Raw genomic sequence first — 72089 nt, forward strand, 5'->3', positions numbered from 1 at the left:
AGAATAGGTTTGTCAGACAAGCTGACTGCATATTAAAGAAGTGCAACTGTTTTATAGTACACAATTTGCTGAAATGATACACAAAACCAGTAGATACTTTATATTACAAGAGTACAGACAGTGGAAGAGACAGTGGAAGAGACAGTGATTGATACAGTGGAAGATTCTCCATTCGTTAACATACACTAAAGTCATTCAAACACAGAGGAATACCAATACCACCATCATCATACTGCAGATATATTCCAATTAATCAATATCATTGTGTGCACAATAATGGCAGCTGTTTTGGGGGATTTCTTTTGCCAAGCTATGACATCGAAACTGTCTTCTTACTGGTCACACCATGTGGGCACATAAAGCGAAGGAATAGAAAAGACAAGACAAGAAACATCAACTTACTCTGCAGTAAATTCTGGGTGGTAGGCAAAGGAGACTGAATTGATGGGTCCCACATTGAAGTCACTGTACCAGTTGGACATCCGCAGCTGGGAATCGTAGAACTTGACATGTCCAAGCACATCACCCGTTACAACGTATCTGTTAAAGGCAAAATGTACTGAGTGTAAACTATTTGATTCTAATCTAATTTCTAGTTGAATATAGGCAATGGATGCCATGTACATTCCACGCAAGGCACTAAAGAAGAAAATAACAAAGAAATCAGAAAAAATCAATAGTATTTCATTATTTGTTGGTTTGATCAAGCACTGTTTAAAGTAGTGTGATTATACATTGTACATCAGCTTACTTTTATATACGACACTAGCATGCTTTATTCATTGGATAGCATGGTTTGCATTCTTCACATAGACATATAGGGACAGGATAACTCATCATGAGTGAGCAATAGAGGGCGGTATGAGACAAATGCAATGTGCTGGGCTTTTCCGATACAATATAAAGAACGAGTCTGCAGTGGTGATGCATGGAATATGCACAACTGTGATGTAGGAAAAAATCCCAGGCATCACTCAACATATTTTCTCCATCCCTGCACTGCCTTCCCTAATGAATGAGGCACAGACAAGTTTGTTGTCATAGTACAGAAAAAGTATAGATTGGTATGGGAAGACCTAAATATGAAAATAAATCATTATGCCAAATACCACTGTTTTGATGCTTCCCAATGTGGGCTACCTACACCATTTAAACAACTTTGCAAACCCCATCCCTTGGATTTTAACTTTTGCTGGGTTTGATTCAAATTTGACATGCATTTTGAAGAAGATGTCTCACATGAGTTACAAATGTTGTAACCAAAGATGTCATACTCCAGAATATCAATAAATTGAAGCTAATAAAGCAACATGGCACCTTTGGATTGTAGTGGATTTTGAAGATATTTTTCAGTGCTTTGCACAAAGGATGAAACAAAATGATATGAAACATGCACATGAGAATGCAATAACATTACCACACACACACACCCACAATGTACTTATGGATGTTCAATTATATTACATTTTCATTTTTAGAGCTTTGTCGTTTTGGTAAAATCAATTGAATTCGTACATTTCACTTCCAATAGAGTTTACAGGCACTGCTACTTTATGTTTGAAAGATAGCACATAAAATGCAAATTGTTATAAACATGCTATTCCTAAAATATCATAAATGCAAGTTAAGTATCTTACTGCCAAGGGTGTGTGTTAAAGTAATCTTTGTTCCGTTGTTGGCTCACCTGTCGGTTGTAGTAAGGACAGTGATCCCCCTCTCTTGAAGGCGGACCAGTTTGAAGGCCTTCTTATTTGGTGACGGCTCCAAGGATATAGCTGTTGAGAAACAGGGCGAGAAAGTACTTAATACATTATGAGTATGTGTCATACATTTAATAGCAAAAGGGCTACATTAATCTCTTTTTCTTTTTTTTGCAGCTACTTTACCTTGAGTTGATACAGTTTTCTATGCTTTATTTTCAAGCAGGTCTAGATTGCATACTGAATGTGCGCATGCACAGAGCTATACATTATTTGGTATCAAGAAAGCTAACAGGGAATTCTTGCAAGTATACCACATGATGCTTAATGACATACATTATGATGGTGCATGCTGTATATCACAAATCATGTGACATATCCAAAATATTCCAAAACTTACTGTTGCCTTCTACTACAAAGTTCTTTTAGGCAACCAGCTGTTGGATGAACTTAGTGTTTATAACAACTATCTGAGATCTAAAGAACATTAGCAGTCTAACTTGAGGTGCAAATATCATAATGCTGTTTAAACACCTACACTGTAAGCTCGCTAACCAACATGCACTGCATGATTATATAACATAGTGAACAAATTAACAGAAGTGAGTTACAAGGTGAGGATACTTACGTCCAGACACTGGTCTGTTGTTGTCCCACACCACAACGTTGCCTGCAGCAGTGGCCGTCAGGGCTCTGGTGCTATTTTGACAGAAGATGGACTGGCTGAAGTTACCGACCACTCGATTGAAGTCCTGGTCAGTCAGTGGCGGTGCAAAGAACTCTATCTCTGAACCTTGCTGCTGATTATGAGGGGAAACAAAGAAAATTATTTTGTTGATAATGGAGAACAGCTAAGCACAGTTCTTTCTTAGTGTAGGGAAATATTACTCAAGAATTCCGGAGGACACACATTACAGACTTCTTTCTTGATGTAAGGAAAATCTAATGAAGTATTGAGGAGAACACATGAGTAACTTTGCTTTGCAGTATGGTGACAGGTTTATGAAGAATCATGGAGAAATGAGCTAATGTCTCTCCAAGCATGGGAAAAATATCACTCTAAAATCATGCAGGGAAAATGAGCAGAGCACATTGTTTGCTATGTTATATTGGTTTGTTACATTATTAGAGATTTGGCCAAAATAGAAATCAGGAGAATTTTGTAAAATCATTTTTTAAATCATGTGCATAAAATCATTCTACATGTTTTAGTGTTTGGCAAGTGATTACATGTGAAAATATAGTAGTGTACAACCTTTCTGCATACATGACCATTGCATATAATTATCTTGCCATGTTGGCTGAAAAACTAATAAACTTTGCAAGTTCAGTGCCCTGCATGTTTCCATCTGCAACTTGAATTGAAGTGCCATGTCAACAGGTGGCAAGTCTAAAAAAAGACTACAAAGTGGTAAACAAATTGTAAAATGGCTCTTTTGTCATTCATTTGATTGACTGAGAAAAATCAATATCTACACTATTCTGGGCTATTGTCTAACATTTGATTGACAGGTATGAAGTGATACTTTTTAGATTTTTATGGCAGGTGGCGATGAAATCAACACTTGGGTTTTGTTTATTTGGAATGTTGCAGACAGTGCAGAGTGGTGCTTATGAATGGTTTGTAGATTTTGTGGCAGGTGGTGAGATGAAATCAACTCTGGGCTTTTGTTTGTTTGGAATGTTGTAAACAGTAAGAGGGGTGCATTGGAATGGTTTGTAAATTTTGTGGCAGGTGGTGAGATGAAATTAACTCTTGTTTTTTGTTTGTTTGGAATGTTGTCGGCAGTGCAGAGAGCTTATAGATGTTTGCTGATCTTTATAGCAGGTGTAGAGATGAAATAAAACCAGGTTTTCTGTTTGTTTGTAATGTTAAAAACAAGTGCCTAGAGGTGTTGATTCAGTGACACATTAGCTCCTGTGACATTTGCTCCGGTCTGACTTTCTCCAAGGAGTTAGGGTTAGGGTTAGGGTTGTGATAGGGTTTTAGGTTTAGTTTGATGTGAGGATTATGATTAGGGTTAGGGTAAGGCTTGTGAGTAGAATTTATGTTTGGTTTTGTATAGCATGCAGATATTTCATAGGAGCAAATGTCACAGGAGCAAATGACATGGAACCATTAATTCACTGTAACATACCATGAACACCTGTCATTGGTACAACCTGCATTTGTGCTGGGGTGAACTTAAGGTGATTTTTGACTCACCCATTTGTAGAAGATGACTTGTGTTGGACTGTTTGAGACAATCTGTGAGTGGTCCTCAGGATTAAACATGACGTAGGTCTGCTGGCCGTAGCTCTCTCCCAGCTCCACACTACAGACTGGAGTATCACCATCGGTAGTCCAGTCCCAGATGGAAAGAGTCTACATGACAGGGACAACAAATCAAAGAATGAAAATCATTCTTGCATCTCTACTTTATGTGTCAATATGTCACTGGATGTGCATAATTATATATCATCTAAAGTGTAAATATAAAGCAATCTTGAAAAAAAAAAGGCTGTAGAGCCTGGCTACTGGCATCAGAGCAGCATGTCAAAATATTAGCTGAAACTCTGTTTGGGCAGTCCTTGAACTCAAGAAGTAAACAAACACATACACAAACACACAGGCACAAACACACATAAGGCTTGCCTTGAGCCAGATTACAAAAAGAGTGAAAACAATACGCAAAATTTAAACAAACATGTTAACAATGAATTTACCATTTATATTCATTATAGGAAGTCAACTTTTGTAAAAGTTATAACTGCCAGTGAATAATGTCTAAGAAAAGGAGTACACCCCTGTTTGATGGCAATGAACAATTTGTTAAGTTCAGTTCTCACCTGTCTTTTGGCAGCGCTGAGAGTGACAATGTACTTTGCATCTGGTGTCATGTTGATCCCAACCATACCGCCATCTGGATGGGCATCAAAGATGGTCTGTACTGGCGTCCTGCAGGTTGATACCATGGATAACAAAATTAATTGGTCAGAGCATGACAAAGAACTGAATGAATTGATCATGGGTATTATACATTGACATTATTTACTCTTTAAAGCAGATAAAATAATACTAATGATGGAACAAAAGGGTTGCTGAATTTGTGAAGCACATCAAGAAGTTTTCTGCAGTTGCAAAGAGATGCAAGTGTGGCACAATTTGGCACAATGAGGGTCATATGCATTGTGCAGGATATATATGATAGGGCCTACCCTGGGACACAGCACTCACATCCAATCAAAGATCTAGATTTATCATTCTATCTATCTATCTATCTATCTATCTATCTATCTATCTATCTATCTATCTATCTATCTATCTATCTATCTATCTATCTATTCATCTATCTATTCACTTACCTACATGTACTCTCTTATTCACCAATCTATTTATGTGTCTACAGTGTATTTGTCTAGACAGACTGATAGATACACAGGGAAATATACCAAGTTAGATTTCACTTCATATAAAGTCTAAGCTTTTTTTTTTCTTGCCATAAAAATAACGAGTAAGCTTACAAGTACGGACAGGAATAGCATTATACTTACTGGCGAAACTTCTACCTGCAGTTTCTTCATCTGAAAGCCAATTTCTCATATCAAACATCCTCACCCTACAGCTCTCGCTTTTAAAGAGCATGCCATCAAAGGTCCCAGCGTGTCAGTATTGAATTCTAAGTAAATGTCCAAAACAGAATGATGACCATGGCATGCATGTTCTTGACCAAAGACTCACCCAGAGTAAGTGTCCCATATGATGACCATGCTATTTGGCCCCTTGTCCGCTGTGGCCACCCAGCGCTTGTCCTGACTGGCACAGATACAGCTGATGTTGTTACACTGCAGTCATGATTGGTCAGCGAGAAAGAAAACAAAATAGTACACAATAATTAGCCTTTGGAAAAACCTTACAAAAGGTACAAGGTACAAAAGGTGTTATTATAATGGTTTATTTTTGTTTGTTGTTGTTGTAGTTGTTACAATGACTAGTTCCTCTTATTCCCAGTTTCCATTGCAAAATATTAAAAGAAATTTCATTGTTTGATAAAAATAACACATTCTATCAAACAAACTCAATGACTATGCTCTCAAGCATAAACTTTTTTTACAGTAAAAGTTTATGTCACTTTCCTAATGCAGATATGAGGTTTGAATAACAAGAAAAAATTTGACAAAAGCTACTGCTTGGGACATGGACAGATCAGTTTCACTTACATGTCCCTGTAGAATCCTCTGTGTGTTATTGTCATAGCCGTAGAGAATGGCTGTGTTGCCACAAACGTAGAGTACCATGCGTCGGATCTCATCTGTTAGGTTGATGGTAGGGACGTACTTGTTGACTCCAAAAGACCAGGTCATATTCTGTTGGCGAAAGCAAAACGAAACAGAATGAATATTAATACATTTCACAACTCTCGAGTTGCAAGATAGGTTGTAAAATAGCAAGTAAAGAGATCTACACAATATTGATACATTTCAAAACTCTCAAGTTGCAGAAAGGTTGTAAGATAACAAGTAAAGAGATCTACACAGGAAGTTTCTATGACAACACAGAGACACATCTGAGTTTATATATACTATGTACATAATCGTTTAGTAGATGTAACATGCACCCAACGGTGATTTAGTAATAGCTTAATTTACTGGATATAACCTGAAAGATTCAGTAAGTATAAAATCATCAAGCAATTATTGTCATCATATGAAAATACTTACTAGTTTACAATCTGGAAGAGCATATGTAGATTGAAAATACAAACTAACCACACTCTGTAATGAATTCATAAACTGATTCTTTCGCTACTCGATGACACAGTTAGGAGAAAATGACACCATTATTTACAATGTCATATATGATGAGGTTAATGAATACTTTGTCTAATGGTTGCCACCATTGCTGTACCATGCAATCTCTTGTCAGATTAAGACTTTAAAAAAAAATGATATTACTGAAGAATCACATAAATGCCTCCCGTTATCTTTTGTCTTCATTCACACACACTTTCTCATAACATGTTTGCCCCAAAACACTGGCCCAGTACCACAGAGACAAGAGTACCTTGGAAGATATTGATGAGGCAAATCGTATGTTCGTTCATGCTGTTGTTGTTAGGGGGTTTCTATGCAAATGTGTTTGCGTCAAAAGAAGCCTTGTGGTAACAAACAATCTTCTTTGCGTACTATGTACAATGTAGCTCATAATGGAAGAAGCCATACAAAACATAGTAAGATTTCCTTGGGAAGAGAAAAAGTCTTGATAAACTGAAAGGATTCATTGTCCAGCAAAACAAAAAACAAACAAACAAACAAAAACAAAATAAAGACAAAAACAAAAACAAAAAATCCCTCCTTACTTGCATGACCTACTTGTTGTTTTTGACTTTTTCCTCCAAAGAGAAGTTTGTGAACATTGAGATATCTAGACTGCATATTGCCATATCCAACAGAGTTCTGAATGCACATGACTTTTAACAAAGTGTGATTTTCGTGATAGCCATCCCTGTGCAAAGTTGCTGTAATTGAATAGATCTGTATTACTTTATGTGTACTTTCTGAAGTATGCTGCTCGGTTAATTTGCGTTGTTTGCTTTTTTGTTGCTGTTTTTTTGAAAACTAGGTCTTAAAAAAGCATGTGACTATTACCTGTTAGAAAAGAGAGAACAATGGGGGAAAGGGGAAGAAAGCATGACACCACACTTTTCTTTTATTAATGAATTAAGAATACACAACAAGACTGGAAAACTTGAGATTTACTCATTCACCACTCACCAGTGCATTTGGAGATGAGTCATTAAACAACTGCTCTTGAGCAGCACTGCTGGCACTTCTGGATTTCTCCTCTGAGTGTGAGGGGGGCTGGGGTGGTCCTGCACTGGGCGGGGCGGGGATCTCACCGGGACCGGTACTGGAGGCAGGGACCTCTTGACCGGCATCCTCCCTGTGCTCCTCATTCTCCTGTGGTTCCGAAACCTCTCGTTGCTGCGGTGATGTGGGCGCTGGTATTGGTTCTCCTGTACCTTCTGCAGGGGCATCCTCAGCTGGAGCGTCCTCTGCCAATGGTGGCTCTGCTGCCTGCTCTGCTATTTCTTCAGCTGCTGGCTCTGCTGCCGGCTCAGAGGCCTCTGCTTCTTTCGCTGCCTGATCCTTTACAGAAAAACAAACAATCAAAATATCAACAGCCATGTTTGTAAGTTCTTTCTCATTTCATATTCTGGGAGGCACTGTGTACTTGCATGGCAGCATTACCAATGGAAATGACAATGCATAACAAATGTACACAACAGCTTTTCAAGTGTAAATGCTGAAGTGCCAAATTGTCACAATGTGATTTCTAGTATCATTTACTCCTGCCCTCCTCCCCCCCCCCCCAAAAAAAAAAAAAAAAATGGAAAAGAAAGCAACTGACAAACTCCTAGTCTTTTTCAATTCGTTTGTGATGCATTGCAGATGATACATAATGAGAATCTGCACAGGGCAAACATAAGGGAGGAAAAAACAAAAAAGAAAACAGAAATCCTGCAACACAAACAAGTAGAATATGCACATTGTATAAGACTGTGCAATGAAGGTAAAATGATAAAATGGAAAAAAAAAATGAACAAAGACAAGAAAATCTTACAGCTGCTACATCTTCCTGCTGGTCTGTCTTCTGTTCTGCCGCTGCTCCATCTTCACCATTAGCAGTCTGTTCTTCCGCATTACCTCCCTCCACAGCCTGCTGCTGCGGCTCACCACCATCCCCCTGATCTCCATCAGCTCCTGATGCATCCTGTGCAGCAACCTCCTCCGGTGCGTTCTCCACCTCAGCCTTCTGCTCCTCTTCCTTCGCACTCTGTTCCCCACCTTCTTTGGTATCCGCGGCTCCATCTCCCTCGGCTGGGGGTTCACCTGGAGCACTTGGTTCCTTGCCTGCATCTTGTTCTTGTCCCTCTGCTCCTTCCTGCTGTTCTGATGCTGCTGGCTGAGCATTCTCTGTTGGTACACTTTCTCCTGTTTCTCCACTGCCAGTGTCTCCTGCAGTTGGTTCAGGATTCTCTGCTGCTTTGGCTTCTTCTTCTCCTTGCTGTACCTCAGGAGGAGCATCTGTATTTAACATAAATCATTTTTTTTTGTGTGTGTGTCTTATCACTGTAGTTGATCTGATTAAGTCTGCATCATACTCTACACACATGTGACCCTAATCATGCAAAGGCCATGTTAAACATGATATCTTGGTACTCTTCTTTGGAACGAGGTCCATTTATCTAATACACAAAATATTTTGAAACTTCAATGAAACAACATGCCAAAAGATTGGTGAGTGTGTTGTTACAAATATGAAAGTTATAGATTCAAAAGAAGAAAACATCTTCTAGTTTCACTTAGATAGCAAGATAACATTAAAGGACTAAACAATGTTAAATGTAAGCCTTTCATTTATTGAATATTTCTGCCAGCACTTCAATCTGTGTCATAATGAGTGCATTGTCAGATGTCGGGCAGTGTCTATGCATGCACAAACTTTATAATAAATTGCATGATTTCTACTCCTTCAATTAAGCTAAAGGTTACACAAACTTAAAAAAAGTATCATTCTCTAAAATGATCCCTTAAGAGCATAAAAAGAAGATAATCTCCCTTAATATCTCTGTCTCTTCTCTTTATGCATAGATACAATGTTTCTTGTCTCTGAGTACAAAAATTTGAATTGCTGTTATGACTGATATTTAGCAATCTATAATGTAGTACTTGGGTAAGTGTGTTTGGGAGCTTCCTCTATTTCATGTTGATTTACAAATTATGTACTGTCACCATTGCCATAACAATTGTTACCTTCTATTGGCTGCTGCTTCTCCTCATCTGCCATCTTCTGTAACCAGGTGTTCTGCTTTCTAGAGTATCAGCATAAAATCAAAACAGTTTCATCAGCATATAAACAAGGGGAAAAGGCCTGAGCAAGAATGGAAATCATGACAACATACATTTTATCAGAACGTGATTCAGACTCATTCCAACTTCTCCTGATCATGTGTTGTAGGGGCGTCACCAGCTTTTTTTCAACGGGGGTGCGTTTTGACACTAAACGTATACGCGATTTTTTTGGACAGACATTTGGAATATAATTATAGGAAGCTCTCAATCCCAGATTTTAGTGGTTTTTTTTAGGGAAATCAAGCAGGGAAAGGGCACCGGCGTAGCTAGGGAGAACTTTTTGCATTTTGATGTTGTACGTGTAAATGGTGCAATTTGATGCAGGCTTTTTGCGTGTTTTATCGACTTGAAACAGTCCCACTTTTTTAAGGTATCACTACATTTTGAAGTAAATTATTATTGAACAATTTGCCTATAAATGGTATCATTTAAATAAACTTTTAGTATTAATTCTTACACTGATGTCATGAACGTGACCGAGCCCAAGCAAGCGGAGTGAGCAAGGGGGAGGTTGTGGGAGGGGGTTGTACCCCCCCCCCCCTGTAAATGGATTATGGAATGATGTTGTGAAACGACAAATTACTGGCAGCAACATCAGGAGAATTGCATAACAATTAAATGCGAGCGAGCGGAGCGAACGAGCTTGAAAATTTTGACATTTCACAGTCAAAAAATGCCGTTTGCAGCTATATTTTTTCACTTTGGAATTTCATGGGGGGCACCGGCGCAACTGCTGGCAATAACTGGGAGTAATATCAGGAGAATGGCATAACGATTACATGCGAGCGAGCAGAGCTTGCGAGCTTAAAAAATTTACATTTTAAAGCCCAAAAACTGTCGTTTGTAGCCATATTTTTTCGCTTTGGAATTGGGGGGGCGCACTGGGCGCAACTGCTGGCAATTACTGGCAGCAATATCAGGAGAATGGCATAACGATAAAATGCGAGCGAGCGAAGAGAGCGAGCTTGAAAATTTTGACATTTTACAGTCCAAAAACTGCCATTTGTAGCCATTTTTTCGCTTTGGAAACAAAGGGGGGGGGTGGGGCGCACCGGGCGCAGCTGCCGGCAATTACTGGCAGCAACATCAGGAGAATGGCATAACAATTAAATGCGAGCGAGCGGAGAGAGCGAGCTTGAAAATTTTGACATTTTACAGTCAAAAAATTGCCGTTTGTAGCCATATCTTTTCGCTTTGGAAATCAAGGGGCGGGGGCGCACCGGGCACTACTGCTGACAACATTACTGGCAGTAACATCAGGAGAATTGCATAAAGATTAAACGCTAGCGAGCTTGAACATTTTGACATTTTACAGTCCAAAAACTTTGCAGCGACTCTTTTTGTCGTTCGGATGTCCTGAGTACACTGCGCACATCTTGCTTATTATCATGCAGAATGCCAACCAGGAATCACGCTGAATCACAATCTTTTGTCGGCTCCGGGCTTTTTGAACAATGTTTCACACTATATACCTCTTTAATTATGGTTAAAAGAAATCACAGAAAAATATCTTATTTCTTGATCACCCTTTCATGTCGATTTCACAGTTTATTAACCCTTAAATTACCATTTTGGTAAGTCTTTTTTTTACCAGCGGATGGGGGGGGGGGGGGGGGGTGCGCCCCTCCGTAGTTACGCCACTGCTTTTGGGTGAAATAAGTGGACAGATTTCTAACAAAAAAAGCAAGAAAATCTTTTCATCGCAGGAATTATGATTATGTGGGGTGAGGCAAATGGTGCGCTTGCCTTACAATATTTTTATGGGGGCAACGTTTTTTTCTTTCAAAAGCAAGAAAATCTTCTCATTTCGTGAATTATAAATTATGGGGGGGGGAGGCAAAATTAAAATATGCTTGCCTGCCCCTCTAATATTTTTATGGGGACAACTTTTTTTTTTTGCTGCCAAAAAAAAGGTAAGAAAATCTTCTCGTCTCTGGAAGTATGGAGGGGGTGGGCAAAATGATATACTTGCCCCTCCATTTTTTTTTTTTTTTTTTGAATGAGGCTAAGGCTCGCACTTGGGCTGACAATATGGATTGGTCAGAAGTAACGTATACATACACCCTACATACTCGTAAGTAGCACACGTACATGCAAACGTGTACGTGCTCCGTAAACACTGTATAGAATACTAGTAGATATGTAGAAAATCAGTGCTGCCAGAGCCAGGGGTGCGAATTGCTTTTGCCCACGAATTTTTTGTCCCTGGTGCAAAATGATAATAAAAAAAAGGAATAATTATTTAGCGTCCGGCGTTGAGGTCGCTCGCAGACTGATTTTTTTTTTTTTTTTAAGGGTCTGAAGGGGGATGCGTTCGCACCCAACGCACCCCCCCTGGTGACGCCCATGGTGTTGTGAGACTGTATAAAGGGTTTTCTCTTAGTGGCACATTATAGACACTACGGCCATACATGACAATTTTTACAGATGACTGAAAAGATACATTTCATGTCTTTTATTGCAAATGCTTGATAAATGTGTGCAGAAGGAATTGCTTCCAAATACTGAGATAATGTGGATGGGATTCTTTCCCACTGATGTCTCAAAGTCATTGATCAGTAAACATCTCAGGTGTCTATTTTCTTTCCCCCTCAAAACATTTTTTTATATCAGTGAGCAAGAAAAACATGTACCGAGAAAAGTATGGTAATGCAATCAGTTTAAAGTCACATCCCAAGATAACTTTTCAATTTTGTGATTATGCGATGAAGGTACAGTACACTACAAACAATGGCTACTCTGAAGGTATTCTTAAGTACCATACACTATGTACAGCCCAAACAATGTACAACTGATGCGAGAAGTTATCATACATTTTATACAGTAATTAAGGCTGATAAGAGTAATGGTGTCATGACATGTCTTCCAGTGTAATGAACCAAACACCACAACAACCTCATAATCAGTAAGTACAGTGTATTCTAGAGTACAAAACAAGTAATTGCATCAAAGGTCATTTACGTGACCGTGCATCACAAAACCAACAAAAAGTTGTATGCCAAGATTTTGCATGAGGACTTCAATAGGTAAAATGAGTCAATTTAGTCAATCTTTAGTTGTTGTTTTTTATTTTCTGAAAGAGCATTTTTTAAAAACATAATTCTGTAGTTTGGGATCATAAAACAAATGGGTAATTGTGTTTTTTGCAATTTTCCTAGAGTCTGCTCTTTCGGAATCTTCCCTTAAGTTAACTTAAAATCCATCATGTCTGCTGGTGACTTTTTGGGGGTTTTGTGATGCAGGGTCACATATTTCATACAGTGTAGTAGTCAACTAGAAGTAGAACCCTAGAGGTCTGGAGCCTAGACTATTACACCTTGACCCTCACGTTTGCACATGTGTTTGAGAGTAAGCAAAAAGAAAAAGTGCATTACTGAGTAAAAAACAAAGACAATAAATAGAGCTGGAAAAATGGTCAGACTGGGCAATTACACTAGTGTCTAATCAGACTACAGTCATCTAACGTTAGCACTCGTCAATAACTAGTCTACAATGTATGTTCCTCCATCCACGGGTAGGATATCGCCAAGTATGGATGGGTGTCCAACACACATCGACACCCTAATATTTTTCTATCAATGGAAACTTAAAATATCATACAATTTGCTCGAAATTTTACTCACATGTCAAAAAAATACTCTGAATTTACAAGCGCGGATTGAAAATGCGATTTGCGGTACACGCTCCAAGATAACTGCTTCGAACGCGTGGGTTGTTATTTTGACGCACTCAGTTCCACGGTATTTTGGAACCAACACCCCTACCCTCCATTGACAATAAGTGTGAAATGCACGTAATGCCTTTCCTATAAGCCATTTATATAATCTACGGTATCATTGTTTGCTGTTGATCTCGTTTATTATCATTTTTTTTTCAGTAATATTTTGACATCATCATCTTACTCTGCATCATGAATATTGAATGATGAGTGTTTCTTATCACAAAACCTGAATCAACTATCTAAAAGAATCACTTATTGATAAATAAGTGATTCTTATTCAGTTTATTCTGTTTCGATTTCCCAACTTATTCCTGAGAACAGAAGGTCCCATTCTAGAACAGAAGGTCCCATTATAATTGCATACATGAATACCTCCACACACATAGCTGTACAGCAGGACAGAAGGCTACACAACATACACCAAAGTCAACACATGGGACTTAGTAAAGATACCGTATCCGAATCGACAGTCAAATTCCAGTAAAAATCTTACATAAATGAGTTACCTTTACAAACTATTGGCAGATAATAAACAGTAATACATGAAATACATCCTACGGCCGAAAATCTAGCGTTATTGTCAATATTCTACAAAATAAAACACGTTTAACAGTCTTACCGAGTGATGTTGTCAAGGAGATGATTGTTTACGCGACTCTGAAGTTAGCGTAGCAATGCATGGGTGGGTGCGTGCAAACTATGGTATCCTTAAAGACAAAAATTAGTGAAGAGTGCAGATCGTCTCTACGTGATTGATAAATTGCTGTTTCCTTTTGTTCACAAATTGAATGAGGAAGAGCACTTATGTATTTGCTTGGATTTATACCTTCACAGACAATGGTATGCTCAGGTTGTGATCACTTAAACAAATCAATTTCCCCCTATGTCTCGATCAATTTGTTTCGAGATTCAAAGGAAGTTTTTTTGCCTATTTAAAGCTACCATAAGCTAAATCAGCAGCTTCCTTGCAAGCTGTTTCGTATGTGTTGTCATAGCAGTAACACCTTTTATTTCTCAATTCTGGATAAAAAAACCCAACAAATCACGATTTCAAATACATAATTCAGAAACATAACACATAGTGTCAGTCGTCAAACTGCTTGAACAACATTTGCACAAGACTGTCTCAAAAGTAAAGCAATTAAATAAAGTGTCAAACCGAAAACATTTATAAGCTTATACATCAGAATCATGAATAAATTGAGATTCTTTAAATTTTAAAGAAAGTCTTCTTCCCTCTATTTCCCCGTCCCCTGATAAGTTGTTTCTTCCTTTACATCCACTCTCTCCTCTCAAACCTTTCTTTCACCAACCCTTCCTACGCCACAATCACCACCCCACCCCCTCGAAAGAAAGAGCTAGAAAGTGATTTCTAATAACAATCATACAGGTGAATGGGCGATTATTATGAGTCGGCTTATTTGCTCCTGTACAACACATGCACATTGTATGGAGTCTCATGGGGGATAAAAGAACGTCAGAAAGAAAATACAGAAAAAAAGGTCCTCCAACAGATAATTTTTGCCCTTCTACTACAACACATATATTGATTATTGATTTGGTATCAAAATGCTTAATCCCCCCATTTAATTATTGAGCTAAATGAATAGCCATCATACTTTTTATAAAGATAATTATGATAGGTTAAATTCCTCTCTTCAAATCTATCTTCTACAACCCTGTCATTTATCACTGGTATCAATATCACTAGTATCACACGTATCAAGTGCTTATCAACTAGTATCTGAGGAGTCCATGTGATAAAATGATAAGTAGTTTTGTCAAAAAGTCTCCATAGCACTACTACGCAGTCTCAATGTTGCTGTCATAAACAACCGCTAATTTGTCTGGAGCACGCAGTTTAAATTTGTTCTGCAGTAGTTTTATTTTAGTAAAAAAAAAATAATCATATCCAGGAGTATTATTGTCTTTTTCTTAGTTTTGTTCTAACTTGTATCCGTTCTTTCTATCCTGTTCTTCACACCAGATTTCTATTTCATGGAACCTTTATAATAATAATGATAATAATAACAATAATAATAATAATAATAATAACAATAATGATAATGATGATATTAATGATAATAATAATAATGATAATAATAGTAATAATAATAATAATGATAATGATAATATTAATGATAATAATAATAATGATAATAGTAATGATAATAATAATAATATAATAATAATGATAATAATAGTAATAATAATAATAACAATAATGATAATGATAATATTAATGATAATAATAATAATGATAATGATAATGATAATAATAATAATAATAATAATAATGATAATAATTATGATGATAATAATAATAATAATAATAATAATAATAATAATAATTGTTTTGGATATAAACTCCAAATTTTATTGTCCAAGAATGGAAATTCATTTTGCCCAATTGATCGTGGGCCCGGCAGCCACTGAGCAGCGCCAGATCGACGTTGCTCTAACCTTTTCAACTGTTGAACGGCAAACAAGGTAGCAGCAACTCCCATCTTTTAACGTCTTTTGGTATGACGCGGCCGGGGTTTGAACCCATCACGACCTCCCGACTGTGAGGGCAGCCGCTCTACTCATGAGCCAACACATCGGTCATATATATATATAATATATAAATTTATAATATATATATATATATATATATATATATATATATATATATATATATAAGCTTACCAAGCTTGTTTTTGAAGGGATCGTATAGTTTTGGTTGAGACCTAATTTCAGGTTTCTAACATTTTTTGGCGAGATAATGAGAAATCTCTTATAAAATATGAAAGAGCATGTAATTCCATGAGGAATTCAACGTTTATTTGATGAAAATTGGTTTTGAAATGGCTGAGATATCCAAAACAGAGCGATTCTAATAGAGTGCGGGACCCACATTTTATTACGACCGCTTTGTTTTACTTTGTTTTTGGATGTTTCAGTCATTCCAAACCTGATTTTCATCAAATAAACTTTGAATTCCTCTTAAAACAGTGTAAAATGGTATGCTCTGTACTATTTCATAAGTGTTTTCGTGGTATATTGGTATTTCCCAATTCTCCTCTCCACCAATACTGCACCATCTGTAAGTATGTTCCATTGTATTTCTCTGGTATTTTTACTTCCATTTAAACTTTGCTATGATTGACTACTACGTATGTGTTAGTATTGTTCATCCAAGCTTGATATATCATATTTGTCTTTTAATTGAGAAGTACGAATATAAATTGATATTGAAATTGAAAAAGAAATAAATAATTACAAAGATGACAAACTTGATCGTTCCTTTATCAATTAGACTTTTTCTCACCAACATGTTGTCTTGCACCATATACGGTTTCACAAAATGTAGAGATGTAATACTTATATTTCTATAACTTCTAAATGGTTTGCGTATGGTCACATGTATATAGAAAATACATAATCATGTTTATCGTGTTTTCTCGATCCTCTGTCCCACAGACTTGACAGACATTTGACAGCAGGAACATGAGTTATCTAAAATAAACCAAAAATGTAATAAAATATTGATTTGTATAATACAATGATACCATATAACAAATTATTTTGGAGCTCTCGTAATCGACTTTTTGAATTGCCTTATCTGAATCTCCAAAAAATATCCACATTATCTTCACAGGGGAAAAAACACACAATATAATCTGGTACAAGTCGAGCCATTACAAACGATTTTCATCACTTTTTAGATACTGTGAATATATCTGTTTAGAACTAATATCATCCATGTCAGCTGTTCTCCCTCCTAAATTAAACTAGTTTCCTCAATCCCTTTTATATTGACACATCCTCGTTGCCACCATGGCGAGCCAAGTCGTGTGTCCCCTTGATGGTGGAGTCGAGCCAGCAGAATTTTGACAGGAATCTATAGTGTTGGAAAAAAATATGAGTATATCAGACCTCAATATTTTGAACCCTGTGTAAAAGCCCCTCCGTGATGTGGTCCAGCGCCAAAACCATCATGGTCACAAGCAGCTCCAGACTATTATACTTCACCGGCACTTTATGTCCAAAGTTCTTTCAAGCATTACTTGAGACGGTAGGCATGCTGTCTTTACCATCATTATCGACAATTCAACATTTCTTCAAGATTTTAGATTTATCACGAAATTTATATGCCTATACAACAACAACAACAGCGAAGTTTTCCCGAGGCCTGCCCTACGCATCATTATTTATAGCCAATTGTGCAAACTCCTTCTAGAGACAGAAACGTATTCGAGAGGATCACTTGGAGAAAATAGTTTTTTGTTTGGTTGATCGCCATGGAAATATATTCATACTTTTTGACGTTAAGTCATTTTTTTTTCAAGGCAATCTCATGCTAGAGCATAATTCAAAGGGGAGCACGGCTTTGCATGTTGCAAAGATGGCTGTCTCTATAATCGTATAGACTTGTTAGCTTTGTAAATTTTGGTTCAAAATTAGCAAGAAGTAATGAGATATTATCTCCTTCCGCTAGACGCTTGCTGAACTCGCATAGAGCTGAGAGACTGAAGTTCGGCATGCTTATCCATGTCTTAGGATCCTTTCAAGACAGCAACAAAATTAGTTCTTACAATATCCATAACGGACACAGTGTGATTTTAATGATAATGATAATAATTACTGTATACACGATATATTCACAGCATGAAAATTTCGCGAATTTGAGCTGACGGCCTTTCTCGCAGCATGAAATTTTCGCGAATTGCCACTGGTATCCAATGCATATTGTGTAGGCAAGAACTTTCGCGTGCATTTTAATTTCGCGAATGTTGGCGCTCGCGAAATTCGCGAAATTAAAATACACGAGAATTGACATTCCTCATTTTACAGTACAATAATAATAGCCCACGAAGGAAATGTTCAAGACGCATTCGTAGATGACAGCATGAGGATGAGATTAAAGGTGTGATTTCACTAAGCACGCGAACGATTTGCGAAGGACGCGAATGACAAAATCCAGCATTCGTATTCTAATTTGCAAAAGATCGCAAAACGAGCGTGAGGGTTCGGAAGCGTCGTCAATCGTTCGCGAATGTCGTTTTTACTTCGGCAAGAATTTCAAAAAATTCTGAAATTTTTTGCGAACCTTTTCCGCACACTTGGTCGTGATTTACTCGTGAATTGTTCTCAAAAAGAGTCTTTAAAGCCCCGTCATATGCGCAAGACCTTCGCAAGACACGCGCGATGTTCGCAAAATGTTCGTGAAACCCCAAACAGACCCCGAAACTTTGGAGAATGTCTCGCGTATGTTTCGCGAAATCTGCGAAGTTTTTCCGATCATTTTACGACGTAACCGCAAACTGTTCGCGTACCTTTTGAGACATTCTCACGAACGTTTAGCGCATGTTTGGGGATGTATGACCTACGTTTTCTACGAATCAAAATCGTAACATACATATTAATATCGAACAATCATTAACAACTATATAGTAAAAAAGAAATTAAAGACTACCAAAGAGAAAGAAATGTTTGATGAACAAAAAATCGCAGAATCTAAAGTATGCCAAAACTACATCTGAAACTAGAGATTATGTGTTGGAGAAACTGCGAAAAAAAAAATCAAATGGTTTACTAGTGGAGATAGGTCCTAAGAAAAAAAGATTATTGAAAAATTTGCGTTGTTCGCATTTCCGTCGCGTTTTCTTCGTGCACGCAACATGCTGTACTTTAGCAATGATACACACGACATTCGCACATACGTCGTGAGAACTTCGCACAAATTGCGCAAGAATGGTTTTCAGCTTCATTGTCGGAACACACTCGGAGAAAAACTTTTCCGAATATTGGATTTTTCCATTCGCGTCCTTCGCAAATCGTTCGCGTGCTCCGTGAAATCACACCCTACAGGAATGAGAAAAGTTCAAATATCTTAAAACAGATAATCCAAGGGTCTACCTGATTGTAGGAAACACCGTCGCGACTAAACGCGACTGATTGATGGCTCGTGAGACTGGGAAAAAAAAAGGTCTCACCAAGCAGGCGGCTCCACGGCCACATCCAAGGCGTCTCCTGACAAATTATTCGCCCTGAAGTCGCGAGGACTTCTTCAAGACGTTTTCTCAGTTGTGGAGAAGTTTCAGCGACTCTTCCACACCATAGTCGATAGGTCGCCACGGGTCAAGCAAGATTGCGGAGACCTCTCGGAGACATCGCGGATAAGATTAGTCTCTATACGGCGTGGCCGCAACTGATGGAGACGTCGCGGAGACGTCTCGAAGACGTCTCGGAGACCAGCACATATTCGATTCACATCAACTCCCCGGAGACCCAGCAAACTATCTAGGAGACGTTGCGGAGACATCAGGGAAACGTTTCCGCAGCTAGCGGAGACCAGGTTGTTACCTAGAGATATATATTTTAGAGAACATGCACTTTTTTTTCCAGCTATGTATTCTAGGAACAAAAAAGCATGGCGAAGGGATACAAATGTTTCCAAGACTAAAAGAGAAAGAAAATATATAACAGAGCAGTCAGATGATGGTAATATTGCCAAGGAGAGAGGGAAAATCCCACGCTTGTACTGCAATTTCTTTGTTTGGGGAGCTCGATTTGTTGTTGTTTACTGTTGTTGTTGTTGTTGTTGTTTTATTTAGGGAAAAGAGAACTCTCAAGACTACTTGGTATACCTACTTCCCCCACTGACAAACTACGATGCCGCAGCTCTAGGCATTCACAACCATTTGCACTTCTATGAATATTATTGTCGCATACCACTGCTCAGCGAATCGTGGCGACCCGCTGAACTTTGATGGCCGATTGTACGTGTGAGGCATTAGCGCCACGAGCTCCATTGTTACAATGACTGCTATAGACGACGAATTCGATTGTGTTGACATTTGTGAGAAAGAGTGCTTTGGAAGTCGCAGCAGGGCCGTTACTAATTTGATTGATCATACTAGTATAGTCGGAGAATATAGGCCCTGTGCGATATGAAATGGGCGTGGCCTGATCAGAACGCCACCTGATCAAGTCGATCGATGTAGTAGCAGGCGTGTGTGGCCACTTCGAAATCTTCAGCTCAGGAGAAACCAGTAAAGCGCGACCTTGATCGATTGGAAAAGACTCTACCACAGTCAATACATGCAGTGATATGTACCTTTGACCGCCGTGGTACCTTGGCTTGCTGTTCCATCAGCACGCCGATATTGTTGGGACCTTATTGTGTTGTCACACACCCGCACTCATTGGGATTCATTGGAGTGTGTTACCGTGTATACACTGAAATTTACTCATTATCGCGTGTACGGGGAAAATGTGACTGCCTTTTCAAGCTGTGGGGCCTCTTAGTATAATGAAACGTGAGTACACACTATGTCTTGCATTGCAGAATTCTATTTCTATTTCATATCAGTACATTATACCACCATGTCGCTTGTCAACTATGCTGACTTGTACACATACGCGAGGTGTCCATTTCTCACTCTGACACTCAGTTTATTCAACCTCGTAGACGATGCCTTTTTTGACGCAGTGAATTAGCAGTACGGGTAACAATTCGGCGTAGGGCCTACACTAGTACAATAACATCGAGAAAAAAATTGTCATATTCGATATTAGTGAAAATGAATTCGCACTTGATGAAAAATCGAATGATTGGTTGCAGTTTGTGAACTCTTAACTTCCACGTTTGCCTTGATAGCCGCAAGAAGTTTACCCTAGAGAGCTGGACACCGATATCTTGTCAATTCTGTATGATAATATATAACATAATGTATAATCATATAATATAATGTGATTATGTCTGTAGAATTTCTGTCTGACCAAAGCGGCATTTACTTTCGTCCATAGAATCTCTCTATAGTTCTACACGATCTTATGCTCAGTGTAGACTATCAACAATGTCCAAAACAGACAAATAAACAAACCCGATGGGCATTGAATATCACTTTTCATGTACTTGTCAATTTATCGACAACAAAATGTACGCTTACTAAAATTGCAATCAAAGGAGATTAAAATGGTTTCAATACAAACACGTATCTCTTATGATTATGGTCTAGTTTTTGAATGAAATGCAGGCAGACATACACACTTTTATGGGTGGCATCTTTTGCCAAAGAGTATGTTATTGATGTAAATTCCCTCGAATTAAACGAGGTTTATCAACAAAGTGTATTAACTTAGGAGTCAATTAACAGAAGCTTACTAAGGTGCATGGGGGGGGGGGGGTGGGGTGAGTGACGGGAAATTAAGCAACACTCACTTATTAAGACATTCATTTGCGCATTTATTTTTGCGTTATACCCTTTTTAAACTTTTCCTGTATAAATACCACAGAGAAGCTTTACTATAGGCCATCATAGTAACATACGGGGTTCTTACTCTGTTTCTCGACAGAGCTGAAAATAATTCAAACGTAGTTTACCTGGAATAATAAGCTAATCTTTTTCCTGGATATATAGTATTATAGGTGGGAAATTTACAATGACAATAAAGCGACCAACAACGATTCGTGATGTTTGAGACCATTTCAGTCGTAGGGAGGTTGTATCTTATCATTAAGTAGAACCAGTCCAGTGTACCCAATCAATGTAGACAGGCACTTTTGCAGTATACTAGTACGTAATCGGCAAAACGTCATACATGTACTTTAATTGACAGTGTAATGGGTATAACTGGATTTCACACATTGACACGCTGCATTGCGTGCCTCCCACACTGTTCCGACGGGAAAAGAATATCATAAGAAAAGAATATGGAAGAAAAGCATTGCCTTTGAGTGTTTCGATTTCCGCGTATACTATTAAAGGGAAACCAATAACATAGCTGCAATTGGTGTTGAGGAAGATAATAAATGCCAATATAACAGAAGGGAAGGGGTATTTTATGATATGCCATCACCCATTGCTTGGCTAACGAACCGACCTTTTTTCCGTTTCTTTTTTTTTAAGGAAGAGGTTCACTGTGATCACCTAAGAGTTTTTCTTCATTTTTTTTTTTGGGCAGATAATAGGTGTGTGTGCGTGTGTTCGTGTTGGTGTATTTGCGTGTGTGTGTGTGTGTGTGTGTGTGTGTGTGTTTTATGTGTGCCCCGTTATTTGAGGTACGTTGATCTCGGGAATGCCAGGTTACTTATTCAGAAGATTTTATATTTTTCCCGTTTCTCTTTTATTTTGTGTGTGTGAATATATTTCTAACGTTACGTGGAATAAGACTTTGAGCAACATAGTGATGTGAAGACACGCTTATGCTGGAAGAGAATTTCATAAATCTTGAGGAACTGTAAAACTTATAGTATGTATTTCTATAATGTATATTTACGTATTTATATACACGCATATCAGTTTATGTGTGTGTGTGTGTGTGTGTGTGTGTGTGTGCCGTGTATGTTTGTACTTTTTATGTCCTCCCTTCACATCCTGGTTACGTGGTCCACGTGAGTGCTATCACGAGTGTAATCATTAAGTAAAACATCAGTTATACATGAGACAAATAACATTTATGTCTGTACATATCTTGCTGATAAATCATAATGATAAATGCCATGCTTTCACGGCTGTATACGTGATCTTGTGCCTTGATTGATTTTGTGCAACATGTTCACTGAAGTCAGGAAAAGGGAACAAAGGTCCATCTGCACATGAATGTGAGTGCTTTTTATCACTTCATAAACGGAAGTGTCTCCCGTAAACGAGCTAAAACAAACCAATGAATCAAAATGTCACGCTAAAACTGATGAGTCTGCACGCTAAACATCGCACGATTCACACGTAAAGGGGTAGACCTTGTAGCTGATATTGGCCTTTAGTTATGAAGGCCTACATAGGTGAATTTATCGATGGGGCGTGGGAATTAGCAAATATAGCAAAGGTCATTTTTTCAGAAAGATCACCCTCATGACTGGAGTACAAAATGGGCTACGCCTTTCCCCTTGTACATCACAGCATGAGTCTTCCAGCACTCGTATTTGGGGCGCCTCAATCGAGTGGAAACCCTATAGAGCTCTCTTTTCCAAAGAAATGTCCTCACATCAAAGCTATACAAGTAGTAAAAATAAATAAGGTGTTTTGAAATGTGATCATAATTATACACGTACCCGATGTAGACATTGGCGCTTCATCTGCAGAGATGAGCCTGAAATGCGAGCCAGTGGAGAAATGGGTCATTCGACGGCAGTAAAAAGCATTCTCTGTCAATAATGTCTGGTCATGAAGCTTCCACTACAATGTATCATCCTACTAGGTGTTTCAAAAAACATTTCCCACTTTTGATTCTTAATAATTCATAAAGTATATATCAGATAATATTGTCATTGATATGAGTGATAGCTGAATACTGTACAATTTGGTTGAAGGTGGTTTAGATATGAAAGCATAAATCGGTTTCATGAAATCCATGATTAATTTCACAGTTAGGTTCCAGATTTTGCTCTATTTTCAACCGTCTGTACAAAATTTCACTTTGCACAGGGGTCAATGGGTGTGTATGGGAGTGTGTGGTTAACACCCTGACAATGGTCCTGAACAATGGCCAGGGTTTGAATGCTTCATTATTTATTCATGAGAAATTCCACTATCACAACTAGTCTTTATTCAGCCTCTGGCAGTATCTGTGTAAAGTCAAACACCTGCCGATACTGTCTTTGAGTGGCGACAGTCCTCTCCCTACTTCTGAAAAACGAAATTACAATGAATATCTTCTGTTCTATCGTAAACATGGTGACAGGAAGCAAAGAAAATCAATTTAGAGTATACACTCTTGTGTTGTATATGGAGCCTTAAACAAATCTACTGTGAAACAAATCGCCCCAATGATAAATGCTGCTGAACTCTTTACCAAAAATGATCTCTTTTTATCGAAAAAGCGAAAATTTGTCAGACTATTTAATTAGTATACATAGACAGTTGTATAAAAATGAGGGACTTTTCGGATCATTTATGCTTAATTATATCCCAAATTTAGTGATGTGTGAAGCAAAATTTGACAATGATTGCCAGCTGGAATGAAATGTGGTGTTTGCAAGCACATGGAAACATGTGCTTACTTTTTCCATGTGCATGCATTTTACCCTTTACCGTGCATGAATTCAGACTAGCAGTGCCCAGGGCAATCAACATGAATTATTGATTAAGCATTCATGTGCCAGGGAGCGCGAGAGTGACGCCCAGTCAACAGGTGGTTCAGGCATGTCCATTGTTCAGGGCCATTGTCAGCACACACTCACATACACATCATTGGTTTCTGTGTAAAGATCATTTTTTGTACAGAGGGTTAAAATTTGACCAAAATCTGAAACCTTACTTCAAAATCAATCTTAGATTTAATGAAACTGATTTATGCTTTCACATTCAAATTACCTTCAACAAAATTGTACACTATTCAGCTGTTACTCATATCAATGACAGTTATATCGGATGAACAGTTTCAGAATTATTAATGATCAAAAGTGGAAAATGTTTTTTGAAACACCTAGTATGACAAGGAGCCTCGAGGTTATAAATGTTACGCTGTGCTGCACAAGGTGACCTTACATTATGCGATAGTCACCGATTTTGTTTAAGAGTCTAACAAAATCGGGAAAGTACCTCTTGTGATTATAGCAAACAGAAGACTTGATAAGATTGGTATAAAACGTCATCTTTGAATTATCAACATGAAATAGATATGATATCTATATGGTCATTGGCATACTTTGTAGAATACGAGCCCTCGGGAGTGCTTCACGAAGAATTTAAGTCGAACTTAAAATTTAAGATTGACAAAAAATTATGTTATGCTGTGTGTCTTCAACGTACCTCAACTTTCTAATGAAAATTAGGATTTGGGGGACAACTTTTCATATAGCCATCGATAATACAAGATAAAATAAATAACAATGGAATTATTCTGTAAACAATAATGATAATTTGAAGTGGGTGGTGATTAGGCTAATGAAATTGAACAGGGAAACCAGTGGTATACCATAATTTTTAGTCAATCTTAACTTAAGTTCGACTTCGTGAAACACCCCCCCCCCCCCACGTGTACCCAATCAATGTACACAGGCACTTCTGCAGTATACGTAGTCGGCAAACACGTCATATATGTACTTTAATAGTGTAATGGTTATAACTAGATTTCACACATTGACACGCTCATTGCGTGCCTCCCACACTGTTCCAACGGGAAAAAAATATCATAAGAAAAGAATATGGAATGGTGGCCGAGGAAGAAAAGCATAACCTTTGAATGTTTCGATTTCCGCGTATGCTATTAAAGGGAAACTAATTTAGCTCCAGTTGGTGTTGAGAAAGACATGATGCCAACATAACAGAAGGGAAGGGTATTCTATGATATGGCACCACCCATTGCTTGGCTAACGAACCGACTTTTTTTCAAATTTCATTTTTTTTTTTTTTAAAGGAAGAGGTTCACTGCGATCACTTGAGAGTTTCTCTTCATTTTTTTTTTGGGTGCAGATAATAGGTGTTTGTATGTGTGTGTGCGTGTATTCGTGTTTGTGTATTTGTGTGGTTTTCTTATGTATGTCCCGTTACTTGAGGTACGTTGATCTATAGGGAATGGTTACTTATCCAGCAGATTTTATATTTTTCCCGTTTCTCTTTTATCTTGTGTGTGTGAATATCTTTTTAACGTGACGTGAAATGAGACTTCGAGCAAAACAGTGATGTGAAGACATGCGAATGCTGGAAGAGAATTTCATAAATCTTGAGGAACTGTAAAACTTATGGTGTGTACATGTATTTATTATGATATGCACATTTGCAACTTGGATTGCACAACCTTGGTGTACAACCTGCAGTAGGGCCTACCCCCCCCCCCAAAAAAAAAAAAATCTTTTATTGCAGTCACAATTTATTTTCTCGATCAAAATATAAATCATTGTCTGCTTAATCTGAGCGTATATATATATATATATATATATATATGGAGAGAGAGAGAGAGAGGCCTATGCATGTAATATATGTATATATATATATATATATGTATATATCCATCCACGTATATACACACATACATTTATATATAATTTTATGTGTATGAATGTGTGTGTGTATGCGTGTACTTTTTTGTGATCCCTTCACATCTGGGTTACGAATTGCTGCCCGGCCCACATGAGTGCTATCACGAGTGTAGTCACCAAGTAAAACATAAATTATGATAACATGAGACAAATGACATTATATGTCTGTACATTTCTTGCTGGTAAATCATAATGATAAATGCCTTGATTTCACGGCTGTACGTGATCTTGTCTCCTGATTGATTTTGTGCAACATGTTCGTGGAAGTCAGCAAATTGGAGCAAAGGTCCATCATCACATGAATATGAGTGCTTTTTATCACTTCATACACGGATGTGTATAGCCCGTAAACGAGTTAAAGCAAACTAATGAATCAAAATGTCACGCTAAAACTGATGAGTCTGCACGTTGAACATCGCACGATGCACACGTAAAGGGGTGGACCTTGGGTGTAGCTGATATTGGCCTTTAGCTATGAAGGCTTAAACGGGTGAATCATGGTTGGAGCTTGGGAATTAGCAAATATAGAAAAAGGTCTTTTTTTTATCAGGAGGGATCACCCTCTTGACTGGAGTACAAAATGGACTACGCCTTTCCCCTTGTACATCACAGCATGAGTCTTCCCGCACTCGTATTTGGGGCACCTCAATCAAGTGGAAACCCTATAGAGCTCTCTTTTCCAAAGAAATGTCCTCACATAAAAGCTATACAAGTAGTAAAAAAAAAAATAAGGTTTTTTGAAATGTGAACATTACACGTACCAAATCCAAATAATTGATGCCTTATCTACAGAGGTGAGCCTAAAATGAGAGCCAGTGAAAAAAAATGGGTCATTCGACGGCAGTAAAAAGCATTCTCTGTCAATAATGTCTCGTCACGAAGCTTCCACTATTATCCTACAAGGAGCCCCGAGGTTAAATGTTACGTTGTGCAGCACTTAATAGCATGGTGACCTCATATTATGCCATAGTCACCAATTTTGTCTGAGAGTCTAACAAAATGAGGGAAAGTACCTCTTATAATTATAAAAGACTTGATAAGATAGTGTAAAACGCCTAGATTGTCATCTTTGAATTATCGACATGAAATAGATAATATCTTTAGGGCTATTGGCATTCATTGTAGAATATGGCCAGTCAGAAATACCATTACTGCACCTTAGCTTTTTTGGCGTCTGCTGGAACCTCCCCTTGACTATTTACCAACGCGGACTCTGCGTCGAAGACCCTGTCTTGACTTCATCAAACCGACAGCACAGAACTGTATCTAGCCGCCGTCAAACTTCCGGGCAATTATAAACATATCTCTTCTTCTTGAATGACCTGTAATAGCGATGATGTAAATGATGGTACTATCATTAACAGCGATCAAGCTGTGAGCGATAAGACTAGTGGTAACGACGTCATCAAAGGAAAATTGACATTAATGATAACATCAACAAGAGCGAGAGACAAACTACATTGGACATAATTGTTAATTTTCATCGCCAAGCCTTAATTGAAATAATGAAAATGATTACGAGACAAACCGTAACCATAATTTGATGGTAACTTTTATGATGACAAAAGGAAGGAAACCGATAACATACCCTAAACTATTTATTACTTTTTTAGGCACGGATGAAATGTGTCTGATGGCACAATATCACTACACAAAATCTTCCATGTGCATTCACTTTCCACTCAACGTTTTAAGCCTATAAAATGTCGTTACGTAACCAATAGGATTGATCCGGCTCAACAGAGAGTCATCTCAACAGGAATACAAAATACTTTGGATCCGATTACTGCCTTGCAATTGGAAGTCACAAACTCGGCTTCTCGAATGTCAATTCATCCCTTTGTACTACTCTACAAAATTACTGTTTAGCTAGACGTTTCAAAAACAGCTATCAGGCTCGTAAGGAGGTTTTAGTTTAAAGACAAGTTGCACAGAAACACACTCACATACACACACACACACACACTCAAAAGTTGGACTAAAATGTCAAGGTAGAATAGAAATAAACCCAGCAAATGACAGAAAGTAAGTTATGAATATTTTTGATCTCTCAAGGTAGATGATACAAACCAAAGAACAAACGAAGGAGAATTTACGTTAATTTCAGATGGTGACATTACGTAATAGATTTAGATGATAAAACAATGCAGTGTTCATCGAAATGTTTGTGCAATACTGAAGTATAGTATGTAAAGAGGGGCATATTTTCATAAAAAGTACTCACCACGAGGTTTCAACAAGGACATAAGTCAGAGTAAATCGTTTTATGGAAGCAGAAATCAAGCAAATTTACATGCATCTTTCTTCATTGTTGATATCATTATTATCATCATTTATTTGACCAAGAAACAATACAGTAGGCCTACATCAGAACAAATAAATCATACACATGAAAAAAAATGACAAAAGACAGTAAAGAGAGGAAAATGCTGCATGCTGGTCTGGGCTGACAAAAGCAATATGAATTGTTGTTACTCGGAAACATATTAGCCCAAACATGTAGCATTGAGAATTAACATATAACGAAGTACAATCAAATAAGTACAACAAAGAAATCAATCAGACATGTCGATCGGCATTCGTAAATTGTTTCAATAGTCCTTGAAGTATACAGGGCCTTCGTTATAGATTTACTGTTTGGTTCACAGGTTAACTCAAGCCTGCACCTTAGGGGAGGAGCTTATAGCTTGTGTGCAGTCATTCACTCAGAACAAAATTTACAGTGTCATTGCAACTTACACCTGTGTATTAGCATAAATGTATGCGTGTGCGTAATTTTGTGGGCGTATTATAATATTATCATCATTATGTCAACAAAAATGTACTTGCCCTTAGCAAAAATTAAAAGAAGAACAAAAACACAAGCACACACGCACACACGCACACACACACACACATAAACAAACAAAATGCTTTATGAGGACCTCATAGACTTGTATAAATCATAGCATGGAAAATCCGTTGATAGAAAATTACTAAATGACGTTTACACTTGTCCCGTGTACACCAGGACGAGACGGTGTTCAGCTCATACTCCAGTATTTGGTTCGCAAACACAGCACGCCATTTGTGCAAATATCAAAAGGCCCTCAGATGGTAATTTCTAAGGGCACTCTTTTTTCCACTGTGATCAGATGGTTTATTGTCATAAGAAATAATGTTTGCCCTAGGCGGATGGATGTCGATATCCAGAATAAATTCATGTATTTAGAGTAAGGATTTCTATAAGATCTGTATGATTGATATCTTCAGAATGACCTAGTGTAACACTAAGACTATTTTAAAGTTGCTGTATTAACGATCATGCTCTCTGAAGGGAGTTATCTGTTTTATGGAGGGCAAATCCCTTTCAATTTTATATGAATGTTTTCTATTCTCCTTTATCTGCGATTTGGGAAGGTCCATCAATCGTACTTCTAGTATATCCATTGTACAAAAAATACATTGTAAGACGGACCTTCGCTCTAGCCTCTTTAAGGCACTGAGTTTTCACGTTGATGGCTCCAAGGGAGAGGGTGTTGGGCACAGAATGTAATCCCTGACTGACCTCTGAAGGAAATCCATTCAATTCCAGCACGTTCTCTTCGTATTGGCAATCAAAACAGGCAAACCATTCCACCCCTTACCCGTTCCTTCAATTGGACCAAATATTTTCCATTGAGTATACGATAACTTTATTCTTCCATACAACGTTTGTAGAAATAAGTATATATCGCACACGATATGTATTATAGTCCTGGGAATCTCCCGAAATCGTTTGAACACTCAGCCCGTCGCAGGTGAACCTCCACATTATGAAACTTGACGAACATTGTGTACATGATGTCACTGCATAATGTACAAGTTGAGGACGTAATTGTTTCTCATGCAGATTACGCTCTCTTTGTAAAGTTGTTCCGCATGAAGCACAATGAACTAGATTTACATAATATCAGCGTAGTTTTGTGTTTAGAAGCCTGTGGACGTCGGCCTTCACTTCGTACAGCTACACTGACACCACTCACTAAAGCCTGGCATATTTTCCTTTTCACCACATACTAGTGCAACAGGGCCAGCTTGTATACACAGCGTTCTTACAATGGCGGTTTCAGATCTGGGCAACGTGTTGATTGGCATCGGTCGCAGCAATATTATTATGATATTCGTGTACGTGGGCACAATAATAATCTACGTGAGCCATTTTAAGCACGGCTTCATTTTATTTGACGGGATGTATCTATGCCTTGTTCCCTGTGGCTGTCTTTAGCTTAACTTCACCATTTTGAAGAGCTATTATCGCCACTTTTGATTATCTTTTATTTTATAACTAGATTTTTTTTTTTTGATAAGCATCGTCTATATTACCATCAACCAGGGCCTATAACTAGTCATGTTAATTTCTTTTCCTGAAAACCCAACAGCAATAGTAGATAATAGAAACTGAAGTGGTAGTAATAAGAGGTTATGTTAACACAATCTAATTAAATGAACACTAATGAAGACTATTATTGTTTTCACTGCCACACTACCCATTATCATTGTGTTACTTTGATAACAATGGTGCTGATTAGTAACTCTATAATAGAAATATAAATTACTAAATACATCTACGCGAACTAAAAAGTATAACAAGCAACAGCAACAAGAAGAAGGAAATGTAACACGAACATGTGTACAAATCGTATATCAATTATAATATCTATACGTTCTCTGGGTATGTTTGTAGATGATTGCGTATTGTTAGTGTGTCTGTTCATGGAGTGGAGTGAAGGAACTGTCGTCAGCGGCAGTGGCATTTTATTAATCATGTTGGCTGTCTGGTTGAGGTCACCATCAAAAAGTACAATTTGCGCATTATCAGGATGATTAATATTTAACAGGCGATCATCTAAATTAAATATCACTGTTGGGTCTCTGATATCAAGGGGGAGGGAGGAGGTATATGATCGTGTGGTTTCCTGCCTTGTTGACATGGAAACGAGTAATGAAGCTTAAATTTAGATCACACATTAATTACAGACAGAATGTGTCAATATATAACCTAACTATTCGTGGAAGATTCTGTGTGTTTGCACACAGGAGATGGCTAAGTTTATTTATTGTTTAGATATTTCCATATTGCCTTGGAGGCCTCGGATTCTATATATGGGGGCAATTTGTAGCCAGGATTGTCGAGTAGACATACCTTTCATAGCATAGTTCTGCGTGTACAATATTCAGCTTCACTTCGCAGTGTGCAGTGTACTTCACACAGGGACAACACACATGTTGTATACCATATTTTTGGCAAATGGCGTACACAGCAGTTGCGGAGGCCATAATATGTTTGCAAAAGTGAAGTGAGAAGATGAAACAGTAAATTCCTGTTTTCTCCCCGCCACATCTTTTCTGTCTCCTCTCTCTTTATCTCTCAATCCATATCCGAAAATCAGCTGATGTTTTATCTTTGGATGCCACCCTAGGAAGACGATGATAGGTAGTTATAATTACCTACTGCAGTAAGGAGACACTAGACCTTAAGACAAATTTGTCTCCTTAGCGTATTCAGCTATGTAATATCTCATTCAATCCGTTGACAATGCTCAATACGCATTTTCTATAAACACCACTTCCCTATATAGAGCTGAATCCAGAGTTATATATATATATATGTATATATATATATATATATATACATATATATATATATTATATATATATATATATATATATATATATATATATATATATATATATATAATGAAGAAACAAACTGTTAATGCATTTTGGCCAATAAAACATGAGTTTACTCAACTAAAAATTTGACGTCCTACGCCTTAGTTAGGTAATTAGGTACTCAAACTACGGAGTATATGTACTTTTCAATTTAAGGCGTTCAAAACTAGAAAAAGGAAAAGAAAGAAACTCAGTAATGTTCACCTGAATATAGATAATCAGTGTCTAACACCTCTGATAGGGATGAAGATGGATGACTTTCTTTTACTTTTTGTTAGATTTTTCTAAAGAGGTAAATCACATATATATATAAAATAGTTATATATATATATATATATATATATATATATATATATATGTATATATATACAGTAAACCTCGGATAAGTCGACGTCGAGTGAGTCGAAAATCACTTAACTCGAAGCAAAATAAAAAGTCCCGATTTTTCCCTATGTATTTTCTCTAAGAAATATTTGGATAAGCCGAAGTACGAGAGTCGAATTTCGGCTGTGTCGAAGTAAAACATTCAGTCCCTTTTGTACAAAATACACGTAGTTTACATCACTTGAGCCGAAGAAGATTTGTCTGGCATTCTCATTACATTTAGAGGAGAACAAAAAATCGGCATGTCGCAGAACCCCGTCCCTGGCCTGCTGCAGGAAAGCATGCACACTCACCGTACCGCTCTGCACGCATGTCGAATACATACACATGTATACATGTATACACACAGCACATCGATCCATATACTTTATCCATACACACAGCACATCCATACTTTATCCATGTCAAGCCAGAACTCCTTGGTCAACCAATCGCTGCTTTAATATTTTAGTGACAGGCCAAGTGGGCGGAGCTTGTTTGTGCGTGCCCGGCTGGCTGTATACTTTTGTTCAATGGAGGTGGGATGGGCCTGGGAGAGTGTTTGTCTCAGGGTAGGTTGACAGAGATGGCTACCTATGTTGCACCATAGACATAGCACATGCACATTGCCACATTAGCGCAGACATTCTCAGAACTACGTTTAACTACTAGTATTGATACAAATTCCATGTTCAATTTAGAACAAAATAAGAACATTATCTTCAAGAACAGACAAATTTGAATGCAAACACACACACACACACATGCATGCAAATGTACTATAATACATGTACATAACTGTGAGTCGGAAAAAAAAAAATCGACTCTCGCGAGAGTCGAATTTCACTTAAGTCGACGCATTTTTGTCAGTCCCGAGAGCTTCGACTCATGCGAGGTTTACTGTATATATAATCAAAAGAAATTGGACTGAGGCGGGACGTTGCTCTCGATCTTAGTCTCCCTTTTATTTGTCAAGCTTTCGGCCCTTCATTGGACCTTCGTCAGGACCTACCAACAGAACGATTATTATATGAATAACCTGATGTGTCATATAATATATAATACAATTTCACATATTGCCAATCTTCTAAATCATTTCCTTTATATACACAAATCAATCAATCAATCAATTCAATACAAATATCCAATCTAACCTCAAATCATCATCAGAATAACATCATATGTCAAATATATATATATATATATATATAAATAAATTCTTATATCATAATACTGCCATATAATAATCATATTGTCCTATAATTCTTTGCATAATAATCACAAACAGAATCATTATACATATATATCATATTCATATGTCTATTTGTATTGCGTATATGTATACATCCACATATAAATAGATTATTATATCATAATGTTTCCATATAATAATCATATTATCTTATAATTCCTAGCATAATGATCACAAACAATCATTATACATATATATCATATTCATATGTCTATTTGTATTGCGTATATGTATACTTCCACATACGCAGACACACACCCACATACATACGCACACACAAGCAAACACACACACACACACACACACACATACGCAAACACACACAACTCCGGTTGATATAATACTATCTAAATCAACATATCCTATGTATTTCTTATAACGTCCCGCCTCAGTCCAATTTCTTTCGATTATATACAACCAACAATGCGGCACCGCGCACGTTCGGGACCCAGGGAACTATCTCTCACATTATATATATATATATATATATATATATATATATATATATATATATATATATGTAGTCGAGACAATGTAGATGACAAAAGATGTCGCATGAAGCCGGCTGTTACGAAGCTTTCGACCTTGGTCTTCCTCAGCTTTATTATTTGCTAAGCAGACGTGTTAGTTACTTGGGTGTCTTGTGGCTGTCTTGTGGCGGGATCATATATATATATATATATATATATATATATATATGTTGATAAGGTAGTCCGCGTGTTGGCAAGATAAAAAGATAAGTAACAAAGCTGCAACAAAGTTTATGCTGTATTCACCAACGGTTTATTTCTTCACACAAATTTTCGAGCGTCTCGCCGCCCTTTCTCAAGTGTTGATTGTATACTGCTTTATCAACACTTGAGAAAGGGCGGCGAGACGCTCGAAAATTTGTGTGAAGAAATAAACCGTTGGTGAATACAGCATGAACTTTGTTGCAGCTTTGTTACTTTTATATATATATATATATATATATATATATATATATATATATATATCATATATGTCAAATATAAAAGGCGGATATACTTATAAGAAAGATGGCTATAGATGGTATTTTCCGTCTCTCTATCTAACCATGCAATATATATTCTCTCACTTGATGCACTCTGCTTTCTGGCGCTTACTAATGATGATATAACCTCAGAACGGCAGGTGTAATAGCTTCCTGTTCATGAATTCTGTATTCTTCCACATCGACTCCGGTAACCCTCATCATTCAAACACACACAACAGTGAATTCAATGAGTGACATTCACCTTGATACACACAAGCACTTTTCACTCTGAGCAGGGTTTCCCTGTATATGGGAATATTGATAATTCTCCTCGATCCAACAGACGTGGTAATACCGTTTAAAGCTCATTCCCAAAATGACATGTCTATCTGACAATTCAGTATTATACTGCAATCAATCACCTGATTGTGTGTGAAGAGATGGTAGTTTTAGCACTTTGCGGGAAATGCATTGTACCTCAAATTCTAGCTATACTGCCATACATGCATGCTCAGAAAAGTTAACTGCGTTTTTCTTAGCTTCTGTTTGTGAGACTGGTTTATATCACCACAAGCTAAACCCTGTAATGCAAACAATTCCCCCTCAGTTCTCACAACAAGGATGCCGTGACATGTTTTTTACCTTTATTAATGTTGTGACAAATAACAAGAAATACGTTTGCGCTTTTGTATTGACACTGTCGCTATTGTTTGTTCATGACAATAGCAAACCGAGACAATAGAATGAGAGCTTTCCTGACCCACTCGAACTACACTCTGTTCAGTCACCTTACATATTGATGATGTTTTATTAAGTCACACTGCATTATGTACAAAGCCAGTTTATTTGTCATGGGGACATAAATCATAAATGACGACGTATGAATACAGGTGCATCCACACGAAAATTAGTCTCACTCACAGAGGACGCTGTATCAGACTAAAAGAAGGGGATATAATGGTTTCCATATCCACAATACAAATACCAGCCAGCTAGACGAAGATATCTAATGTATAAGCAAACTCGTACAGATGCGGAAGTATCTCAAAGGGATAATCTAGTAGAATCCATTTATGAAGTATATTATAGAGGTGAAGTACAATTAACGAGCAATTGAATTCAGATTTAGTACGTCTACTTCCCATAGGGCCTAATTACGTGCAAGGAATCAACGTTGAATTTAGAAACTCTTGCAAGTCAGCTATAGTGACACGCTGCTGTATGGACTAATACCCGTCACGGAAACATCATGAACCATCCATGACCACCTGTGATTTGTAAACTGCAAGTTCAGCTTTTTAATTTATCAATTTGGGGTTTCAGGCCTATCACCAAATGTTTCCTTTCCATGCCTTCGAGTCGAGTGAGATCAAGGACAACATGGTATTAGTTACGAAATGTCTGGCAGAATAATAATTTCTGTGTATATTTTTGACGCTTAGAATTGAATGTTATTCGATGTAACGACATCATGAATGACACATACAAAGCTACACTGTATATGTCTTTATAATGGGAATTACCTCGAAAAGCTGTTAATGCCATACGGCATATTATATCGGTCCATATTCCTTTAAAAATTTTACAGTTACTGTGTATACAAATTCTGTACTGTTTTACACTGAATTTTATCTAACATTCGCAATTCAAAAAAAATAATAATTATCCAGTAGCCTTTATACAAACCTAGTTTGCAGAAAATAGGCACGCTTGGCATTGCTTGAAAGTCACTTTTTAACGGGAGGTAAAAGCTGCAGACACGATTTTTTTTTTAGAGAGAGAGAGAGAGAGAGTGTGTGTGTGTGTGTGTGTGTCCATTTTCCTGACATAAATCAATCAATCCATGTCCACAGGTGTCTGAACTTCTGTCATGACGAAAAAAGAAGAAGAAACAAACAAATCAAGCTCACCTCCAAAGAAACAAAGCAAACTACCAGTTGACCGTTGGTATTTTACACTCCGTCTATCAACTGTTTGTCAGTGGCATTTCATTGGATCTAGGAACGACCATTCGAAAGTGCCTTATTTCATTGGGTATTTGCGTCGTATGAATCAAATATTTGCTCGACTATTAATACTGTCATGTCCTTGAAGTACCCCATGTCGAAATCTTTTTCTTTCCTTTTTATTTTGTATGTTGTTGTTTTTTGCATATCAACTACATTTCTTGGCAAAGACTCTTACACTGTTCTCGAATCAAGCTTTCTTGCTTTATGAAAAGGTTGAAATTATCAATTCTTTTTTTTCTATTTTCTATCCGATAGGTTACCTACTATGCATGTCTGACAACGCGTGATTCTAGTCAACCATCCAGTCAATTCGTCTGATATCGACACAGCGAGGTCGACTAAAGTCGACGTCGAGAATTTGACGATGGCGTCCCTCTTTGCCAGAGACCGGAGGAAAAGTGCCAGCATAAACCTGAACGAGGAGCCGCCGGAATTCAACCTTCTGTTTCTCGGCAAAAGCCTGACCGAGCGAAAGATGGGCAAGGAGTGTACTTCGGAAATCGTCTCTTCCCTCGTTGAGCGTTCGCGCGGCAAGGAGCTCAAACGAGTCAAACTAACCATCTCCAGCCGAGGCATCTGGGTGACGGAGGGGTCCGATCCAAAGAAGCTGCGAGACACTTTAATCCCCATCTACTCTGTCAGCTATGGAGCTGCGGATAAGAACTACACTCGCGTGTTCTCCTTCGTCACTAACTTCAGCAAGAACGACCCAAACATTGCCGAGGGTCGCAAATCCACAATGCCTTTCTATTGCTATAGCTTTGTCACTGCTACACCAGCTGTCGCTCGCGGGATGGTTGTCTACCTCTTGCGCTCTTTCAAACTCGCCTACGAGTCGTGGAAGAGGAGTGTCAAGAGTCAACGACTACGAGATAAAATCAAGGCTGGACCGGGGCATAACAGTTTCAATCCTCCCGAAAAGACTACCGAGTCGAGCTTGACCGAAGCGATGGCTAGACTAGACCAACTGACCGGGATCAGTTCCAGTGATAAGGGCTCGGACTCTTCGCAGAGTGATGTTAATATCACTCCGCCGGACGAGACGGCTACGCGCTCCGATAAAGTCCTGTCGTGGATGGACAAATGGCTCGGCGTGGGCTTCAACAAAACTCGCGCTCGACGTCAGAGCGATGACAGCTCCTCGTCAGCGAGCGATAACGTCACTACGAAGAACGAAGAGAACGAGGCCTTCGCCGAGAGGGAGCACGAGTTCGCCGACCCCACCGCAATGCTGAACGACGAAGTGGACATCGTGTCCGAGCTGCAGGACCCCGAAGTCCGAAGTGTCTTCGAAGAACTCGCCGACTCCAAGAACGCACGAAATGACAAACCAGCCGTTGCTGTCATTTGAATTCATCGCGAAACAGTGTGCACTGTTGAATCGAGTCATTGCCTGCAATGTAGCCTACGTTCATGACGTTTATTTCGTTTTGACATGCACGTGCTCTCTTCTTGGTTAAAATTTAGTTTTCGATCGAAGATAAAATAAGTAACGTGATTTGTTACTTTTGACTGTACTTTGAGTTACGAAATGATGAGAACATACTTTAGATGTCATAATGTTGTTCTTGCTGATCACACGTACGTCGATTGTGTTGTATCTAAAAATTGAAAATCAGACACCTCCTATGTGATTAACTTTTGTATGTTTGCTTGTTTGTTTATTTGTTTGTTTGTTTTTGTCATATTATACCCAGAGTTACCATGCCAACTGACTGCCAAAGCTGTAAACATGTAAACATAAGAACATGGGCCAACGCTGACGATTCGGAGTCTGATGTTGTATTCATGCAATGACGTTACTCAAGTTTCTATACGGAATACATGACGTGATTATAATAGATTATTTCAAAATTAAACTTTTTCTATGAGATGATGAAAAGAATGATAATTCCCCTTTATAACCATTCAATAAAATGATACCCAAAATAATGCAAAAATTTACACTCATTCAAAAATGTAGAACAGCATTCACCATAGATGATGAAAGGTTCGTTTTTGAAGGACCGTATACTCAGAAACTCGAACTACGGAGTACATGTACTTTTCTTTTTACAGTGCTCAAAACTAGAAAAAGGAAAAGAAAGAAACTTAATAATGCTAACCCGAATATAGATAATCAGTTTCTAAAACCTCTCATGGGGATGAAGGTGGATGGCTCTCTTTTACTTTTTGTGAGATTTTCCTAAAGAGATCAATGAAAAAAAAAATGTTCATTAAGTTCCTGCAGAGTGACACAGGTCGATAAATCTAAAAAGAAAATAATTCTTCGGGAATTTTTTTTTTCTTGAGTCCATTTAAAAAACCAATTGCAAGCCCATAGGAAGGCGAATCAGTTCATAATTTTCATGTTACAATGTAATACATGTGTACTTGTGTTTCCATCACGTGAGAACTTAATGTCTTTTTGAACTTGTTTCCATCTTCCAAATGATGTCATTGACATCTCTGTTTCCAGTTATGCATGGAAGCGTTTTGAAAATGTGCAGGTACAATCGTCATCATTACGTAACATTGATCATAATTGTCAATTGTGAGATTTGTTATAATTCGACTTCTCAATGTTCTTGTTTTTTCTTCTGTTTCTTTACGAGAACTGAATGTAAGTCATCATTTGGGTTGGAAATTGCACTCACTTTATAAATTGACTACCGAAACAAATTATATAACAAGTCACACCACTTTCTTTGTCAGTAGATCCTGACTAAAAAAATCAGAGAATCACTTCCCATTGATCTCGCTAAGCACAAATCTTAGCGAGATCGATGGGAAGTGAAGGACTCGTCGTATCTTAATTGATGGCGTTTCTATCAATGTTTTAGCTACATGCACTTGCCAGGTGCTTTTCCAATATTCAATTTAAAGTTTTTATTTTTATTTTTTTCCTGTCATGTATTACTTTGAGCCGGGAAGAGGAGTAACAAGGGGCAAGAGAAGTTGGAAGAGGATTTGAATTGATTTGAATTGATTTATTTATTTTTCTTTGATTGACTGCTTATGAGAGAATTGAAATACTTACAAGCCTGCAGTCATGAGACCGCGACACGGCTTTGAATCCCTCTGGAGGAATAGGCAGTGCGGATAAAGTGTCTCGTTCAGGGGCACAGCCACTGCAGCCAGGGGACTTGAACCCGGGACCTTGTAATTGACAGTCCATGGTCTTATTTACTGAGCTACAACAACTTCTCCAAAAGGAACAAAATAATGATGAGAAGAAAAGAGGAGATGAAGAAGAAGAAGAGAGAAAATGAAAGAAAAATGAAAAGAAACTAAACCGAAAAATGAAATGACAAGAAGACAAAAGTAAACGCAAAATAATAAAACGCAAATGGAATGATTTGTAAGGAAAAGAAAGAGACGACCGCATAGGGAAGAAAAAAAAAATGAATACACTACATAGAGCTGACTACATTGGGCACTACACATGTCCCCGCATGTATTTGTAGTGTTCGTTGTTGGGCCAAGGGTTAATGCCCTCCCCTCCTTGTCCGCTTCGATGAAAAAAAAAAGCCATACAGTATATGCCTTATATTTTCGTCACTGTGTCGAAATGATGACACACTCACACCGAATGCAATTAAACGCTAGGCTGGTTATGCTTTCCCAGTCCATCCTTGCTGTCAATAAACCAATATTCTATCAATAACATGATTGTGACTGAAACTGACCTATCCAATCTAACATCTGACGTCACTGTGTACTCACCAATCAGTGGTTTTCAATCTTCGAAAACAGTATAGTATCGCATATGACTTTCCTGCTGTCTTCCTCCCTGCAACTTAAGAGTTAGCTGAAAATTTGATCTCGTTTCTGTGATCACGTGATTGTGGCACACGAAAGTGAAGTAATAATCATTGATTCCATGTATAATCTTTTGCATCCTGGTGATTTGATCCACGCGGTATCTGATTATTGGTATTGAGCATAGTCTAAAATGGTGTCTAGGCATGAAGAAACTCAAGACCTCAGAGTTGCCATTTCACTGATCATTAGAAATAATATAGTGCGCATTCATAAATGGCTCGGATTGTTGGACTGGATTTCGAAAGAACGTCAGTCATATAACAATTACTCAACTGCAAAGCATTTCTTTTAAGAACTTCAGTCGCTAAATTGAAGAGTTCACAATGATACTTACAGAGATGATTATTATGAAGGTTCCTGACGTCAAGGCTAGAATAAGACAAAAAACACACCTGCGAGAAGAGAGTTTCAAAGCTTACAGAATAGTACAGGGCGTCAATAGAGTCGTAGGGGAAACGTAATTCAATGCATTCTTGATTGTCAATAGTCGCATTGTAAACTTTGTATACAGGGCCCCGTTTTATCAAAAGATACAATTGATTTTAAATTTCCTTAACACACAGGCTGTCATAGACTTATCATAGAAATCAACTTTATAGTAAATTTTAACTCTTCATAAAACAGGGCCCAGGTCATGTAGTTACAGCAGATACTGTAAATCATTGAAAGTCGGAGATCGATGTTGCGCTGTTGCGCCCTCTATTGAAGAGGTCTTGCACTCGACTTTCACAAAAGCACGAGTCCATGAGTCGAAAGCGTTGTAATTACAGTATTTTGGACCCAAGCTCCCCGTCAGGAAACTATGAATGGGTGGATAAACGTTGATCTAACTTCATCCAGCAACGACCAATGATTTGCTGCGAAACATCTTCAAAGGAAAAGGATTGCGATACATTCTTTTTGCAGAGACATGATTCCGTCGACATTTATCATCTATAATGAATGTCATTTGTGGACAGGTTGTGGTATTAGATGAAAAAGAATATGTACAGTATGTGATAGAATATTGCGTACGTTGATTATCTGATCGCATGGGTTTGTCATGTTATATGATAATGTAATATTTTCATGAGAAATATAACGAGTTTATGAAAAATTATATTGATGTTCTCTTTGCTTCTTCATTTGTGTGTGTGTGTGTGTGGGGGGGGGGGGGTGGGGGTGGGCCTGCTGATGTGCGTGTGTGTCAACGATGATATCGCCTGCGCGCACACACGCATATTGCGTTCTGCAGGTGCCAGCTGTATATCGCTCTGTTACAGGCATTGCATCGAGTGACGTATCGAGTTTTTGAAGTACATGTATTTCCTGTCTAAACTGCGTTTAGACAGGGAGAATCTACGGACTTAACCTTCGGAAAGTAATGGGTGTTTTTATTTCTCTTTCCGATTTTTTTAAAGACCCCCCCCCCCCCCCCCCATTCCGAAACCCCTGCGTGAAGGAGAAAGAGAAAACGCAGACCTCCAGCATAAAATAGTCTATTTTTTCCCATTTAATGACATACAACTATAAAAGTAAATCTTGTCCGTTTTTCCTGTTTTGTCTCATGTAACTGCACGCGTCATGAAAAATCAGGATCAAAGCCTCAAACTATCAGGATTAAAACAAATACAACTTGCTTTAAAACTGCCCCATGCAATCGAGTTTATTTATTTACTTTTTTGTTGTTGTTTTCATCTTCTTTTTCCTAGACGACACATAATTGTAGACATTGTTTTAGGATTTAAGTTGCAGAATGCTTAAAGTACTATAATCTCGTAAAGACAAAGATCATTGCATCACACAGATAAAAACTAAAGAAAAATTGATAAAACAAAGCAAGAAAAACAAGTCATTTCTTTCTTGGCCCTTCTTGAATATTTCGTCTGGATTCGTTCACAACTTTTGTTAGAAAGGTTTGTGACAAACAGAGAAACAAATCAGTATTATTAACAATCGAGTAATCAAAATGACGTGAAACCCTGTGACGAAGGCAAAGATCTCGTCAAAACTGATTTATGGGCAATTACAGTCATTAGAGGGCGCTGTTTGTAACCACTAGTCAACATACAAAAACTAGAGAGGGGCCGTCAAAGGCGGCAGACCCACTCCTTGTACAAAGTCGGGGTAAACATAATGTGCATTCGGTCATCTACCAGAATTCGGTCACTTAATTGCCAGTGTGCTTCTTAATATCACCAGCCAGTGAGTTCTACCAAAGATCGTACACTGAAGTGTACGATCTTTGGTTCTACAGTCACATCACACGCAAATCACATCATTTCACATACGGTAACACTCATTCACAACAGGAAAGTCCTTTAGTCTCCTCCAAAATCCATCGAAAATCCCAAATTCCACCGTCAAAAGTGCAGAATCAGAACTTTTCCAAGCGCGCGCGAATTAAGTCCAGTTCTAAGAGTATTGTCTACGCGACGGGTCGCCGAAAAAGCGCTAAAAATCGAGAAATACGCCGTTTTCTTGCGGGATATTTTGATTATAGCAAGCCGAGAGTGTGATGATATCAAAGGTCGTATGAGTGTACGATCTTTGATGGTATCCACAAAAGCGCAAAAGAAAAACAAAATTTATACGTACCCCCTAGGCAATTACCCCTATGATTAGTGTCTACGGGAATTATTCAATGCAAGGGTTGAATGCAAATGTCTACTGCACCAGTATTCGGTCACCAACGAGCGCCGCAACGTCCCCGATGCAATTTTGCACCAACAGTGTAGAGCGCGATGCATTTTCAGCGGCCTTGCTCAACCGATTATCACCAAAATCTAATCGATTCTTTCCTGCCATTATCCAAACATCCCCTGAACATTTCGTGCAAATCCGTATACCCGTTCTCTTGTTATCTTGTATACAAACAAACAAACAAACAAACAAACAAACAAACAAACAAACAAACAAATAAACAAACATACGGAACCCTTTACATAACCCCCTGCCGATTTTCATCGGCGTGGGTAACTACGGCACTGCTACAAAGAATCGTTTGCCAACTTCCACAAAATACTGAAAGGGATAATGTTCCATGCCCTATTTCTTAATTTCCCTGATTTTTTTTTTCCAAATCAACTCACAACTTTGTTCATAACCTGGTTGAGAAACAAGCAACTTACGTTGGCAAAGCACATATACTGAGAAAATCAAAACAAAGTGGTAATTGAGCGAAACCATGAAGTTCTATTTTCTGAGGAAAAGACTGAAACAAAAAAGACACGATCATGCGAATCAAAGTTCAGTAATGACGTTTGAAACGTTTGTGCAAATTTATTTGTAATAGTTTGCGTCCAGTATGCGGAGGCGTCTTACAGTAGGTCATGTGTTTTTGTGTCTGTGATGTTGTTTGTGTAAGTACGCTTTGCCTGAACGATATTGTGAATGAAACAAAATGAGAAAATGATACATTTTATGGGGGTTAAGTCTACACTTCTATCGCTGTTGTAAAGTATAAATCAAATCAAAGTAAAGCCTCCTTGAAAGAGGTAATTAAGCGAAACCATAAAGTTCTATTTTCCTGAGGAAAAAGGCTAAAACGAAGAACACACGATCATGAGAATCAAAGGTCAATAATGACGTTCACAACGTTTGTGCAAATTTATTTTTAGCAGTTTGCATCCGGTATGCGGAGGCGTCCTATGTGTCTTTGTGTTTGCAATGTTGATAGTGTAGTACGCCTTGCTTCAACATTATTGTGAATTTAAAAAAAAATGAAAAAATCATACATTTTTTTTATTCATTTTTTTTTTTTTTTTGGGGGGGGGGGTTGAATATACACTTCTTTTGCTGCTTTCGGCCGGTTATCTGTAGTGGGGAATAAGAATTAGTCAGTTAACATTGATTCTATCCTTTTCATTTAATTCTGACATCGCCTTTTCTCTAGTTAAGCATAACATGATACCAGTTATGATTCATCATCGCTGAATAACCACCTTTAGCAAACTTCCAGTGGAAAGAGCCCCTTCCTTGAAAATACCACAATGGATGCCAAACATGAAACATATCGCACCGATTTTTAGAGACAGATATTTCAACGCCATAATGATTGCAAAGACCAAAAGATCTGCACGATGTCATGCGATTAGAGGAAATGTTTTGAGTTTTACAAATAACTCATGGTGGCGCTGTTTATGATAACCTGCAAGGAATCATCCATAACGTTTCGTGTGATGCGTGGTAATAATCAAGACATACCAAATAATGCCGATTCAAATAATATCTACATGGCTTTCACTTTGGGGGTGAGTGCATTAATGTGTATACCTCATTTTACCATTTCCTCTCCGATTATAAAATTCATGATTAAAAACTTAATGAAGGCATTCGGTGTCCTCATACGCTAACATTAGAATTAACACTATTCTGCAAGAATCTCCAGCTTATTGAAGGAGGCTGACTTAACCAGAAAAAGGAGAAGGACAATTCATCCAGCACTCTATTCTCAGCACACATTCACCCATACACAATACACTCATGCACACATACACAAATCTTTAACAATCCCCCTCCCCACACACACACAACGACAGCGACGATCAGATATCGACGATCATATGCAACAAACACCATGACAACGGCTATGATCAATCATCCCTATAATCATTCCACTGGAGGTGTAAGAGTCAAGACTTAACGTCTAATCGTTCGTTGACAGATTCAGACTTGTAAAAAAAAATCAGGCCGTTAGATGGTAGAATAAAAAGCAAATGTCATGAGATTTTATTGATTTGTTTTCATTTTGTTGTGTTGTTCTGTTTTCTGTAATAATAAAATTATTTGTCTTACTTCAATCTCCTTTCCTCTAAAGAAAGAGTCCAAGTGTGATCTCAAAGGATGGTAACGGTTTTGATAGACATCCTTGTACATGTACAACTGCTTCAGCTTGTTTTATCTGTTCACTTGTTTATTGTTGATGCGTTTTAAGCTTCATACAACCTTTATACAACCTTAAATCGATGCCAAAAGAGAGAAAAAAAAATCAACGATTACGCACTGTTTTGCCACTTCGATGGTGTGAATATTACTAATAAATGTCCATACTGCTTTGTTTATGTATTTGTCTCAAAATGCAGTTGCACCAAAAATTCACTTTCTTGTTAGTGTGTACATATATTTTTGTGATAGCAACGTCTTTCTCTACAACACTATGTTGGAGTATCATTGGTGCCTACTGTGAACATTACACTGGCGGAGATCGCCATGAGAGGTAGGAGGCCATCTACGTCAGGGCGTGAAAATATTTTGTGTTTTGACGGTTGCAGGCTGCTTGTTAGGGTTAAGTTGTTTCCCGGAGTTGTTTTCAAGACCAAGGACAGAGTTGAAAAGAGTGTCAAGAGAAACCCGCCGTCCTCGGCAAAGCCATGCAACAGTTTTCTTTTTTCTTCTACACATTAATGGAATGTCTCATGTTGTCTCTAGTATGAGGACGAGAAATGTAAGAGAGCAATGGTTGTCCTCTGGGAAAGAAGTCATAGAAGTGTCTGTGTGTGGGCCTTTGAGTGCAAGTGTTTGTTGCGAAAGCACGTTTTCTGTGCATGATTGAGTTATCACATGTGTGTTTTCATGTGTTTAAGTGAGATGAGTGTGTAAGTGAGATAAGTGTCTAAGTATAGACCAGTTCGTAAATCCACTTTGCGCATGAGCAGAACAAGGTAATATGTACCAACAGGTATGTTCGTGTGTAAATTCAATTGGATAAGCATCTGTGATGTGATGATTGTTCATGAGATCCTTAAGTAGTGCTTTCCAGCACATCCACCAGACAGTATATCTGGTGTTTGACAGCATCAACAGAAAAAAGAATAAAAACAATAAAATGTATGCTTCCCCAGGTGTCAATTGACAGATCATTCTAGTCACCTGCTCGTTTATTTTTTGCTTGAAGATGAATTCCATAAATTGTTACGTCGGGAAAGTGTCGTTCGTTATGCTGCTCTCAGAACAAATGAAATGCCTAGCCAACTGAGAAAAAAATAAAGATCATTTGTACTGAATTGGCTTGTTCTTGTGTTTGTTTCAGATTTACAATTGGTTTTCATCTCAAAATGCTTTAAATGCATTGATCTTATCAAATTAATCTGATACTTGATATCATTGTCACAGTTTTACTTTCCGTTTGCTTTGATACTAGATGAGCATAACTCGCAGACTTTTATCAGGATTTTCTAATAGTTTCCCGTAAAGGATATCGCTAAATGGCGGCTAACATGCGGAAGCAGACGACACTTAAAAAAACCAATGACAGATGACAAATGAACAGCTCATTTATTCATACACGAGACTGTTTGGTTAATAAATGACCAGTCAGAACAAGAAAACATTCACCATGCACTATAAACGACCATTGCCCTTGCGATTATTTGTCTCATTTTGGGTTTTCGGTGTAGTTCCTGTAGGCCTACTCGTACCCACAGGCGGGGTGTTGTTATGCTTTCTGGCTCTGTACTTACCAACCCCCTGAAAGCAAAATGAGATTAGATCAAATCAAGATATAAAACCAGCTCATGTTATGGCTGTCAGAATACTGAATGAGCTGAACTGTTCGTTTGGTTATTTAGAATAGTGAACGACTTGAACTGATACCACGACCAATTATCTGGCTGATTATAAGCCTACTAAGAAGTTTGTTTTTCTTTCATGCTCATGACTTATTGGGCAAACTCTACGCCTAGACGTTTGATTCAATGCGTGAACGTGCTATAATAATGGTCTATGAGGATGGTCGTCTTTGTAAGGAGTTAGTTCTTTACGCTTGAGCCAACCTTTTCATTCTGCTTCCAAAAAGCCGTTTAAATACGAATCGAAAACTGGCGTCATTCACGGAGGCCCTAAATATAATGACTGCAATGTATTCGGTAGTTCAGCTACATGTTAAAAGCGAAAACAGGAGAAAGATTATACTGCAGAGAAAGAATGCTAAACGAAATTAATGAAGCGTCGCCTTCAGAGGCTCGATCACAAAGTAACAAAACAGTTCTTATGACAGGAAATAAAAAAAAAACAAACGACTGCTACAATCTATTTCTAAAACTCCGTCTGTTTTTTCACTACCCGAAACGAGTGCGTGATTTCCAACTATCAAACACATTGAAATACAGCACGAGTGTCAATGAAAGACGTGGTCCTCAAAATAACTTTGCATCATAAAACAGAAATTGCAAGCAGACGTAGATAAATCGATTCAAATATACAGCCAGGTTAACCGTCAATTTGACAATGTTTGTGGTTTATTAATGCGTGTTGCAATCTCCAAATTAATGAATTCCTGGGTCGAACTGTTTTTATTGCAACTATTGATACATTGCTCTTTATCGACGTAAATAAGCACCAATTATTCGATGTCTTAAAATGCAAATGCATGCTGACTTATGCTGATTCATGATATCCTCAACATTACTTATGTGGCCAAATGAATATCTTAATATATGTCATATATTTTGTGATTTTGTGATTTTACTTCAGGTCATTTGGATACGTCCACCACAAGCAAACAAACAAACAAACAAACAAACAAACAAACAAACAAACGAATAGACAAACAAAAACCTTCCAAACCAAGATTCTGTCAATGACATCATCTGTCAATCATTACTGAAGTACTAATTATGATTAACAAAATACACTGCAGGGAGACAATCCCGTGCAAGTTATGCTCGGTTTTTAGGGGAAGGTGCATTTCAATTCCATTCCACATGGTGTATAAAAGAGCTCTTTTATAACAATAATTTTGACTTAAAGGCAGCCGCGTATAACATGATTGCTTGCCCACGAAAGTGCTCAAGTGTTTTACTTGTCATGGGACGTAGAGTTTAGTCACTTTGACAAACTAAGTGGATGGTAGTAAAACTGTTCTCAATATCCACCCTGTCTTAATCCACAGTGTTTGGTAACATAGGGCTGTATAGCAGTTATAACCATGACGCAGCAGTCAAGCAACATTAGTAATGATGTGAACAAATGATTCGTTGATCGATATTCTAGCCACGACCAGCGCTAAATCTGTCAGTGATTATTGTTTGCAGAACTAATGGACGGCAATCTAATTGAGTTTTGCGTATTCATTTTTGTGTTTTAGTTTGTCGACAAGCAAGATTGAATGCTTCATACTCACTGACGTTTTTCGTAATACATTAACTTTATCCCACCTTGTGTTTTCATCTTATCCTCTCCTTCCTTTTTTTAATCGTCGTTATGGGTCATGTTTCACAAAGTGCAAGTGAATTACAGCAGGCAAGTTCTGTATTTCTTCGTCGGTTCACTGAAAAGTACATCTTTTTTATTCGCAGATAATAATCAGCGACTTCCTTACGACCACCATTTAAACGTTTGGGTTTATCATCTCAAGCTGGACGTAACAAAATAGCAAGGAAAGGTGTATTCGTATTCGTACTGAACGTTGGCAAGCATGATTTGATGAGTATCAGTTAACCCTGAAGGACACGCAAATCGGATAGAAAGCAATTATCCAAAGTAACAGCATAGGGAGAAATGAACGTCCATTGGTTAATTGGTAGCGTCTAATACGATGGCCCATGAGAGGTGTTTACCAACATAGTGTCAGCGTACTCTCTATCGCATGAGATTGTTTTAATGGTTTGAGGACTGATAGGATGGATACCAACTGATGCTACTACTACTACCACGACTACTACTACTACTACTAGTACTACTACTACTACTGCTACTACAGCTACTACTGCTACTATTATGTATTACTACTACTACTTCTACTACTGCCGCTGCAACTACTTCTACTACTACTATTACTACTACTACTACTACTACTACTACTACTACTACTACTACTACTACTACTATACACCCACTAGCACTACTGCTATACTACTACTACCGCTGCTGAGTGCTGCTGCTGCTGCTACTACTACTACTACTACTACTACTAGCACTACTGCTGCTGCTACTACTACTACTACTTACTACTACTACTACTAATACACTCACAGCACCGCTACTACTACTACTACTACTACTACTACTACTACTACTACTACTACTACTACTTCTACTACTACTACTACTGATGACACGACATTTGCTTCTGCGACAATACTTATTGCTCTTGTCTTCATTTCTCCAAGGACTTATAGTGTTAGGGTTAGGGCGTGTGATAGGGTTTTAGGTTTAGTTTGATGAGATTAGGATTAGGGTTAGGGTTATGGTTGTTGGTAGAATCTATGTTTGGCTTAGCGCGCAGATACTTAATGGGAGCAATTGGCGCAGGAGCAAATGTCATGGAACCACTACTATTATTACGTCTGCTGTTGCTACTACCATCCTCACTACTTTTACTTCTACTACTACTACTACTACTACTACTACTACTACTACTACTAGTACTACTACAACGTACTACTACTACCCAATATTCATCATCATCCTACGCATTATCTTTATCATGAGTCTCCAACAGAGTAGAAAGTGCCTTACGACGTTTAGTTTGATGAGATGAACAAGTGCCTTAGCCATTATTCATGTTATATTTACGCTTGATTTAAATGTCTTGTTCTCCCGTTTGAAGACTGCAGCATTTCAGACATGTTTGTTTCTGTCGTTCCGGTGGGGAACACGTGATCTTCACGGCATTCAAGGTCGGGTAGTCGTGGGCCTGGCTGCTCAAGAATATAATGCAAACAGCAAAAACCTTTACAGAAGGAAGTGCATTGTTCGATAACATCGCTTTCCTTGAGTTACCAGACAGACAGGCTAAGTTTTGAAAAGAAAGCATTTTTTCCCCTCTCTCATTCTTCCTACGAACACAACAGAAATGCATGCATATTATACACGCTCACAATGATATTACTACGCACTTGCTACAAGTTGCATGGAGTGCAATGATGCTCACAAAGGTATAAAATAGTGTAGAATTCTTGTGGAAATCAAATTAATCAATCAAATCAAAATCTGCTCGAATGTTTGTTTTGTCAAAGACGACTTGCGTATCTTTGTTGGCTTACAATTCGTTTATTTACAATATTATATAGATACAACAACATCATGATTTTTGTATAAATATAGATATAAATATATATGTATATGAACGTATAACGTATACATGCATATCATACACACAATGCATATACAAGACGCACGAATTTTCCAAGATTCAAATTTCCAGGTACTCTCGTTTTTTTTTTTTTTTTTTTTTTTTTTTGTGCCGCCATAGATGTGTAGTCCATGAGACAGGGAAAACTATGGTATGGGTAAATAGGTAAAGGGTTCACACAACTGTCACGCAAAATTCATGAATATAATTGCAAAAGCCACTCCCATTGCCTTACCGGCTTTCTGCATATGTTCACTATAAAAATGTAGAATGTTAAAAAAAAAAAATCTTTCAGTGGAGGCAGCTGCAACACGGTCACGATCTTTTGTTTTCGACACGCTGTGCATGCAGATTGCGACATCGATATTGAAACTTGTCCTGTAGGCTCCGGGGCTGATGTAAATGGAACGTGCTTCTGGTGCGAAATCTTGGTAGATATCCACGAAGGAATGTGTTGTCTAAAGGACATAAGAACTTGGGCATAATCCTTAGTGTTGATTTTGGTGGTTCACGAGTCCGGCAAGTTCACAACAGCGGTTTCCACTCTTTAGGGTATGAACTGACTACGAGCTTTGTTCAGTTTTAACGTTGTTATTGTGATGTGTACTGTTTTCACTCATTTATAATCAAGAAGATTTCAATTTCAAAGTCCTTGGAAATATCTCAAAAATTGAAAATCGAATCTACGTTCATAGAGTTCCCCAAAAGACCAAAAGGCGTTTTAAATGAAGAATTGGTGAGAATACATAGATGGTTAACCAGAAATAAGCTCGCTCTTAATGTTACAAAGTGTGAATTTCTTTTAATTGGGTCAAGAAAGAAACTCAACTCAGTAGAGCCACCATGTATTAAGATAAAGGACACTGTTATTACTCGTGTTTCAAATTGTAAATATCTGGGTGTGCAAATTGATCAATATTTAGAGTGGACATATCACATCGATTCATTGTATAAAAAATTACAAACCCTTTTATATTTGTTAAGAAGAATTCGACCTTATATAACAGAGCAAATGGCATTGATTTTCTATAAAACTATTATTCAAAGTAGGATTGATTACTGTAGTATAATCTGGGGAAACGCGGGGAAAATACGTATTGACAAAATTCAGAAATTATTAAATAGAGCATTGAGAGTTTCTATGAATGTAAAATGGAGATTTTCGAGTGAAGCATTATTTGATTTGATACAAACAAATGCAAAGTTAAAGATAGATACATTTATTGAAAGAAGTGATAAACAGTTATTGTATGTGATGTATAAAATTGTAAATAGGATTATGCCACAAATTGTATGTAATTTATTTCCATTTAAGCAGACTATTTACATACTGAGAAAAGGAATATTGAAACTAGATGTACCACACCCAAGAACTAATTTTAAGAAACGTAGTGTAACATATCGAGGCGCTAAATTATGGAATAATTTATCAGATGATGTAAAGCAAAGTGTATCCTTTCTTACATTTAAACATAAGGTGGATAAATTATATACGTAGTAATTGTTTGCATTGAACTGTAACACTGTGCATTAATCGTTTTCCTTTGGTTTTTTTTTTCAGTATCTTAATTCTCATATTCTTTATGTAGTATGCATGATTTCCTATGATTTGTTTTTGAGTGTCTGTTTGTTTGATTTTTGTATTTAATTTTTTCTTTTTTTTTGTTACTTTTTTTAAAAGTTTCCTATACTATGTATAAAATGTTGTATTTTGTAATTGTATGATTTTTTACTTCACGGACTCACAGAAGAAGAGCCGTTGGCCATTGGCTGAAGTGAGTGACCCGTGGTGAAACAAAATAAACTCAACTCAACTCAACTCAACTCAAAAGACCAAACATTTCGAAGTGTTTGGTCAAACTGTAAAACCTGTCTAAATGTCAACATTTGTTTGTTTTGCTACGGAGGTGAGAAGGAAGAATTAAAGGTTCCTTAAAATCTTGGAGCAATGTAACTGCAGAAATTGTCGCGGCATTACTTATGCAGAAACTGCACACTTTAACATAAAGGTGATCCGAGAGAACATCTATTTAAACCTAATGAAACTAGAACTGTTGAAGAAGACCATGCACTCCAAATCTCTAATGTTCCTACGATAAATGTGCTCCACGCTATAATTAAAGTGATAAAGTGCTCACACTCAATAACAATTAGATTCCATTTCTTCGGATTAATGTAGTTTTGGTTTTTAACTGACTCACGTCGCAACCTTTCTCTAGATGCGTGGTTTATAACTATTTCAGACCTTGACGAATTTAATGCGAACATTCATTAAGGCACAGACATTGACAAATAGGATTGTAAAACTTATAGTTCTTGTGGCGCTTTATGCAGTCAGGCACAGGCGCAGAAAACTGCGCCTGTCGAAAAGCGCCGATTTCTGCTATCATGAATATTATAATGACAATACCCATCATGCCACGCGATGCTCGTAGTGTAAAAGGCATGGAGAAAATTTAGGTGATGAAGACACCTAATCGATATTAATTTCGTACGAAAATTCTAACCTTGACACTTTTCTGATATTTCCTCTGTAGTAAGCCAAATACCTAATCTTGCATAATAATCATTTCTAGGGGAATAAAACCTTGACATCTGGCGTAATTCTGGTCGGAATACATAATTAGGTAAATGTTTTTTGAATGACCACCGGTTTGCCCTCTTTTTAGCCTTGTGCAACAGGTGTTGGCTAGTGTAACAGAAATGTACTCCTTCCTATCAGACCTTCCTCTCTCCCTTCTCCTCTCTCATCTCCTCTCGTGGCTTCTTTCCCTTTCTCTCCCCCAGCACAGCCACCTTCCATCTCTCAACGCATCATCTCTTTCCCCCTCTCTCTTCTCTGTGGTACTCTCCCCGGCAGGTTGGGTTCTTATCTCTGTTGAGTAAACATAGGGCAGCAGTTTAAAACAAGGAAAGTGTTGTGAAAGTGCGGCCAGGCTCTCTGTGGGGCCTACCTCGTACCTCCCTGGTCTTGAACTGACCATGGGCAAAGCACAGAGGCAGGGGCTATGCGATAGGTATTGCAGTTTTAGATTAGATTCCAGAGAGACAGAGTTATACAAGAGAGCACATATAGTTAAACATGAGTTATCAGAGTTAATTGCAGATGATTCTGCAAAGGAAGCAGAACAGCGTAACATCGTAACAGCAAGGTAATCCCAATGACTCCTACTTCATTCTCAATCTCACTAGCCTATTTCTTGATTTATAAATGAGCTATGGTCAGTGTGGAGAGACCTATATAGCGCATGGTGTTTGTTGGTGAGAGCGTGTGGCTCTGGATGTGCTGATGCATGCTGTATTTCGATATAATTATGGTGATACAGTGCAGTATACACATACATACTATCGTGTTTTGGCAATTTGTCTTGCATACAGTACTTAGTGCACTGCAAATCAGTAAAAAGCAGTAACGGGCGCCTGGTACACAGACGATATCAATGGAACCGACTGTTCGCGGAAACTACGAGAATCGATTGTAGCGGGCACACTTGCTCGGCGCTCGGGCGGATAACCCCAAAGTAGCAGTTTTCTGCGCCTGGCGGGAGGCGCAGTTTTCTGCGCCTGTGCCTGACTGTTATGTCCTTTAAATGAGAGTTGATGAGTGTAACGTTATCAATGGTTATACCTTGAAACCTTTTAAGCAAATCTTAAATACATTGTCCGTAATTATGATTGTTTGTTCTGCAATTTTGTTTGCTTTTGATATGATAGAAACGTAATAGGTATGATATCCAACTTTACCTTCCGCTGTATCGTTTTATATTTAAATTATTTGAATTATCGACAAGTGTCCACACGCAGTGAGTATGCATTTTATTTAATCTCGGTGAGAGTTTATTGGGTCTTTCTCGTGTTTCACCGAGTTGAGAAAGGAAGACATCAAACCTATTGCCATACACCAGGGTGTATGACAGGTAAATATAACCGCAAAGGATTATACGTGCCACAGATGATTTGGAAAAAAAAAGTTTCATTCGCAGACTGCTTAATCCCATACAGTACATTAATTTGATAGCGTGTCTACAGCAAGACGCCAGAATCTATGTGGCTATTATCATTATCTGCAGGAGGTGTCAAGTCAATGTAGATATTTGTTTGTTTAGTTACAAAATACTAGTATCTTTTCCGTCAGGTGCAATGTAATCATAATTGTTAACGAAAGTTAAAGATGCTTTCCTCGAATCATTGATCAATTCGTGCTTATCGCCTTCACATTATTCCTGCCAACGATACACTGTAACCCCTTGTGATTGCATCCAAAGCATTAAAAAAAAAAATGACCCATGCATGTCGGCATAGAAATAGATTTTCGTGATTTGATGGTGCATCTTTTCATCATTAAAAAATATTTATCATCAGAATTTAAGGAAATATAGAGTAAGAAATTATCTCTCATTGAAGTCCTGCGTTGTTCATCTATAATATTGTTTTAGTAGCAGGACTGCCAAAAGCCTCTCAATCCCTATTATTTGTGACTGGTTCTTAAATTGGCAGCTCAGGTGAAAAGATTACAGTTTCTGTATCTCTCGTGGTCGGCAAATGTTTGTAAATTCTGTCTGGTCTTGTGCAGATTGAAAAGAATCTCACCAGTTCCGTCTAAGCCGGGGTCTAAGCTCTCTTCAATTTGAGATATACCGTCACATTCAAAGATGTCAGTAATTAGGAGGAAGTGAATTAAAGAAAAAAGAATCTGCAGTGAAATTACCTAAGGATTAGACAGGTTAAAGGATGACTGGCTCTATTCGGATTTTGTGATATGTAATATGTCGCCCATGCATTGCGGTCCTTACATTCATTACCAATGAGATTTCGCTGCCTGAAAGCACGGTGTTATCTTGACAGACATGGCAACGGCTGCTACAGCCAAGAAACTCTTATGCTGTCTTGGATTTGTCTATTTTTGTGACTTACTATTGCAGTGTTCTACTGTCATCCCTCCTGCCAGTACTTTGCTAAATTTCACAAATCGTGCGAGTTTAACTCGTGTATTAAACGTCTTTTCTATAATTATTCACGAAAGGAAATTTGAATTGTAATCAACCAGTCTGACTATGAAATCCAGATTACAGATACAGGTCACCTATTTAATGAACATCTTTTGCTAAAAATAGCCGGGCAGTTGCACTTGCCCATGCATGGTCAGTTTATCATAATCACAATTGTGACGTCGAAGACGTCGGTATTGTTGCTCGGCAACTGCAAAAGGAATCTTTGTTATTGACAAGGTTACACTGGCGTCAAGTTGAAAGCTTTTTGAGGTCTACTGTAAGCCAGCGTTATGGTTATGTTCATCGTATCGTAATCTCGTAATAAAAAACAAATGTAGGTCATCACGGAAAAGCCTCTCGTAGAAGCTGAAGCTCTCATATTTCATCCACGTATAATCCCCAATAATTTTGCTTCTCTCTTTTTTCTCACTCCCTCCCTCTCCTCTCCTCTCCTCTCTCTCTCTCTCTCTCTCTTTAGATCTCTCTCTCTCTCTCTCTCTCTGTTTCTCTCCCTCTCTTATGTCGTGTCTGGTGGTTCTCTGGTATTCTTATCTATATGCTATCGACATTCGTGCCTGTATAGACTTGAAGGCAGGACTTCTCTCTTGGTTTCGCAGTAAATAATAATGAGAAAATGCAGAATTTGGTAACTATAGAAACGATCAGTTTTAAACAGAGCGCATGAGTGTGTGTACGTGTCTACATTTCTGTGTGTGTGCATGTGTGTGCGTTTGTTTTTGTGTGTTCGAGTGTAATAATGTTTTACCACGATGTCATGTTTTACGAGTTGCCATATAGACTGTCATAGCGATGATAGGTGTATAATAGAGATCCGGTACGAGAGGGGGTAACCAATGTATTATTGCTAAACAATATCCGCAGAATATTGTTTGGTTTTCATATTTATTCTTTTCGTATGCAACCTTTTTTGAGAAAGAGAGCGAGAGAAAAGCAAACACAAAAAAGAGCCGTGGGTGATTTATCTCTCAATAATGAGGTAATTATGCTGACAGCACACTGTCTATGTCAATCACAATATTTGCCTTATTGGTATGTAGGCCTACATTTAGCTCGCGGTCATAAGAACAGGCTAAAAATATCCATATCTATAATATAGGTATCGTTGGTAACTTGATATGATGACCTATGCATCTTGTAGTCACGAGCGATGCCATCGTGTGATTTGTTCGTTTATGGAGCACCGAAATGATAAGCACATAAAACGGAATACTGTAGTCATAGCAATCATTGTTGCATATTCCAGTTGGAAGATAGAGATATAAACAGGGAGTTCATGTAGAAACTTTCCAATATCTAATCTGGTTGAAAAGATAAGGTTATTGATAGCATAAGGCCATGAAACGATGTTGTGGTTCTGGAAATGATTTCCATATCTTATACATGCGAGCAAGCAAGTTCATCGTGTTACTGGCAGGTTCCATGACATTTGCTCCTGCGACAATTGCTCCCCTGATATATCTGCACGCGAAACATAATATATCATTCATAGGAGCAATATAATTGTCAAATTCTACCCGCAAACATAACCCTAATACTAATCCTCGCATCAAACTATAAACCTAAAACCTTATCACTAACACTCACCCTTACCCTAACCCTGAGTCCTTGAGAAAATAAGACCGGAGCAACTGTCGGAGGTACAAATTCTTTGTCACCGCATTTTTAGAGCGTCAACTTCTAATTTTTGTACATGGTTAGGTATAAAATATATCATACACGTATATCATGTATTATGTATTCTGATGTGAACAGATTGTGAGATGTAGACATGTCAAAGCCGTGAGAGGTCATTCTTGTGACAGAACCACAACATCTGCTCTCTGGGGTAAACTTCACTCAAGCTATGAGGAAAGTTCTTTAAGAAAAATGGGGAAGTGGTATCGATTGTAATATCGATTGCAATGACCCTTACTCCGAATTTCGGCCCGAAGATAAGACGCATATTGAGACGAAGTGGCTTTGAGCTGAAAATAATCTTGATTGACCATCCCTCGTGATGGTTCACAGATATGACAGAATGCATAGTTTCGCTCATTCGGGTAAGCTTGTCTCCCCCTTCCCCTCTATCTATTTTTCTCTGTGAAAAGAAAATATGAAGAAAAACGACGTGAGTGTCGAGCAAGAGCAAGATATCAATAGTTGAACTATAGGGTAACTCTCAGCTTCCGTTTATTCGATTAACAGAACTGTTGCACCATGCATGACGATTATACTCCTGGCCCTATAGCACGGGTTGTGGGTTCGATACCAATACACGTTGCTCGCATTTCTGAACTTCCTCATCTTTAATATAATGACAATAACAAATCGGTTCCATTTGAAACAGGCTGGTGTACAGCATGATAGATACCTCGCTATATGTAGGGTATCGTATGAGAAGCTAGATTTCAAGGGAAGAATGAGGAAGTGGATCGATGATGCAAAAAGTCGTTAAAAAAGGCTTGTCTCATACAATTCAATTTATCACTATCAACCACGATGGGCTATGCCAAGTATCAGTGTATTTGCTAATAAATACAAACAAAGGGGAGTTCGACAGATGCAACTATGAACAATGATAATTTATTGGACAACGCGAAATATTTTCTTTTCAGCACAAGCTCGTCTATAAGGAACAGACATTAGCAATAAGAAAGAATGAAAAGAATAAGACCGAACAACAAACGTAAAAACAAGAACGAAAATGAAATCTTAATGAAAACATGCCACATAACAGTAGGCCTATAGATGTATAAGCCGTCATTGGTTTGTGCGGTGTAGCAACACATGTAATACCGTATTATTGTTTAACGCCAGTTTAAATTCAGACGAATTGGATGGTGAGTGTCCTATCAATATCTGACATGTATGCATGTAAAGAAAGTAATTTGCCTGATGGTGTACTGTTAGTATAATTCATTCAGCCAAGTTTGATCTCAACGACAAATATTGTTATCTGTTGATGTCACGCACAGTTTGTAACTGCATTAATCTTAATAATACTCCCCTCCACAACATACGAAAAGTACAAAGCGGAAATGGATGATGACGTAACATAAGTTGATTAAGGATAGCAAGAGAAAATAAGCAATGACGCACGTGGATCTTCCAGGAACGTAATACTCTCCATGGCAAAAAAAAAAAAGAAAAAGAAAAGAAAAAAAAAAAGAATAATCTGAACAGATGTTATAAGTCTTACTCGACATGATTCTATAGACTCATGCAGTCTGTGAAGTAATGCTAGCCTTAATATTCCCATATTCAAAAGATGACAAGAAACGGAAGTGGGTTACTTGCAGACATGACCAAACCAAATCCTCCTCATCACTGAAGGCTATTCTGTCAATCATTCTTAACAATGGAAACCAAGTGTCTTCAGTCACGTCCATTCTGTGATAAGTCTTTCGTTGCAAGGATTTCCGAAGCGACCAGTATACTCAAGCCTTTATTGAGCCTCGTAACATAATTAGACGTAATCCGTGTATCTCCATACGCCCCTTTCCTTGAGCCAATTGTATTTCAGTCACGTCTGTGTAAGGAATCGGGTTATCCACTCGTAAGAACAAAAAGAAGAGGTTGGATCAATCCTCCCGGATATTAGGAGAACAATGCAGGGGCGTCTTAATGAGTCTATTCAGAGTTAGATTAAGTAATTATGTGGGATTTTTTTTTAGTAGGGCTGTTGGTATCGTAGTAGAAAAAAAAAGAGTATTGGTGAACACCTGGCACAAATGAGTGAAGAAAAATCAAAACTCTATACCATGGCCCATAAACGTCAATCTTTCGTCAGCAACAAGTAATGTGTAACAAGTCAGGGCAATTGGAGCTTCTTGAACAGCTCAGAAAGCATCCAAAGAGAGAAAGAGAGAGAAAAGCATTGTACTCATCACGCGTTCACAGACTAAGCTGTTGTCGTTTTACCATTATGAGGTGAAGGAATCACGATGCCTGTGAATATACATAAAGATGATAACTTTCCCTTCCAACTTTGAGGGCAATTCCGGACCAGTTAAAAGTTAATTTGAAAGAAAGTGTATAATTTTACAAGTACAACAATGAAAATGTCATCAATGGTATTAATAAGCATCGGAAAATTTTAATATGAAAAATATGACACAATGCATCAATACTAATAGAACCCACCAGTGAAAGCATGAGGAAAATCGGACAATCCGTTCAAAAATTATGAATTTTCAAGTTTCAGTGTCGTCATCACTGGATGAGAAGACTACAAGAGGTTGTCATGTCACGTGTGTGGAACAATTATAAAGAAAATGATAGAAAAAAACTTTTATATTTCACTCTTCTCGCATGATAAAAGAGGACTCGACTTGTCTCCTTCAGAAAGCAGGGGAATAATATTACCCTAATATAATTATATCAGTGACAAGTAAAGGGAATGTGCATTTGAAATTCTCTTTATATTTCCTTATAATCGTTCTATGCATGTGACAGCACAAGATGTAGCAGTCTTCTCATCCGGCAGTAATAGCGCAGAAACATCAAAAAATTCAAGACTATTGAGTGGATTGTCATATTTTCCTCAAACTCTCACTGATGTGTCCTACTGATATTGCTGCATTCATTCAATTCACATGTATACTATAAGGTAAAAACTTTTCCTTTAACTCTTCCCTCTCTCGGTTCCCCTTCGTAGATTTAGACCTTTTTTTTTCGCGTGACAATTTCTCTTTATTCCCCCCCCCCCCCTTATAGGCCTAATCGTTCTACGCATGTGGCATATGAGGTAGTCTTCTCATCCGGGAGTGACAGCGCAGAAACATTAGAAATTCATAACTTTTGAATGGATTGTCATAATATTTTCCTTAAACTCAAACTCTCACTGATGTGATTTCCTATCATTACTGCATTCACTCAATACACATGTATATGAAGGTGCACTTGTCCTTTAAAGATTACCAGACAAAGTAGCATGCAATTTGACTGAAAAAGAGTGAAAGAGATATTGTGTGTTTGTATGTATCTTGCCTCGTATCGCGTTCCGCTAGTTACTTGATAATGAGTTTGCAACTGGGGAATACGAGAAGTGCCCTAGATAATAATAATGGAGGCATAATTGTAACTTGCATCATATTAATTGCTGATTGTTTAATTTGCTAATGGTTTCCTATAAGCGTGTCCAGAAAGTGATAGAAGACATCTTACAAAAATTGATGAGATTAAATAGCGTTTTTCATTCACAAATTAATTGAAAAGTTAAAGATATAGCTCTCTGGGTCTTCCTCGCCACATCAACGTGGGCGTCATCGGATCTTTGCCTCAGCTGGTGGCGGGGTGCAGCCGCCGGGAGTACCCTTGACACTCCTGTATGCCCTACTTAGCATGACAATACCAAAGGGGACAATGGGCGACATAGGAGGGTATGAATACATGGTGGTTAGTACACTGGTTGTCCGTGTGTACGAACAATCCAAACCCTCGCTCGAGGCTCTAGCGAAATTGCAAGTATTGACTTTTTGAACCGTGTTACCAATTTGCCGTCCGTAGTTACCAAACAGAGATCAAATGCTTCCAATAAGCGTTATCCATGATCGATGATCTCACTGAGACACTCTCTCCCACTGCGTCCAAACATGTAACATTTCCATTTAATGCGAACTATGTCTCCTTGATTGTTTGGATAGGGACATTTCGGAGACATATACTTCTGTATAATACTTCTGTATAATGACGAAAATAACGAAAACACTATAAATCATGGCAACAGTGATGATTTAATGACGGCGCTTTATCATTGGCAATACAGGTGAGGTTACTCCTTTTATTTGATTTGATTTGATTTGATTTGATTTGATTTATTTATTCTCTGTATGCCATTTTTTTTTCAAATACATCAACTTTCTGCAATTTCATTAACAAAGTACAAAATACCGGTAGTATACTTTATACAATTTTCATCATTTTCATCAATTATGCAATACATCTGTAGTATAATTACATGAGTAATATGTTAATAATTTGCATACAGAACGATTGCCAATAATAAGCACAACGCTTGACTGTTTGGCAACCGATAACAAATAACATTATAGTGAAGAAAAACAAGAGGGTCCAACATGATGCTCGTGGAATAAGGGTTAGGGAGAGAGAGAGAGAGAGAGAGAGAGAGAGAGAGAGAAGAAGAAGAAGAAGAAGAAAGGAAGGGGAGGAGATGCTAAAAACCTCCGGATACTAGTCTCGCCAGATCAACTCGACATACCTCTATACCTAGACACATACATTCATGCACATACTGTATTTATACTAATAAATTACAGTGATGTATTCACATAATAAGTGTTGCTTTTGTCTTGTAAAAGTTACATTGAATGAGAAAGAGAGAAAAAGAATGATACTGATTTAATTAAAAAAAAGTAAAACGAAACGATACCAAAGAGAAAATACCATCGACATATAAAAATGCATTTTGTCAAGGATAATAATTCATTCCTTCTTCTAAAAAAAGACAAGAATTGACAAACAGCAGATGTCAAATGAGCTGTATGCCTACATGAGGCCAACAATGAGGTGCTGGTTAACCCTTTCTGCGCCAGTGACTTTGGACTGTGTGTAATACACTATGGGATTTTCTGTGCTAGCCGACACACACAGAACAAGGCAGGTTAAAGGTAGAACAAACAATTTGCAATCATGTCCTGTCGATTACAACTGCCTTAGAAGAGGAACCTAAACAAGGTCAGAAGTGGAAGGGGAAACAAAAACAAAACACAAGCCTATACAAAAAGTATATGATTATAGCATCGACCTAGCCATAACAAATGATAACCGTTTTTCATATTCCTCGTCAACCATAGTATTATCCATCAGGCCCATTCGGGAATCTTAATTGAGTTCTTAAATCGCAAAGAAGAAAATGTCCCTTTTCTTTCTTACTTTTTTTCGTCACTGAACCATATGTATTTTGTCGGAACTTCCAAGGCTAAAAGCTTGTCATTGCTTCCCGAGTGAGCACAGAATGAATGAACATAACAGTCTCAATAACGGCTTTTTCTTGGTAGAAGCAGCGTAAGTGCAGTGCATTTGAAAGCGAATCATAGAATGTGTTATGTTCAAGACTTCAGTAGAATAGATGACGTAGTTATGAGTAAGCTTGTTTGCGCATGCACATGCAGAGGAACTACCATTCCCGTGTGCGTAAATAAGATCTGTTAGACTGCAATATTAGCATTCAGGTGGTATCCGTGATATGGTGAGAATGACATCATTGCATGCAGCAGACCTCGCGATCACCCTTGTTTATTAGAATAATCTTATCGATGAATCCCTATGCCTCTTGCAAATTGGCAATTAAACATTAGCATCGTGAACCCACCGCCTTTCACTTGCTACTAGTCGCATACCATCCCCATGTGGTACTCAATAACTACGGCACAACAATAGCTGCATTAGACCGTCGTTTCTCGCTGCCTTAGAAATCAAACGAAAGGTGGTATTGTGTGCCTTTACTCAGTGTTGAGATAATGCGCCTACGCTCTCTGACAGGCTCCCTTGAACACGCGCGGAAAAACACAGCCTCAGTTTTGCCGATCATCTCAGTAGCAAATGGATGCCAGCCATGACAAGTCGTGGAATTGATACGGTTTAAGTTTACCGAGGGCAGTACCTGTGGATTTTTATCGTGCTAGAAAATATTACATTGCCGGAGGCGAAATGGCGTTCTGGAAGAGGCGGAGCAGGAATTTTGAGCCCGTGTCTCCCCAGACCCGATACATGGTGACTTATCTTGGACACGAGGAGATGTCGGGGAAGGTGGGATTGGATAATACTCTAAAGCCCGTTGACGACTTGTTCCGCCAGTTTAAGACTAATAAGTCTAAATCGCCAGGCAGGATGCAAATCGAGGTCGTGAATAACGGCATCAGAGTTCAGCCTATGGATGCTGGGGTGTCTACGCTGTTTGTCGGTTCGCCATATCTCAACTCAGAAGGTACTGACATCTTCTTCCCGATTCACAAACTTTCATTCGGCGCCGCGGACCCATTCCATACGAGAGTGTTTTGCTTTGTGTCACGCAACGATAGCCCGTCCCAGAGCAGCCACTGGGACTGTCACGCTGTTCTCTGTGACTCGACGGCCATGGCGAAAAATCTTACTCTCTATCTGGTGAAAGCGTTCCAAAGAATCGGGGATTCCAAAGACAATCCACTTGTGTCTGGCCGTAGAAGCAAAAAGACTACGACCGTTCACATCCTGCGTGAGCGTGGGACTTCGGAGTACCAGCTGAGCAAAAAGAAAGGTAAACGACCTCCTGTTTCCACTATCAGAGTCACTCTCAACGTCGAAAGCAAAACAGAACAGTTTAGTAGCAAACAACTCGAAGAAAATAAAACGATAGCAGACATCCTGGCCAAACAACAGAGTATGGAAGTCGATGTAAGCAGAGGTGATGTGGAACGGACAAGACGCGACGTTAAAGACAATGGTAACACCATCGTTCTCGCAGGTCATTCCGACAAGGAGAACGAAGGCGAGGACGAATTAGCCGACGATGGTGACGAAATGCCGCAGGAAATAGAGGTGACAGTTGCGATGAACCCTGAAATGAGTTCCCCGCCGGAGTCGCCCCGCAAATCCCCGCGTACGGGTGAGACAACGAGCAGTGGGGAGGAAAACGACGTGCAGTTCGTTGATGATGTGCAAACATCCACGGACGGTAAGACTTCGCCGCAGGCGATGATCACGACGATGAGTCCTCCTGACACGCCCGGCTATCTATCCTCGGAAGACAAAGACAAAACGAGTGCGTTTTCTGACGTGTCATCCACTTCTAATTCTCGTGTTGAGACTAGGAATGTTGTTGACACGGACACGAGTAGGACATTATCGACATCATCACCCACACAAAAAGAGGAAGATTCATCCCCGCCAAGTGCTCCGAGGAGAACATCTCCGTCTCCCCCAAACTCATCACCTACCGCATCCCAAAGGACCACAGACGTTAAGGCATCCACGTGTGATTCGTCGACGGATGCCAAAAATACTGAGAAGAAAGCCAAACGCGAGAAAAAGTCAGTGCGTTTCAGTGAAAGTCCCGAGCTTATAGGATGAAAGGTTATTTGCGATTTCTTTTATGATGTGCTTTTTGATGTACACTAGTAGGGTGGCAATTATTTTTGGATTGATGGAGTGTGGCAGTGTTTGGAAGCAAAGCAGCAATAAGATTTGAAGTCTGGAAAAAATCTTAACGTGTGTGAGCCTGAAAGGAATGAAGGTCTTCTACGGAGATATGATACGGGCATTGGAACAAACAAACGTACATTGTAGGCCTATAGCTGTACAAACAGATAACAAGACGCAATGTTCAACATGGATATGAATCTTGGTGAAATCTGGAACAGGGTTGACTACTGATTGACGATATAACCTGTATTTTCCACCTAGATTTGCCAACTGTGACGACAAAGAAGTGCATATATTAAGTGCACGCATTGAATGCCAAACCGCAGTACGAAAATTGTCTCATGATATTATTTCCTATATTGTGCAAACTAAAACACGTATGTAATGTTCTTATTTTGATTACTTCATGCTTGTATCCTATGTTCAATATTGTCCCATTTACAAATGTACTGCTTTACTTCAACTAAGCTTTACTTCAACACTATCTACTCTTCCTCGAACTACTTGGAATACGTTTTACGCCTGTAGTTACAAATCATTTTTCATATGAATTCATTTCATATTGTACCCGTCATTGGTCCTCGAGAATTATGCTACATTTAAAACATATCCTTAATGAGCATCTACAGTGTACGGTATTTTTCATCATTTCACAAAGGCATCATTTACAAGTCCCCTAAAATTGCAGCTCCATTGGGTCTTACATCCGAAAAAAAATTCATGCACTTTGATGCGCTCTTGCATAAAAAAATCTGCTGATATGAACCCCCAGGTAACCGAAATTTTAATGGTAACAACGTCCGGAAAAGGGGTCGTCGGAGCAACGCCTGTCAAATTTACAGAAGTAAATAAAGATAGCTATACATTTTTACCTGATACTGTATGTGCTTAAACTAAAAATTTATCAATCCCAATACAAGGAAATAGACTGCAATGAAAAAAAAAAAGATGGTACGAGATGTATGGTTGTATTTCTGCAGGGATCATAGCGAAAATTGCCAGAGTAATGTGATAAATTGGATCTATAGCAAGTAATATTCAGTCGCATTTGGTGAAATGAAAGAAAGTTTCCCTATATCATTTCTGAGTGTATTTTTTCTTAAATTGAAATCCAAATCATGTGTGCACACAGCCAGATAGTAATTAATCTGTGACTGGTTGTTGTGTGTGTACTGTCATGAACTTTTGCATGTTATTTTTGATCAGCCTGTAATGTGATGTTTAAAATCATGTCAGTACATTTTGTATGTATGTCAAGATATTGTAAATGTAAATTTTATATTTGAATGGATTACACTGATTATGTATAAGAGACGTCGAATTAAACTCTTCTTACACAAAAAGATCGAATCTGCTTTGATCTGTAACGTTTCTAGGGAAGAAAGTAGAACTTTCGTTATAGATTTCAGATCGATTGAAAGCATGTCAGACCCTGTTAACTACTCGAGCTCATGCTCATTATTACCTGTTTTAACGCTCGAACATGAGTACGACTAAAACATGCGAGCTGCATACAATGTAATTATTATCTCTTGATAATATATACATGTATATATATATATACACACACACACACACACACACACACACACATATATATATATATATATATATATATATATATATATATACAGTATATATGTATACGTATACATTGTATGTACAGACTATACTGTATGTATGTATGTATGCATGTATGTATGTATGTACAATGTATATGAAGAGTTTGATTGCAAAAGAGTTACACCTGTAACTTGCTGTTAATTTGAGACATTTGCCATTAAAGCTGCTAAAAGACCCCCAAATAGAGTGAGAAAATATGGGATATTCTTAACCATCACTCCAAGAATATTCCTTGTTACGTAACAATTATGCTATCACTGGAAATGATTTCTTTTGTTTCACTGGATAATGGAATCACTTAGAAATTGAAAAAAAAAACAGCGCTTACATGTAACTCATTTTTGAGATCAAACGGTTTCACATATCATATACAGTTGTGCATGTTAAACTGCATGGGGATGTATTATACATTTACAGCTGTATGTACATGTACAAATGTGTATCATGATTATATATATATATACGATGTACAATGTATGTGTGTGTGTGTATGTGTGTGTGAGTGTATGTATGTACATGTATGTACAATATATATGTATAAATTTATCTTGTGTACATTTTGCACTGCGCAAAGACATGAACAAGATCTTCCTTCCACAGAACCACACACTAGGGCCCCATTTTATTAAAGATGCAAGTATAGCAACTCTTGCCGGAATGACAATTTCCCATAGCAACAGCAAATCAGAGAGCTGCATTCTTGTCATAACCATGGCAATTGCCTTTCCAGCAAGAGTTGCTATCATAGCATTTCTTTAATGAAATGGGGCCCAGATTTTTAGCCCATTCTTTTCTTATTGTTACGTTTTGTCCCCGCGAGATGCACTACCTTAGATCCCGCTGATTGTGTAGTGACAAGGCACAATGGTCTAACTATAGACGCGTAGGATGTATGAGTCATGCCCATCCGTACGTTTTGAATGAAATTCATGTTTATCACAAAGTTCAAGGACACCGAGACAGGGGTGTGTTGCTATGAAGTTCTTCTAAAGTTGAAAGCAGAAGACTTTGTGTTGATCTCAATCCCTTTTCGCATCTTAATGTCCCTCGCTTTCCAGCGCTTACCACGCCGCCACACCTATACAGGAAGCAAGTCAAACTTTATCCCAAAAAGGAAGGGAAAAAAAAAATGCCCTGACTGCATGTTCAAGCAACAAAGGGGACTTTTTATACCCTCGGCTTTGTTCCGTTTAAAGTAAACGGACCGCGCTGTGAGAATTCCGGATCTATAGGCACATTTCGTAGGCAGGTTAATCGATAATCTGGAGCATTCTCATGAGCTTAAAGGATTTTCAACCTTTTCTTTCTTCATTTCTGTACGCCCTTAATAAGTTTTGATCGTTTAGTTTCGGGTTTGTTCGCTACTTATAGGGTCTTTATTGTTTGTTCACATTCAATGTTGATGCTTGACCAATGTCTCGTCTATACCAGTCTTCCAACGAAGCTATCTGTGATATAGTGTATGCCAGACAAATCCTGTGAAAATTAAGTTGTGTCAATGAATGCAGACATTGTTTATGCCGCATTGTACCTGTGTGCTGTAGATGGTTCGCGCGAAGTGATAAACTAAACCCAAACAAGACATCTCGATCGTCGCTGGTAGATGCCAAAATCTTCATTAGTATCTTTCATCTTGTTTTTTTTTGTCATTGTTTCGTCGTGTTAAACACGAGATTCTATCATTATATTGAGATTACATATAGTGTGCGTTTGTGCTATATTAGATGCGTACACACATATATTGCATTATCATATACACACAAGATTATGATATAATCATGTGTGTATATAGATGTACAACATATTATACATACGATGTACATAAGACTGTATTTTCGACTTTGCTTTAGTGTTTCATAACCAGTTTGAGCATTACCGATAAGTTGGTTCAAATCCTGGCTAGGCTGAAGGGTTAAGATACCAAGGAAATTTTTCAATTTTATATCCCTTTTCTTCGGTCATGTTGGTAACCATATTAGACTTTCCTTTGCTCCCATTCCTCCTGTAGATCCTCGTTCCTCTTCTGTGCATTTAGTGAGCACCATGTTGTCCTATGAACTCTGCATACATGTAGGTAAAGTGAAAATTTGTGTTGGTAATTAACGCTTGCTCGAAGAATGCTGAGTGTACACATAGATAAACGATGACGTACAACTTGTAAAGCAGATATGCTTAATTAGGCTCATGTCATCGTCTTGCTAAGTATCTAAAACTTGAAAAGACCGTCCGACAAGCAATACACGACACGGAATTCCTTTGCTGGAAGTAAAGGATATACTAAGACATTCTATTCAGAGCGAGAGAACAATATCGACATCAAAGTGTATGTGGATGGACACAATCTGTCCCTGCTCCGTGTAATTAATTATAACCAAAGCAATCTTCATGGTAGATTGTAAAACACACACGCAAACACCTTTTTTCTTCTTCTGTGTTAATAACCACTTAACTCAAAGAAGGCTCACAACATATCCCCTAGTTTCGTAATTGATGCTCCATCTTTAAAGAAGTATTATGAGATCATCAGCGTACAAAAAACACAAACACAAACAGACACACACACACACACACACACACACACACACACACACACACACGCACACGCACACACTCGCATACAATCACCACTACACGGTAACACACGGACCTGAAGCTGGCCAGTGCTCATTATATTGATTGCCAAACACACACACAAATTGATGCGTTCCATGCGTGTATTAATTTTATTTGTTCACTTCATGTCCTTGGGTCAGGAAACAATTAATCACAAGGTTTTGACCAGACTTGATGATGATTATATACCAATTAATTAGCAATGAGTTTATTTATTCAAAACAACGCAACTGGATACCAGTTGAATCGTCGACCATCCAAAAACCTATCAAGGAAATGGATTACAACGTGGACAAACAAACAGAAATCTGAATAAAAATCAGTCTGAAGTTTAACTGTCACAGTTTGTTTCGATAACCACATAACACATCGGCGTGCCTCAATATTCAATTGAATATAATTCATTATTATGGTATATATACGTCACAACTCTATACTGTATACTTAGTAGATACTGCACCTACTTGTACGCAATAACTTACAACTGGGGAGAGGATTGAGCATTATTATGATTCATATTGATCACATTATATTTGTATTTTTTTGATATCTCAAAAGACATAATATAGTTGATGACAGTGCCTTTAACACATCGAGACAATAATAGCTATACAATGCACAGTGACTATGTGGTTGCGCCCTTCCCTCAAATCCCCCGCACACCTTCGTCCCGTCAGAGTCGGGGCAAACACGCCCATTTCATCGTGTGCCATAGAGACCTGGCAAGAGTCAATATTTTCACTAAACGTCGGAACAAATGAAGAATACACACGAGGAAGAATGGTGACTAGGTATACGGGACGGGCAGCCAGAATCGAGAACAGATAGATATTCAGTCTGGATAGACATGCTTCTGGTATTTGCAGACCGCAGCGAGGGATCGAAAATCGCCAAGGTTTGTTTGATATGGCGCGATGATGAAGACACAGAAAAAATATATAGAAAGGTGGATGAATGAATTCAGACCCCACCCATAATGTCAGGTCATCCCTTGCAAGCAACACCGTTAGAAACACAATTATAAAAGCACACACACACACACACACACACACACACACACACACACACACACACACGCACACACAGACACACAGACACACAGACACACACAGACACACACAGACACACACACACACACACACACAATTGTGTATTTCACCTGATTGTGTGATGAATGCAAGGGAACAAAATGTGTGTAAAGTTTGTATGTAATGCCTATGCTTTTGCCATTGATTATATATTATGTAACACCTGATTGATATTTTCAGGGCAAACAACGACATTATCCATGTGTGTGTGTCCTCTTGGGTATCAAAGATGTTACTGAGGAAATCGGATAAATGGGTCATACCTTCGAAGACAGTATAATGCCCCCAAACGGCGTAAATTAACAAAACGCAACGTTGAATCGTGAACGACCTCAATTAAATACGACGAAAAAAAATACAAAAATGCAAAAAAAGAAAAAAAAAGAAAACAAGAGCGGACTACTCACAGAATATTGAACAGTATATTACTACAACTCAACGCCATAATCTAAAGAGCCGCCAGTTTGCGGTCTGTTGGTCGGTCTGTTGAAAGTGTTGAAGATTTATGAAGCATGAACACTTAGTGATATACTGTGATGTACAATGATGTACTGTTTGTGCCCTCCTTTATATCTTCCCATAACAATAGTTTGTTAAGAATTTTGTTTTCAACTACCAGATGTACTTAGATGAGAAAATTAGGCTCATGTGAATGCCCATACCGTGAAATGAACTAAAGGTGGGATATTATTTGTTCGCGCGTGTATCACCAAGAGAGATTTGGTCCAGTGCTTTTCCATACAATCACTAATGATCCCACTCTTTGTCATCATCGCAAAAACCCCTATTTTGATTTGTTTACATATTTTGAATCATCTCTCTAGCCCAATTAATGCAAATTAGCTCAAGGTATTTTACACAACCATCTATACAATTACCACACAAAATAATCTTCCTATATAAACAGCACAAATATGAGATAAAAGTAAAATCTTTTGTAACAGCAATAACACAATAAGTTATACAATTCACAATCTCAAAGAAGAGGTTTGCCTCCCCCCCCCCCGGCACCGAAAACTAAAATCAAAGAAAATTTATTGAACATTTTAAGGCATAGTGTCTACTATTGATCAGAGCTGATCACTGACACACACGCACACACTCAAAATCTCTTTACCACCATTATTGACTCCCTCTTATTGTGACATTTTTCTTCCTTGTCTTAGTGGCTGGGCGCTTTTCAGAAACAGCTTCTGGAAATCCTATAATACACATTAATGTAGTATGTTGCACTATACGAATTACAACTAATCTAATATAATGAGAGTTTGATGGCAAGATGGGTTAAGTGCGCCATTAAAAAAAACATTAAGTAGATCCATCATCAGATTGAGCAAAATAAAACCTTGTCCAGTGATACCTCACTTGTGACATAACGAAGAATATTCTTGAAGTTATGATTAAAAACTCTAGATTTTCTCATCATTTTCATGTTTTTAGAAGCTTTAAAGGCAAATATCTCAAATCAACACAAATGGAGTTAATTCGTCTTGCAATCACACTCTTCTATATGTTTGCATAGGGCCTTATATCACAAGGGAGACATTTAGAATTTCCAGACGTGATGTTGCTGTCTTTTCACAATGATTACAAATGATGTGTAAAATACATACTACTACAGTATGTTATGTGCAGGCTAACGCCGGTCAATGTTAAACTTTGTCACAATCACCCTTATTATACCACACATTTAACAGTTTGTCCCAGTGTGCATTTCGTTTAAATTCTGAACATAACAGTCATGAAAGAACAAAGGCAACAACGACAATAAAAACAGTACCAAAACAACAAGGTCATGATGGGAATTGCGTGACTGCATTGACCCAATACACAGCGTGCATTGTGACAACCCTCTGTGCGTGGCCATTCACTTTTAATGCTTCCGATTATCTACGTTAGAGAGATTCTGCGTTCAAGAAGACCTCCGAGCACAGTGGAGTGTGTCAAGGATCAAGGTTTCTCATCATAGACTGATGGATAGGCAGACTGATGGATACTGGTAGATGGATAATGAAAAAGAGATGTAAATATACAAATATAGATATTCAAATATATAAATATATGAATATATGAATATATAAATATATGAATATAAAAATGAACAGATAAACAAGTATATAATATACAAACTATATACACATAAGTATAGTTATATGTGTGTACGTGTGTGTGTATG

The 72089-nt window shown here is 38.1% G+C and overlaps 3 protein-coding genes across 3 annotated transcripts in view; 2 read left to right on the forward strand and 1 right to left on the reverse strand.

Annotated features, from left to right (window-relative positions):
• The window catches only part of LOC139742482 (cilia- and flagella-associated protein 251-like), a 24393-nt gene extending 14862 nt beyond the window's left edge, over positions 1 to 9531 (reverse strand). The window contains exons 1-10 of the mRNA XM_071653022.1: positions 9498 to 9531; positions 8305 to 8768; positions 7455 to 7829; positions 5901 to 6047; positions 5422 to 5525; positions 4530 to 4638; positions 3907 to 4065; positions 2329 to 2497; positions 1685 to 1775; positions 403 to 540 (exon numbers count right to left, since the gene is read on the reverse strand). Of these exons, the coding sequence (XP_071509123.1) occupies positions 403 to 540; positions 1685 to 1775; positions 2329 to 2497; positions 3907 to 4065; positions 4530 to 4638; positions 5422 to 5525; positions 5901 to 6047; positions 7455 to 7829; positions 8305 to 8768; positions 9498 to 9531 (1790 nt within the window). The remainder of the gene's footprint in view (positions 1 to 402; positions 541 to 1684; positions 1776 to 2328; positions 2498 to 3906; positions 4066 to 4529; positions 4639 to 5421; positions 5526 to 5900; positions 6048 to 7454; positions 7830 to 8304; positions 8769 to 9497) is intronic.
• Positions 9532 to 20147: 10616 nt separating this feature from the next.
• LOC139742571 (uncharacterized) lies at positions 20148 to 41482 on the forward strand. Its single transcript, XM_071653105.1, has 2 exons — positions 20148 to 20621; positions 36855 to 41482. Exon 2 carries the CDS (start codon positions 36964 to 36966, stop codon positions 37948 to 37950), a length of 987 nt encoding a protein of 328 aa, XP_071509206.1. The 5' UTR covers positions 20148 to 20621; positions 36855 to 36963; the 3' UTR covers positions 37951 to 41482.
• Positions 41483 to 63097: 21615 nt separating this feature from the next.
• LOC139742047 (uncharacterized) lies at positions 63098 to 64568 on the forward strand. Its single transcript, XM_071652607.1, has one exon. The coding sequence runs from the start codon at positions 63120 to 63122 to the stop codon at positions 64515 to 64517; it is 1398 nt and encodes a 465-aa protein (XP_071508708.1). The 5' UTR covers positions 63098 to 63119; the 3' UTR covers positions 64518 to 64568.
• Positions 64569 to 72089: the final 7521 nt, after the last annotated feature.

Source organism: Diadema antillarum, unplaced genomic scaffold (assembly GCF_040938485.1).
Source record: "Diadema antillarum isolate AM-2024a unplaced genomic scaffold, OU_Dant_1.0 scf00000032, whole genome shotgun sequence".
NCBI classification, from domain to species: Eukaryota; Metazoa; Echinodermata; class Echinoidea; order Diadematoida; family Diadematidae; genus Diadema; species Diadema antillarum.

Bases quoted from the DNA above. Each gene is read 5' to 3' on its own strand.
- LOC139742571 (XM_071653105.1), top strand. From the start codon at position 36,964: ATGGCGTCCCTCTTTGCCAGAGACCGGAGGAAAAGTGCCAGCATAAAC.
- LOC139742047 (XM_071652607.1), top strand. From the start codon at position 63,120: ATGGCGTTCTGGAAGAGGCGGAGCAGGAATTTTGAGCCCGTGTCTCCC.